The following is a 72089-nucleotide window of genomic DNA, read 5'->3' on the forward strand; positions in this document are numbered from 1 at the left end:
TTTAAATGCTGGTTGCTATAAGGGTATTATATCTATCCAATAAAAGTTCACTATTACCATCAGAACTTACCCTCTTTGCTTTTTGTGAAATTGGCACTGATTTCACAGGTTGCATAGGAAGTTGAAAATTCTCAAAATACCTAGATACCAGCAGAAAATACTATGCTTTCTCTAGCATAAAGATTCAGTCAAAATATTTCGCAGTAACTTCAAAGATATAAAATTGTAAGTGGAATATACAAAGGAATTCGATTTCACTGAACTGAAGCTAAGCAACTCATTTGTCTGGGCCAAATATGTAATTATTATTATATCTATTCTTCCTTTCCTTCTCCCAAATCCATATGTTGCATAATGCAGGTTTTAAAACTTCCATATTTCTCTACTGGTACCACTTTATCACCATCAGAAGACATTTAATTGGATGAGGAAGTTTTGAAGTTTGAAACAGTTTTGAAGGCCATCATGGTTAATACACCTGTAAAACACTGTGCTCTTGGTGGCTGGCCACAATATTCTCAATTGGGAACACTTGCGTGAGATAATTAAACAATATACAGGAAACACAAATGTGTTAAGGACCTACAAAATAAAATTCAACAATATAGTTTGGTTCAATATTTTCTATTCATTGACTATTCAGTTCCAAATGATAGAAGTCATTGTGAAAAATTTTGCTAATCAATCATAAGGAAAACTGACAGAATTTGCAAAATTTACTTCAAAATCAGGCATTTGGCCAGAATTGGAAGATATAACATAACAGGTTGGTTATTCCCTGTGAATGCCAATCTAAAGTTTCATGGTCCTGGCACCAAGCATTTTAAATATTAATTAAAGCATGGTATATACATGTACAAATCTGAATATAATGCACAAAGGAACAGTTCTCTGCATTGGTGGCATCACTAAAAATGTTCAGATTCTTTAAAACTCAATGAGTCAGCATTTAATCTTCACTGGGAAACTGGTTTACACTATTGTCATGCCCAGTGAAGGCATGTCCTATTCATAAATTAAAACCTGGACTTTGTTCCTGTGGAACCTTCTAGACTTGTTTTTTTTTTAAATGGACACTCACAAGGTGGCTAGGTGGGCTGCCAAAGTGTCAGATAACCTCTACAACTTCAACACAGACTATCTTAACCTTTTGCAAAGTTTCTAGTTGAGTCATCCTGGGTTTGGGACTTGCCCTTGAATGGACATGCCTAGACAGAACCCTTTTGTAGAATTTACACCTGCCATTGTTCAAAGTTCACTCCAGAACCAATAGACTTTTAGATTTTCATCTTTGAGGTGGGTAATGGGAGTCAGGAAATTTCCCAGCTTGGCATGCCTGGTCGGGAGAAAATGCCTGCAAAGGTGGGATTTTTATTCTGCCTGGGAAGGGGTGTGGGGCAGGAGTGTGCTGGAGCCAAGCACACCGCCTCTAAGAGTTCGGAGGCAGCTAGAGGGTGGCTGGGTGAAGGTTGTTTAAAAGGCCCACCTTGGTGGTTTGGGACTTTGTTCCAGTTATAATAAAAACAGTAAGGCCCTCATCCCCTTCAACATCACTCCCCATGCCCCACTTATGCCCTCCACCCACCCCCATGGCCCATCATGCCAAGCTATGCCCCTCCATCCACCTCCTTGGCCCCTCATACCCTCTATGCCTGTATGGCACTTCCATGCCCATTCAGCCACTATATACTCTATAAAGCCAATGAACTCCATAGTAACAATAAGATGCGTTATAAAAAACTTTTAAAAAGTCATTCATTCATAAAATTGCTTTTACTGCAGGCCAATAGAAGTGCCAATCAGCTAGACCCTTTAAACATCAATAACATAAACTGCAAGCACTTGAAGCCTCTTTATTTTGGTAAATACATATTGTGAAATTGGCAGAAGGGATCAGAGCTGTCAGGCAAGCAATGCATTCCCTGTGGCAGAGCTATTTCTAATGGATCTCTGGACGCTCAGGCAAGAATGCATAATGAGACTTGGCAAAAGGTGTCAAGTTCTTGAAGTTTCTGCTACTGATACTTTAAAGGGTCTGGATAATTGCCACGTTTATTGGCCTCTAGTGAAAGCAGTTCTTATGAATGAATTTTTAAAAGCTTTTTTAATGCCTCCTATTGTCACTATACAGTTCACTAGTTCTACACAAGAGAGTATAGTGAATGAATGGTCATAGTTTTCCATTGGGGGCGGGTGGGTGGAGGGGCATAGCTTGGCATGGGGGACATGACGGGCCATGGGGTTGACGAAAAGGAATAGATTGGCATGGGGAGCATAGTGGGTAGGTAGAGGGGCATAGCTTGGCATGGGGGGAATGGGTAATACCTTTTCAACATACCTTTCAAAAGGTTCCCTCATCCAGACTATGAGTCATGTCATCCCTGACGTTCCATGAATCACGATTCTTTGAAAAGGTGGCCCAACTCCATGAAAATTGCAGAGGACTAAAACATGTCTATCCCCTCAACTGAACTAGCCAGGTCGGGAGAGCAGGGTGTGTGCTTGCAACCTGAACCAGCCCGTACCCTTAAAACATCACTGCTGAAAGTCAGAAACCCTGGGAATGAGGTTAGGAATCCTGGAATCAGGACTTTTCTGCCATTTTTGCCCTTTCACAGAGTCTCCCCAACTTCATGAAAATTCAGCCCTATGTCTTTAAGTTTGGAGTTTAACAGAGCTGACTGACCAGTTATCCACATGTGAAAGACCATCATCTATCTCCTATTGTGTAGTGAAGTCTTTGGATTTCCAAACCATTCTGGTTAGACAATACCTGTATTGGTCATGTGACTAAAACCGGCTGGAGATAACAGGTTTTGATCTAAAGACCCAGAAAAGACCTGGGCAGTCTCCAGAAGATACCACAAGCCACAGCAGCTGCAGAAAAGGCAGTGTCATCTTTGCCTTTTAAGAACCTGGAAGTTGTAAACTCATTAAAAGTCTCCTAGCCCGATTCCTAAATCCATCTGTAAAAACATTGGACCTTCTGATACATAAACCACAAGTGCGCAACTTCATGACCTATATAACATTCGTCTTTTGAAGGAAATCTTTCAATAAACCTGATATCCGACTCGTTATCTGAATTCAACTAAACTACAATTCAAGAGTGAAAAGACTTCCCTCACCGGACACACAAAAACCATTTTCCTACAATGACCTAGATGTATAAACTATGAACTATTCTGTTTACAACTTGTAAAAGTGCTCTAAGCTCTTTAATTATATTCTTTCTCTAGGGTGTGAGTGTGAATGCTAAGGATTAATGTAGCGTTTAGACTTGGGGTGCATGTGTGACGGGCTTGAGTGTGAGTTTAGAGTGATGAGATAATTGCCTTATCCTGGCAGCACGGATGAAGTCATTCGTCCTCCATCTGCATTGGATGGCCAACCTCCTCTGTGCAGCATTGGCACTGATCACCACTGCCACTAAGCTGGAGTAGTAATGGTGCTGGCCTTCCTTAGGCCAGATTGGGGGTAGGTGGCATCAAAGTGGCAAGGAGGATAAAGCAGAGGAGAAAGATGCAGAAAACACATGTGCCATGGGTGCTTAGGGGGATGGCTGGGTCCAGTGCAGGACTCAAATGTTCCATAATATGGCACCAAGGATCATCTGATCCATGCATATTTCAGCTGAGCCTTTCGAACCCAGGGGGATAGCATGGTCTGCAACTCATTTTGAGCTGCATTTGACAACACTTCTATTTAAGGTGCAGCTTTAAACAGACCCACTCTTAATGCCATTGAATACTGCAGATCTGTCTTGAGAACTCACCATCCCCCTTCAAAGACCTTTGCTCCCTTCATCATCTCTTCCCTCTTTTCCAGTCTTGACATTAAAGAATGTAATCTAAAATGTAGCATCATGTGTCGTGTGATGGAATCCGCGGTTTCAAAGCTATTATTTTTGAGACAGACCTTAATTGAAAACGGAAACTGAGAAAGAGAACTGATCCTTCCAGGTTGTAAGGAAACCAAAACTGAAACTGAGATTGATAACCAAAACTACTGGGAGACTAAAACTGGTTGAAAGTACATAAAATGACACAGAGCCATCAGAGCTCAGATAATGACCTGTGATGCAGAATAGAGAGGCTGAAGAAGACGGAGGCTAGATCCAGAAGCTAAGAGTAGGTAAATATATAGTTGCTGTGGCTATTTCTGTTTTTGCAGGTAACATTGGTGGAATTACCGTCATATGCAGAGTTGAGGAGATTCTGCACATATATTATTTTTGGTAAAGACTCGGGGAAGGCCTGTGGAACTTGGACTGGTTGTGCGCTGCTGGCGGCTGAGGATCATGCTAAATCCTAGAAAATGAGCTGAAATTGTGTGTGGAAGACAGACTTTTGAAGGACTTCTTGATGAAGACAGGAATTTTCCAGCTCCATTAGCGTCAGGCATTACGGTGGATGTGGGGGGTGGAGAAATGAATGTCTAGCGAACTGGTTTTATGCCATTTGCTGCAGGATTTGGCACCACAGGGAAATGGAGGGCGTCCACTGCCAATGGCCACGAAAGTGACTGTGGCGCTCAATTTTTACTCCAGTGGCTCCTTACAGGGCTCTGCAGTTGACCTGTGCGGGATCTCGCAAGCCTCCATGCACTAATGTACCCAGGAGGTCATGGACGCCACTTTTACAAAGGCACAGAACCTTGTGTATTTTGCCCAGGATCAGGAAAGGCAGGAAGCAAAAGTGCTAGGATTTGCGCAGATCTCTGGTTTTCCTCAGGTGCAGGGTGCCATCGACTGCACTCACGTGGTGCTTAGATCTACATGACAACAAGTAGTCAACTACATCAACTGCAAGGGCTTCCACTCGCTGAAGGTTCAGCTGCTGTGTGACCACCACAAACACATCCTATAGGTTTGTGCACAATTCCCAGGGAGTGCCCACAACTCCTATATCCTTAGCAGATCCCTGACATCTTCCAGGGTGCAGAGAGGCTGCAGAGTTGGCTCCTCTGGGACATGGCTGCTGACACCCATGCAACGGCCTCAGATTGCAGCAGAGCGACAGTATGTCAAGGCTTATGCTGAGGTCCGGACATTGGTGGAGTAAGCAATAGGCATTTTGAAAATGAGGTTCCGGTGCCTCCAGATTCGGTGGAGCACTACAATATAGTCCCCAGAGGATGTGCGCATCGTCGCTTGATGTGCTCTCCACAACCTGGCGCTGCAATGGGAGGGCGGGGGGAGAAACTGGCTGAGGAGCAGATGGAGCAGCTGCATTTATCTTCCAATGAGGAAAACGTTGAAAAGGATGATGATGATGAGGGGCTTGAAAGTGAGAATGACGGTGATGAGGGGCTTGAAAGTGAGAATGACGGTGATGAGGCCATTGCACTGGCCAAGTGAGGCAGGCATGCTCAGGAGGCTGTCATAGCTGCAAGATTCGTGCAGAATGATGAGATTCATTGAGGATAGTCCTGACATCCTCACTTTGCACCTGTGAATGTTTGATTCCTGTGTGGCTGATGGCAGTGCACAAACACTTAGTGATTAGGCTCATGTCATGCAAATGCAGCGGAGACCCTAATAGTCACTAGATTCCAGGAGGATGATGACAACGACATGCAGTGAGGACACTCCATAGATCTTCACATTGCCTCTGTGAATGTCTGACTCCTCTCTGGCTGAGGGAAGCCCACTTCTGCTCTGTGATCAGGTCACATCATGGAGATGCAGCTGTGAAACTTTAAATGCACATTTGCCAGCCTTCAGCACCTGACCCCTTCAGAAGCACAGCATCACCAGTCACAGATGCTGAAGAGATTTGGGGGGGTTGGGGGGGGGGGGGCACCTCAAAAAGTGCTGAGAGCACACATAGAGAATGATGGAGCTCTGTGACGCCTTCTCACAACGTTCTAGCAACAATAACAAGCACCATCAAGATGCAGGCATCACTGAGAGGTGCGCACCTGATCTTCCTCTCTATGGCCCAAGGGCCGCTGGCTGACTCTTTGAAGAGAAGGGGAAGCTGGAGTGAGATCCAGCTGCCCTGTAACCCTCTCGCGTTGACACTGTTTGAGGCGAACTATGGCATCAGCGATGGAGATCAGCTGCGCAGCAGTCAAGACTGATGTCTTGGACCAAGGTGTCCATTGCAGCTACTATTCTACCAGTACTGACCTCGGTGCATTGACATGCTAGTGCTATCACCTCAGACTGAAGGCAGATGGACTCCTCCATCATGTCTTGGAATCTGAGGAGCGCAGCAGACATCCCTTCCTGATACTTCCAAGCTTGTCTTTGCAGCTCCAGCAACTGAGGTATGACTGAGTTCAGAGGCTCCTCATCTGACTCGGACTCAGCAGATTTCTGGCCTCCAGCAGCCCTCTGAGTTTTAGTAACCTGGGAAGTCTCTGCCGCCACCTGTTGTGGAACAGACAATGGACAATGTCGAAGGGTCATGAGGACTCGAAACGTCAACTCTTTTCTTCTCCGCCGACGCTGCCAGACCTGCTGAGTTTTTCCAGGTAATTCTGTTTTTGTTTTGGATTTCCAGCATCCGCAGTTTTTTGTTTTTATCTCAATGGAATGCGCTCACCAGATTGTGACCCTGACGTTGCTCTAGAACTAGGTCCCACTGAGGTTTGTGTCTGTGCTGGTGGAGGGTGTGCACGAGCACTGCGATGGGTCAGCAGATTCTTCTTCCGAGGTGTCTTTGGCTTGAGTCGGGGACCTGGGTCATGGAACCCCTAAGCTGCTTCCCACAAGTACCTCCAAAAGCAAGGAGAAATAATCAGTTTTCGGCAGGGGACTGCGTAACAGGTGAACTGACTCTCACCATGGTTATCTGATGGATGTTGCACTGCTGGATCCTCACTTGGTTGAGCACCACCAACCTCACCGTCAGCACAGGAACAATCCAGATCATCACCAACCAGACTTTATTTTCCAGTCTGTCAGGACCTTGAAGTCAGGCATTCCTCCACCATTCTGCGATCTCCCCTTCTGTTGTGTGCCAGACTGTCCTGCATGAATATTGATGGAGAGAATGTAAGCAGGACACTTGCTAGGCCAATGATAAGGATGTTTGGCATGAATGGGCAATGAGTGGTGCCTTGGATAGGATGAGGACACAATCCCCACAGCAGGTGAAGGTGTGTGAGGGAGTGAATGGTGATGTCCCTTAAATGAGCAACGAGTGAGATCCCTGTGGATGTGATGGGTTTGAGAGTATGTGAGTTGAGAGTGACTTACACTGGCAGAATGGAGGAGATCATTCATCCTCTTTTGGCACTGGGTGGCTGTTCTCTTTTGCAGGGCTTGGCGCTGACCACCGCCTCCCATGCTGGGTTGCTGAGCTTGCTTGCTTGCCTTCAACCAGAGCGGGAGTAGGGGATTCACTGCACGCTCCCACTTCGTCCAGTAGGTGCCCAAGGGAGGCGTTGCTAAATTTGGGGGCAGCATGTTTCCTCCATTTTGTAACCATGACTTTGCAACAACTTCTGATCTCTAAGAGTGCTAGCTCTGTGCAGGGGCACCCTTTAAATATGGTGCCTGGATTACTGAAGGCCTGAGATGATGAATCAGAGGCTGCCCTGCCAGCAATCCAGCATGTTTCCTGAGAATGCATTATTGATGAGGTGGGATGTGCCGTGAACAGGACGATAAGGCGCATAAACCCGCCATTGTGCAGGTGGGTAAAACATCCCTTTTCCCTCCCGCTCCTGAACTTTGTGCAAAGCTGGGACAGTTCCGCCCTAAGAGTGATGTTACATATATATATATATATATATATATATGCTGAGTGGGCTGCTGAGACAATTTGTAAGATCTGTCTTAGTTGTATCTGGCGTTTAGTGTGTAAACTTATAGCCAACAATTGACTGAATTTGCCTCTTAATTCATGTTTAGCTTATGTTGATTCTGGGTTTTAGAGTATAGATGGTTACCCAAGTTAGTATTTAGTCATTGCTTTGTTTGACACAGTGAAAAATTCTTTTGTTTTAAATCATGAATTCCTGTGACTTCGATTTTCAGTAAATAGTTGGGATTTCCGATTTCTTCCTTTAAAAATTGTTATTGGTCTCAACCGAGATCATAACAATTCAAAAAGTTTAAAAGTGCACTTTTACAGGTGACCTCAGTGAACCATTCAGTCCTCTGTACAACATGGTGGTTTCTGCTCTTGAGCACTGCTACGTGGTACACCTCTTGTGGCCTTGGATGAGGTGGATTCTGCATAAGTGCTTTTTCTGCTTGCGGTTAAGATGGAAGTGGCAGTCATCGCTGCACCAACATCAATGCAGGCGCCTCATTAGGGTTGACACCCTCATTGGCGACTGCCTCAGCTGTTGGCTGGCACCGGAGAGGAGCATCAATTGGGGTGCAACTGGCATCCAGTCCAAATATCGTTGTGCTATCAGTGCTACTGACTGATCAATACTTCATAGCATGGCATTAATTCTGTACTTTGCTCCTGCATCCACTCAGAGTGCTGCAGCATATGGCTTTCCATAAGGTTGGCCACTTTCTCAATGATGTGAGCTCATGCATTCAAATCTCTGAGCCATGATGGCACATGAGCTGAATGGATTCTTCCATTCTCAGCTCATGACCCGGCACTGCATTAGGAAATTCTAAGATATCTGTTGCTTATCTGCACTTATCTGTTGCTGCTAGCCAAAATAGAGCCTCCTTTCTAATGACTTCCGAGACGGTGCATCAGCATTCAACTTAGCATGCTTGTGTCTGTCTTCAATACTTTGAGCAGGACTGCCCATAACTGCCTCTCTCATCCTTTCCTGCTTACTCGTGAGTTGCTCTTCTTCGCTGATGGAAGGTGCCCTTGTAAGATATGACTGTTCTTACTCTGCTGTTTTAGTTCCTTCTGAGTACCCTGGTGCCGTGCCAGGACCCTGCCATGCCTCCTCCACATCAGGACCTGTGGGAGACACAAGATCATGAGAACTAGTCTTTGAGAGTGGAAGCCTCTGCAGTGCTGAGGCTCCCCAATGCTATCAGATGGGGAAAATTGCACTCCACTTCCTTCATCCATGCATTGTAGTTATCTTTTTACCCTCCCCAGAAGGAATGCCCAACAGCCCTCCCCTGACTTGCTCCTGTGGGGCCTGGTGATTTCCATGATCCCCTCCTGCATGGCAGTGATCACGTGCAAATGGGACACTCCTCCTCTTGTAAGAGCCCTCTCTTTGTCATTGTGAGTCCATTTCTTTTGCAAGGCCAAAAGAAAGATAAAGCACTATTGGCCTCTGTGACCAATGCCAGCAGCTCATTGACATAGGAAGCTGTATGTCTCACCGCTGGCAGGTCCTCATCAACAGCAAGGCTCTCAGCCTTGGTGAAAGTCAGTAAGTACCCTGGACACACATCACCTCAGGCTCCTTAGCTGATGTGTCTGCTGGAGGTTGAATACCCAGAGGCCTGTCATCAGGGTGTCGTTGCACTCACTTTCTCAGAGTGAAGAAGTGCATTGAACCTTTTACAGCACTCACCCCAATTCTTATGGGCCACAATTTTGTTGCTAATGGGTTTGTGGTTTCTCCTTCCATCTCCGAAAAAAGGACGTTTGCCTTTCCTCATGGCCTCAAGAAGAAATCTCAAGGTCAGGATTGGAGAATTGAGGGGCAGCCCTGGCTTGGATGGCAGACCTGTCATTCTTTCTGAAATCCTGGTGTCACATTAATGGTTGCAGTTGTGACTTTAAATGCAGCCACACTTTCAGCATCCCACCTCCATCCTGCACCAACCGTCCAATCTACCCTCCAGCCAACTAGCGGCGTGCCTCCACAAAACTCATAGCTGAGACCAATTCCTCCTGCAACATCACCGCCCCCCCCCACCCCCCTCACCCAGGTTGAGAACCAAAAACAGTCCCATCGTTGGTTTCCCGACCTTGGAGATAAAATCAAGCTCCAGGTGGTTACAGATTTCTTCCGGTTACACTATAAAAGTGTTTAACATAAACAATTTTCAATTATACAAAGAAAATACTTGAAATATTCAGCAGATATGGCAGCATACTTAGAGAGAAAAACAGAGTTAACATTTCAGGTCAATGACCCTTCATCAGGAACAAGAGCAGTGGTTTCAGGAATGCAGAATATCTTGGAGATTTCTGTAATCATGGGTGGATCTGAAACATGAAAGGCAAAATATTTGTTGGAATCCACATGGAATAAGCCAGAGCCGGAGATAGTTGCTGAAGGAGATGTGGCTGTGAAAGTGAATTTTGGTAGACATTTGATCAAATACAAAAAGGGAAACAGAAACCAATGAAGATGAACAACGTAAAAGTGACAAGCAGAAATCTTATTGGAGAGAAGAGCGGACATCTTTAAGGTGGGCACTCCTGGAACGAAAGTGACAGTAAATTACAGTCCTGCGGACGTTGGAAAGTTTTTAATAGATATAAAGTAATAAGTTTAAAAAAAATCTACATTGGAAAAACATTACAAAATAACCCCCCAAAGGAAACCAAGTACTCAGGATTAGGAAAGAACTGCTGGGTAGAGAGGTTTAATATAAGAGAATATAGTATTTTGGTGCATGTCATGTTAAAATTTGGTAACAGGTCTCATGCAAATACCTTCAAGGCCTCATCCCTCCCTTTTCTATATCCTCATCCAGTCCTACAACCTTCCCCAGAACTCTCTGATTCTGGCCTTTTGGGCTCGCAACCTTCCAAGATTCACCCCACCATTGGCAACTGGGATTTGGAATTCAGTCCTTCAATTCCTCCACCTTTCTCTCAAACTTAGTGGTCCTCCTTAAAATCTACCTTTCACCAAACTTCTTGGTCACCCCTTCTTCCTTGGCTTGGAATTTATATTTGTCTATTAACATCTCTGTTGAAGCACCTTTGGATGTTCTTCCATGTTACAGATGTTTTATAAATGTAAGTATCAGTAAAATGGATAGACGCAAAACACACTTTGCATCAAAATAGCTCATGCAATTTGTGAATGACTAACTCCTTTAAAAGCTTCCTATACTATTGCTACTGTTGGAGTTGAGGATCTTGGTGCATCACCCTATAGGGAAGTGCCAACAGAGATGTTTGACCTTATTTGATGAAAACTAGATTCTTCTGATGGACTTAAGCAGCTTTCAAGAAAAATATGGTTGTTCAAAAGGAAATAGTTCAATCTAAGTAGGATTGAAGCATTTGTTGGGATAAATCATTCAAAGGTAAACCATTAAGAACTAAAGGGGTTTGGCAAGTCTACCTACCACATGTAATACCACACACACAGACCAGCAGATATCCTTCTCCATTACTTTCTGGCAATTCACGATAATAGATTTTGAATTAAAAATGCTAGATTCATGTCGTGGGTTATTCCTATAAAGGCTTACACCCAAAACGTTGACTTGTCTTTTTACCTTTACAAATTTCCAACATCTGCAGTTTTCCCTTTTGTTTTAATCGCCCCTAAAACAACAAATTGATCCATCTTACTTAAATCTAATACTTGATCTTGACGAAGGTGTTTGTCAGGGCAGAAGCTGATTCCACACACATTCTCCAAGAGTTTACTGATTTCACCGAATATGAAATTCGAGGCTTTTCGCTGTGCTTTCCCTGAGCGGGAATGACCCCGCCCTCCCTCGTGGCTTCATTTTCGGGGAATGGCATTAGCTTCTCATGCCCATAACCTCTTCAAAATGACTGAAACACGAGCTCCGGGTCTATATCTATATGCAATGATTGCGTGGTTAGGTAATTTTAAAGGGTGGATTTTCTTTTTTTGTCGCACGACATTCGCGGTCAGGGAACCAGCACAGGAACATGGCCGCCGCTCTGCTTCCCTCCATCAAACTCACCTCAGGCACCCTATTCACACCAGGTAGAACCACCGACATCCAATTAGCGTTAGGGGGTAACTTCCCAGGCGACGTTAGCAACCCCCACCCCCCCGGCCACCACCTTCACCCGCCCTCAACTAACTATTCGGTCAGCCAAAGCGCAGCTATGGGCCCAGCTACAACCGCCACCATCGCGCCTCGTCGGCAAGCCCGTGATGTCAAAGGGTGGAAGGGAGCGCGCGAGGCCAGTGACGTAAGAGAATCCAACGGGTCTCTCGCGCGGTCGGTGACGCCAGAAGGTTGTCGGGTGCGCGCTCCGCCCGGTCTCCCTCGCACTTCTTAGGATTTGCGGCAGCAAGAATTGGCGTCGCCTCACCCGCGGACTAATGAGATCGCAGGATTCAGTGCTCGCGTGACGTCACGAGCCGGTGACGTTGCAGCGGCGGCTGTTGCCCCGAGTGGGAGGAGCCAGGGAAAAGGCGGCAACTGGTGGGAAGCATTCTTCTCACGAGGCGGCATTACCGCTGAAACCGCAGACTTCTGGCGTGATGCGACTGTATGAATCCATCTTCTCCTTTACGTTTCACAGTAAATATTTTCAGTTTTAAATGGCCCAGGAAGCACTGGTTGTTTTTCTTAAAATATTTTCACCGAGTGAGATAGTCAGAAATGACAAACCTGAAATACTCGATGGACCAGCTTTAGAAAACAAACTCAGGGTATGGCCCAAATGGTGATCTCTAATCAGTTCTTTCAAAGCAACCATATGCCCTTAATCAGCAAATACTGGTTACTGTGCATTTACTCAGTCAATTAATCACACTGATGGGTTGGGGTAATGTTAGTGCTTGGAGTGAATTTGCTTCCTGTTATTTACATTTGATTTTTTTTATTGATCATATAAACCAGGATGAAATGTAAGAGGTTTATACTAATAATTGAATCCTAAAGTCAAAGGAGCCCCTTTAGCCCATTGTGTCTGTGTTGGCTGTTTGAAAGAGCCATCCAATTAGTCTTACCCCCTGTTCTTTCCCCAATGTCCTACAAATATTTCCTTATCAAGTGTTTATCTAATTTTCTTTTCAAAGTTATTGTTGAATCAGTTCCCACCACTGTTCCAGGTGGTACATCCCCAATCATAAGAACTCGCTGTGTAAACAAAAATTTCCCCTCTGGATTCTTTGTTCCAATGTAAATCTGCCAAGGGAACAATTTATCCTTACCCTATCAAGCTCCTTCATAATGTTGACACAGCGATTACGTCTCACCATAATATTCCCTGCTTTAAAAGCACAAAGATCATAGTTTCTCAAGTCTCCCCATATAACTGAAGTCCCCAGTCCTTAATATAATTCTGGTGGATCTCTATTGCACCCAGTCAAAGGCGTTAACATCCTTTAGAAAATATAGTGCCCAGAATTAAACATGATGTTCTAGCTGAGGCTTAACCAGTGCACTATAAGGTGTTATGGCACAGCAAATGGTAAATGCTAGGCTGCCCAAATCCTAGAGGAAAACTTGAAGCAGCTGCCATAAATATTTGCAATTTGTACTTATTTCAAGGTGTGGGCTTCGAATTCAGTAAAAAGGCCACCAGGTCTTACAGGTTTCTTAAAACAAACTAAATTAAACCTCTAATAAAAGAAAAATGATTTTAAGCACATAGATAGGTTTACAAATTACTACTACAATAACTTCTAGCTCCCTTGATTAATCTAACGGCCAGTTACCCCTCTGTTAAGGCAGCAGTAAAAACATATATTTTAAAAGACGCAGACAAAGTAATACAACACCCTGAACAGTCAAATTTGAAGTGAGTTTTCTTAACTTCAGTTCTTGCAGACAGGAGTTTGGGCATAGAGGCTGGGGGCTTTTCACCCTTGTTAGATCTCCAACACACAACCTCATCTCCTTTATGCAGATTTCCCCTTTGAATGTAAATTTCCATTGTTTTACTACATCTTTGGACTTTACCTTTCTAATAATCAAAATCTATTATAGTACCAATTTTACCAGTAATCTTTGGGAAAAGTAAACTCACTGTTTCTTAACTTCTCCTGGCTAGGTGAAACATTTCACCACCTCTTTTGAATTAAAGGTAGTCTGGTTTATTTAAAAAATGCAAATGTCCCCTTTACACCTCACATTCTAAAACTTCACCCATGTTTACCTACTTAACATTTCAAACCTAATTTCCCAGCTGATCAAAACATCCAGACTAGCTGTCTGCAATTCAATTAAAACCCACACACACAGACCCATGGACACAGACCCCACTATTATTCTACACTAAATTCCAATAACATTATGAAAATTATTATACCTTTCTGACAAAGGTTTAAAAGAACTCTTAAAAGTACTCTTCCAAATCCATGACTTCCACATCCTTCCAACCTCATTTGTGCTGTGAGTACCGCATTGCATCCTGCCAACTTGGAATTAATTACAACAACATAGGAGGAAAATGTTGCTGGCAAGTACATGAGATATGTTTCCAGCAGTACCCTATCTGCCACATTTTAAGTGGCATCTTAAGTGAGGGTTATATCTCAATTTTATTGTTCCCTGCTTAATAGCCAAATGTCAGTTGTAGGCCAGGGATATAATAGGTGCTCAAATTTAACTTGTAAGACAAACTTTTACTGTTGTTAAAATCCTATTGTGTAGTGCGTTTGGAATCTTTCTACATAGTTCATAGTTCCATGACTCTAAACACTTAGAGCAGAGGAAGATACAGGGCTAAGGGGAAAGAACCAACAAGGGTAAATGGAGCTAAGTTGAGATCAGCCATGGTCTAATTGAATGGTGGAACAGGCTGAAAGGAATAAATAGTCTATTCCTGTTCCTATCTTCCTTCCTATGGAATCAGGATTTCTTTTCTCCAAAAGCCTTAAAAAAAAACATTCTTGGCATGTGGTCAGGCTGGCACTTGCTGTCCATCTCTAGTTGTCCTTAATGTGTTAGTGATGGGCCATCTTCTGAAATGCTGCAGTCTATCTTTTGAAGGAAACCGCAGTGCTGATGGATAGATAGTTCCAGAAATTAACCCACTGACAATGAAGCAACAGTGGTATGTGTCCAAGTAGGAATGGTGTATGACTTGGAGGGGAATTTGGAGATGATGGTATTCTCATGCACCTCTTGCCATTGTCTTTCTAAGTGTGGGAGGTTGCAGACTTGGGAGGTGCTGCTGAAGAAATCTTGGCAAGTTTCTGCAGTGCACCCTGTAGATTGGGGTGCCAATCAAGTAGACTGTAATGCTTTGCGAGGTAATACTGCTGTGCTCATGACTATATTCAAAAAGGGAGTCAAGCCCCAATTTTTTTTTCTTTATTCTTTCCTGGAATGTGGGAGTCACTGGCAAGGCCAGCATTTGTTGCCCATCTCTAATTGCCCTCGAACTGAATGGCTGTGCCTGGAATCACATGTAGGCCAGACCAAGTAAGGATGTCAGATTTCCTTTCCAAAGTGGCATTCGTGAACCAGATGGGTTTTGGCAACATGCAATGATAGTTTCATGGTCATCATCACTGATGCTATTAAGCATAAAATGATGCACAATGGCGTCGGGTGAGCATCCTGATGTCATCGCGTACTCATGCGATATTTCACTCAGCGGGCGCGCACGGGAGCCGGAGCCACGCCCACCCTTAATTAACAGGCCAGTTAAGGCCCTTGACAACCCAACTGATGGAGATTTAATGTTGCCATGTGACTTTCTGCTCGTTGCACCGGCAAAATGGGCAGGCGGGCAGGCCACAATTTGCAAAACCTCATCCACGGGTGGGATAAGAAGGGTCAGCAGCAATGTCAATGTGAGTAGTGAAGAGTTTTGGAGATAACTTGCTGCTGGTAGCTTATTGAGACTTGGCAGCTTAATCTTTGATCAAGGTTTCATTCATAGCATTTCCAAGCTTCACTTCTGGACTCATTAGTGTCTTCCAGGCCTCCAGAGGATTTGGATGGTATGGACCCTTCCAGGTGTCAGAAAGCCTTCCCTTACCCTGGTAAAGGGGATTGTGGTCTCCGCTAGAGGCATCTCCCCTGAGGAGAAATAGAGAGGCAGAAGGGAAAGGAGGCCACGTGACCCTATGCAGTTTCCTGGAGAGGGACCTGTGGGAAGAGAGGCACAGGCACAAGGGGGCAGGGCCAGAAGGAAGTTCAAGGCGGAAGGAGCCGCAGAAGACACCACTATCCTGCTGCCAGGGTTTACAGGCAGCAATGCAGCTACCTGAGTATGCCTGAAGTGCAATGCTGAAGGAAGTTCCGCCTCTCAAGGGCGACCGTGACCTCCATTTGCCAGATGATCGGGTCTGAGATTAGCTCCGACGTTGTGGGGGGATACCCCATGCCAGCGGCTCTGAAGGTCACAGTGGCCCTCAACTTCTATGCCTCCGGCTCTTTCCATGGGTCAGTGGGGGATCTGTGTCGAGGCTCTCAATCAGCTGTCCACAGCCGCATCAAGCTGGTGACAGAAATTCTGTTCAGGCGGGTATTGACTTTCCTTCATTTCCATATGGATGAGGCCAACCAGGCTGAATGAGCCAGAGGCTTTGCAGCATTTGTTGGGTTCCCCCACATGTAGGGTGCGATTGACTGCACACATGTGGCCATCAAGGCGCCAGCGGGTCAGCTGGGTGCCTTTGTCAACAGGAAGGGATTCCACTCCATGCCCGTGCAGATAGTGTGTGAGCGCAGGATGCAGATTCTGTAAGTGTGTGCAAGGTACCCTGGCAGCTCCCATAATGCATATGTCCTGAGACTCCCAGGTGCCAAGGCTCTTCAGTGCTCCAGCCTGACTGGGTGGATGGCTTCTGGGTGACAAAGACCATCCCTTGAAAAGGTGGCTCACGATGCCTCTCCGCCACTCAAGAACAGAGGCGGAGCAGTGTACAACAGCAGCCTTGGCTCTACAAGGGCGGTGGTAGAGAGAACCATAGGTCTCCCGATGCTTAGATCATTCACGAGGCGCAATACCCCCCAGAGCTGGTGTCACTGATAGTGGTTGCATGCTGCGCTCTCCAGAATCTGGCACTGGCAAGGGGGGCCCCACTGGAGGAAGAAAACCTTGATGCAGCTGCACAGGCCACAGAGGATGAATCCAGGTGATGAGAACGCTGAGGGTGTGGAGCCAGACCTCGGTAACCTCCAGGGAGGCAGGGACACCAGGGTCGCCTTGATCCAATGCTGCTTCAGCTAGGCTGCCAAATAAGAACTACCACCTCATGCCAGGGCTGCTGCCTCCATTGTGGATTGCAGAAATGACTCTTTCCTTGGCCCCCAAGATACATTCAGTGCTTGTGCAATAAAGGTTCGAGCCACCCACATCCAGCATTACATGCTGGCCTAACCTACACCTACAAAATAAATGAAGCATATTCAAGTCAATAACACAAAAGCAAATGTAATTTTATGTTGGAACTCACATAGTCTTGAACAGAAAAAAAATGGTGTTGGTAGTCACACCATTAAAAAAGAAAAAGAAAATGGGAGAACAAAAGATCACTCGTGACCAGTCCCTCTTGTGCTTAAGGTGCTTTAAATTTACATTTATGGTGCTACATCTAAGTGCTCCTCCCTCGCTGACACCGGCATTGGAGACAGCCTGCTGACTCTGCTGTCCTATTGGCCTTGATGACCTTAGTGGTCGTCCTCTGGCCAGCGGAGCTCATGCTGGCCCCACCTGGGAGGGAACGGCCGGTGCTATGACAGGCATTTTCCCACTCACTGCAGACTCATCAGATGCCATGGTCACTGGCAGAGAGGTGGAGGAGCTGCTGCTGTCATCCAGAGTGTCCTGAGAGGAGCCTGCAGACGACAAGCAGCTCACGTGTCAACGTGAGGTTGCTGTGGACCTCTGCTCGCCATTGATGGACGGACACATAGCTGGGATACTGGGTGCTAGCTGAGGCCAGTGCCTGTGTGAGGACTTGCAGATCCGAGTGCAACCCCAGGAACCCCTGATTCTGTTCCTGGAGCAGCCTCTCCATGAGTGTCGCCACTCTCTCCATGGAGGAGGCATTGCGCTTGGCTATGAGGGTCAACGTAGTGCTCACGCTCCGCTGGGACTCCTCCACAATAGAGGCCAAGGCACACATACTCTCTTGGGTCTCTGCCAGATCCTTCCGCACACCCCACTGGATGTCCAGCATCTGCCGCCTAATGGACGACTCCAGAGGCTCATCATCAGCCTTTGACTGAACATCGTCTTTGTCGCCAGCAATCCTCTGACTGCCAGCACCCTGGGCAATCTCTGCCTCCGCCTGCACCTCAAGCGAGTGTGAAGTGCCCTCAGCAATGTGCACCAAGATACTAGCCACCGAACTAATGCCCACCGAGGTGCTGGTATCTGTGCTGATGCCTTCTTCAGAGAGCAGGTGTGACGCAGGTACTTGGGGAGCATGGTGGTCCTCCAGTGTTGGGGTGGCCCTTCAGAATCCCGAGAGTGTATGCCTGCTGGCAAATCTAAAAGGGAGAAGAAGTACATGTCATTAGTTAAAGTCATCACACTGTCACTGTGCATGCCAGGCACCCTGGTGAGACAATGGTGCCCTCATCTTTTAATGATCAGTGGAGACTCCAGGTTTGATGCTCAACCAATGAATAGACTGCACTAGAATGGTTGCACAAGCCGAAATTCTCACCTCAGTGCACTGCACTCTTACCTTTGTCTGACACCCTAGCCTCACCATGGTCACTTAACCAAGATGCATGGCACCTCTTGAGCTCCAAGGCCTCCTGCTCATACCGGGAGAGGATGAGTAGGTGTGGGGACCTCTGCCAGTCTGTGACCTCTCAATGTTGTTATGGGATGTCTTCTCTTGAAAGGACAGAGGAGCATTGATTAGTCTGCTCTGTACCTGCAGCATCATTGCAGCCTGGCCAACCCCAACTGAGGAGCACCTTGCAGGGTACATCCGAGTTGTAGCCCTTGAGCCAAAAGGCACTTAGTCAAAGCAGCCAGGGCTCAGCCCCTTGGCCAGCACCAGTGTGATTGACAGTTGGCACTCACACTCTAACACCCCTGAATTCCACAGGGGATGGCCAGCCCAAAACAATTGAAAACGCTGACCCATGCCAACATGGTACTCACCCTCCCTGATGGGGCAGGTCATTGAAGCGCTTCCGGCACTGCACCCAGGTGTGCTGCACCATGCTGTGGCTGCTCACCTGGCTGCCACCTCCTCCCATGCCCTCTTTGTGAGGTGCAGTGGCCTCCTCCTCCCATCTTTGGGGACAAGCGTGTTCCTTCTGGCAGCCACCTCCTCCAGGAGGGCAGCGGGGCACTCGTCAGAAAAACGAGCCAGTGTCAAATCATGGTCGGGCCCTGATCACAGGCAGCGGCAGTCAGATTTCTGACCGCCCCCGCTGAGCCCGCCTGACGAAGGCAAAATACTGCCCTATAGCTCAAGACAAAATCAGTAGTCACTTAGACAAGTGCGGGATAATTAAGGAAAGCAAGCATGGATTCATTAAGGGAAAATCATGTTTAATTAACTTACTGGAGTTTTTTGAGGTGGTAACAGAGAAGGTTGATAAGGGCAATGCTGGTGAATATGGATTTTCAAAAGGCATTTGATACAGTGCCACACAACAGACTTGTGTGCAAAATTCTGACTCATGGAATAAAAGGGAAAGTAGGCACTTAGTTAAGAAAGTGGCTGAGTGACAGGAAACAGAGTAGTGATAAAAGGTTATTTTTCAGATTGGAGGAAGGTCTCTAGTGGAATTCCTTAGGGGTCAGTGTTGGGACCCTTGCTCTTCTTGATATATATTAATGACCTAGGCAATGGTGCGCAGGGCATGATTTCAAAATTTGTGGATGATATGAAAATTGGAAGTGTTGTCAACTGTGATGAATATAATCTTGAACTTCAAAAGGGCATAAACATATAGGTGGATTGCGCAGACAAGTGGCAGATGAAATTCAATGAGAGAAGTGTGAGATGATTCATTTTGGCAGGAAGAATGTGGAGATACAGTATAAAATGAAGGGAGAAACTCTGAAGGAGGTTCAGGAACAAAGGCACCTCAGTGTATGTGTACTTATGTCATTGAAGGTGGCAAGGCATGTTGAGAGAGCAGTTAATAAAGCATATGGTATCCAAGGTTTTATTAATAGCAGCATTGAGTACATGAGCAAGGAGGTTGTGATCAACTTGTATACGACACTAGTTAGGCCTTAGTCTGGAGTACTGCATTCAGTTCTGGGGCGCCATACATGAGGAAGGATGTGAAGGTATTGAAGAGAGTACGGAGGGGATTCACAAGAATGATTCCAGTGATAACTGGAGCTATGAACATAGATTGGAGTGGTTGGGTCTGTTTTTGTTGAAGAAAAGAGGGCTGAGAGGAGACTTGAGAGAGGTATCCAATATCCTGAGGGGTATGTACAGGGTAAATCGTGAGAACTGTTCTCTCTCAAAAGTAGTCAAGAACTAGAGGGCACAGATTCAAAATAGTAACTAGAGGGCGCAGATTCAAAATAGTGGGCAAAAGGAGTAGAAGCGATGTGAGGAATTTTTTTTTCACCCAGAGGGTGCTTGGAGTCCAGAATGAACTTACTGAAAAGGTGGTGGAAGCAGATTCAATTGGGGTATTCAAAAGGGAATTGGATTGCTGCCTGAACGGTTACCAGGTTGAGACAGGGGAGTGCGATTAGGTAGTTTGTTCTTTCAGCGAGCCAGTGCAGACTCGATGGGCCGAATGGCCTCCTGCATGATAAAGATTAGGTGATTCACGTAATTGATGTATAAAATTAAGATAGGTCAAGATAATGTGGTTAGAAAGGCCCTATTCTACTTGATTGAAGGGCCCATAATGGGGAGGTGGGGATGGCAGGTGTGGCATAGACTTATGTGAGGTAAGAAGTTTAGAGAGGATTTGAGGAAATGTTTGCACCCAGAGGGTAGTGGGGACCTGGAATTCACTGCCTGAAAAGATGGTAGAGACAGAAACCCTCAGAACATATAAAAAGTACTTGGTTGTGCATTTGAAGTGAAGTAACCTACAAGGCTACAGACTAAGTTCTGGGAAGTGCGATTAGACTGGATGGCTACTTGTTAACCTGCATGGACATGATGAGCTGAATGGCCTCCTTCCATGCTGCAAACCTCTAGGATTCCAAGATCTGTGATGTTGTGGTACAGTTTACTTCCCTCTAACTATACAATAGGCTGAATCGTCCATGCCCGCTTGCATTGGGCATGCTTGGCGGCGTGAGTGGATAATATGGCAAGAAGGCCAAAATTGGTTTCACGATGCTAGTTTGCAATCATCCACTCAGCCCGTCGATGGTGGGCTGCGTTTCCTGCCATCAGACATCAGGAACCTCATTGTAATACATATGCATATTATCAGAAGGTCAGCCTGCTGGAATCATCCCCCCCACTGCACCCCACCTCACACCTCGTTGGATTGTCTGAATTACACCAATGTGTTTTGCAACAGCATATATAAGGCATACACTTGGCAGCCTACACTTTGAGGGGAAGGCGGAGATGAGTACACAGTAATGTTGCGCAGCGCTCACCCAGGTTGCCTATTAGATTTCAAGGTTGAGGCACATTGCAGGCGTGGTGGGGGGAAGGGCAGCACTGTGGTTGAGTAGACTTGGAGGGTGGGGGCAACGGCTGTCCTGTGGTTGAGGCGCGTTGGGGGAGGGGCAAGGGCTGCCCTGTAACTGAGGCGACTTGGAGGTGGGGGCAAGGGCTGCCCTGCAGTTGAGGCGCATTGGAGTGGGGGGTAAGGGCTGCCCTGCAGTTGAAGGAAGTGCACAAACACGTGCGATGTTGAGGGGTAGGGAGGAGGGAAGCTTCCACGCCTTAGGGAATCTTTGTATAAACTGACCATTCCTCAGCAGCTGAGACAGTTCAACCGCAGCCACATTGACACACGTGGAGTTGGGCCATTAGCTTATCTGCCCACTCAAGCAGCACAGAGGAATGTAAGTGCCACCAAGTGCTCCAGAGCTTTTCACCCCTTGAGCACAGACTGCAAACTAATGCGTTTTTTAGTGGACTGCAGAACAGTTGGATGTCTGGGCACGTTGTACAATCTCCTTGCTAAAGCTGGCCATGTAGCAATCACTGGTGGAGGCGTTCATAGTCCCTTGCAATGTCAGCATTCCGGTTTGCACCAGTCTCCCCCATGGTTCAAGCTAACAGTGCAGACATGCAGTGCGGGTTAGGAGAATGCCTGTGCCTGAGCTGAGAGCACAGCATGCAGTCCAATGGGCTAAGCTGCCACCAATCGGTCAGTTGGAGTGGGGCAGCGGTGGTTGGGGTTTCGGGCAGCCATGCAGCGCACTAAACTCTGGCCATCCAAATGGTGGCCAGCACTCTCCGGGATGCGTTAAGGGGCCTTCAGACTTACCCAAGAAAGGTTCTTAGTATACCCAAGCTAACGCATGCATCTCTCTCTTTCATCCTGTTGGAGGAGTGCATTAGGATCCTGGGTGAACTAGCTCTATCCCTCGTGGCGTACAGAGAATGGAGACGACGGAGAAGAGAGCGATGGAGGCGCCTGGCTGTGCAGAGGGAGAAGCAGCACCCTCAGGAAGAAGGGATGACTGGGGTTCTCACATGCTGCCGAAGGGTCACAGCGTGCCATCGCTGGTTGGTGCCTAGGTAGACCCAGGATCTATAGACGCCGCCTTTCATTCCCGCAGATAACCGAGAACCAATGTTGCCGACAACTGAGCATGTTTAGGGAACTGGTCGGTCACATCTGCCAGCTACTGCAGGATTTGGCGCCACAGGCACATGAGGGCATCCACTGCCAGTGGCCATGAAAGTGACTGTGGCGCTCAATTTTTACACCAGTGGCTCCTTTCAGGGCTCCATAGGTGACCTCTGTGGGACATCACAAGCCTCGATGAGGTCATGGATGCATTCTTCGCGAGCGTACACATTTCGCCTGGGACCAAGAGAGCGAGAATGCAAGAGCAATTGGCTTTGCCCAGATCTCTGGTTTCCCACAGGTGCAGGTTGCGATCAACTGCACCCATGTGGCGATCAGATCTCCGTCGCAACAAGGGGTCAACTATGTCAACCTGAATGTACAGCTGGTGTGTGACCACCAGAAATACATCCTGCAGATCTGTGCACTGTTTCCAGGGAATGCCCACAACTCCTTCATTCTCTGTCAGTTGCAGGTCCCTGATGCCTTCCAGGGTTCACAGAGGCTGCAGGGTTGGCTCCTAGGGGACAAGGGCTAGTTGCAGAGGTCGTGGCTGATGACACCCATGTGGAGGCCTCAGACTGCAGCAGAGCGAAGGTACAACGAGGCTTATGCTACAACTCACAACTTGGTGAAGCAAACCATCGGCATGCTGAAAATGAGGTTCCAGTGCCTGGACCAGTCTGGTGGAGTCCTGCAACGTAGTCCACAGAGGACTATTTATATCACATATCGCCATCGCCTGCTGCGCCCTTCACAACTTGGCACTGCAACACGGAGAGAGCAGGCTGAGGAGGAGATGGAGGAGCTGGAGGTCTCCTCCAATGAGGCAGACATCGACGGTGATGAGGATGAGGAAGTCCTGGAAGGCGACGATGACGGCGATGAAGCCCTTGCACTGGCCAGACGAGCTCAGGAGGCCCTAATAGCTGCTATATTTGTGGAGGATGATAACGACATGCAGTGAGGAGACAAAATAGATCCTCACATTGCACCTGGAAACATTTGACTCCAGTCTGGCTTATGGCAGTGCACATACCCTCTGTGATAATGCTCCTGTCATGGAGATGCAGTGGAGGCCCTAAAAGTCACTCGATCGGAGGAGGATGATGACGACGTGCAGTGAAGACACTCCAAAGATCTTCACATAGCCTCTGAGAATGCCTGACCCCAGTCTGGCCGAGGGCAGCTCACTTGCGCTCTGTAATCAGGGTCATATCATAGAGATGCAACCGTGAAATTTTAAAAGCATTTGAACTTTCGTCCACCTTCAGCACCTGAGCCTTTCAGTGACACTGGTCACAGATGCTGAAGAGATGGGGGCCAGCCCCACCTTAAAGGTGCTGAGAGCACACAGAGAATGATGGAACTCTGTGACGCCTGCCCACAACATTCTGGCATCAGTGACAAGCACTGTCAAGGTGCAGGCATCACCAATGTGTCCAGGGAGAGTGAGGCCGGATCATCTTTGGTCTGAAGGCAGCACAAAGCACAGGAAAGAGGCCTTGGACTGAGACACCTGCCTTTATCTTGTGCAGAACGATTTCACACCTAAATAATAAGAACATTGCTCATCATAACCAGGAGCCATGGGAAGGGAGACATTCTTGGGAGTTTATTTACAATAGTGAATGTTATGTACAAGTGATTAAGACCCATGCCCAGGTTGTGCTTCCTGATTGGCCTCAGCTGCAGTTCGTTACTGCTGAACTGTGTGCTGTTGCTGTGGTTGAGCTTGGTGCTGGTTGTGGCTGTTGCTGCTGCTGTGGGATTTCCAGTGGCTATTCCTGCTGCTATTTTCCTGTGGCTGTTCCTGCTGCTGTGTGATTTCCAGTGGCTGTTTTCCTGTGGCTGTTCCTCCTGCTGTGGGACCTCCTGTGACTGTTCCTGCTGCTGTGGAATCTCCTGTGGTTGTTCCTGCTGCAGTTTTCCTGTGGCTGTTCCTATTATTATGTTGCAGCCTTCCCTCAAGCCTTCTTCCATCCTCTGCAGGGCCCGAGAGCTAGATGAGAGAGAGAGAGACAGAGAGAGAGAGCGAGAGAGAGAGAGAGAGAGATCGACATAAGATGTGAAGAGGGACAGGACTGACTCTTATGTACCAGGCAGTACTGGCTGCCTGGTGAAGACATTGCCATCCCCATATGGGAAGAACATCGAAGCCCCCACCCTCACTCCACTCTACCGACTGACACCCACCTACCCTTTACCCTTTCCCTCCTGTAGCTGGGCCTTCCCGGACGAATGTATAGACGGTGCTGTCACCGGCGGCGATGCCCCCTAAGAAAGCTTATGTGGGTGCAGCTGCCTCTCCGGCCCCTTCTGCTCTCATGCCCCCGTCACCATCCCTGCTCCTCACCAAGGCCCTGGGGGTGAAGAGCTACACCCGCCCCAAAATGACGATTGAGGCATGTGTCAAGGCTATGGCTTGACGGGGTTGTTGGCCCCTCAGCTGTAGCTGCTACCTCAAAAATGTACGGCAAAGCCATAATTTTCTTGAGGTCAGAGTGGGCGGTGCACCTGGCCCTAGAAAAGGGATGTTTCTGTTGGTGGACCCCTTGGAGGCCACCGCCCAGAGGGTCATCATTTCCAATGTCCCGCCCTTTGTCCCCAGCGAGCTCCTCTTCCCCCACCCCATCAACTGGGGGTGGTTAGGTCGGGTGTTGCACTGATCCTGCTCAGCCTCAAAGATGCGGCCCTGCGACACGTGTACTCCTTCTGGCGCCAGGTTTCCGTCTGCCTGGCCCGGGAGGAGTGAGTGGAGAGGGGCTATAATGTGGAATATGAGGGGGCTGCCTGCAGGATCTTCTGGACTGCAGATGGCGTGCAGTGCCATGTCTACAAGGAGGTGGGGCACATTTGTAAGAACTGACCTGTCTCGAAGGCCGCCAGCACCATCCAGGTGGCCGTGGCTAGCACTGCCGCTCCTCCCCCCCGCCACCACTTCATCTTCCTCCCTGCAAGGCGGGGTGCAGTCAGCAGCCACTGCCAAATCGGCTGCTGGTGAGGCGGGGGGAGAGACCCCGCTCCGCAAGAAGGAGGAAGACCCGCCACCTGGAGACATCCCCCTAGATCCCCCAAACCTGCCCTGATCCCCAGATGCCTGAACACACCGGCTGGAGGGTAAAAACATCACCTGGCCCCGGCATCGTGTCCGCGTGTGCGCCTCAATACCATGTGCTGGACTCGGTGTCATCCCCACGTGGGTACCTGGGTCCGGCGGTGGTGGGGCACGCGACTTTGAGCCGATGGTCCTATTAAAGATGGTGGACCAGCCTAAACCCCAGAGGACGGAGCATCCGGAGGGGCTGGACGAGGCAGCAGGGGCCTCACAGATGGAAGTCTCCTCAGCCCCCAGCCTTCCCTGGAAGAGCTGGCACCTTTTGGAGGGGGAGGACCTCACGACTCGCGAGGTCGGATGTGTCCCCTCCCTCAGTGAAGTGGTCGTGGCGACTTCACCCCATAAATCATCATTCTGCCCTCTGGGGGAAGCCGAAATCCCCAACCCTTGCTGCAGTCACCTAAGCAGGGCCCCTTGGGGGTCGGTGAGGGTATCGCCCTTGTGGTGGTGCCTCACCTGGACCCACCTTGTACCTCCGAGGTGCCATCTGGCATGCCAGGGGACTTTGGCAGTCCCTTCATGGCCCCGATTGCTGGGTCATTGGGCAGCGGTGGCGAGGAAGGCTTCCCGGCTCCCTCTCAACATCTAGCGCTGGGCGCCTTTGTGCTAGTCCGGAGCTTTTTCTGGACTCGCCGGGTGACCTGGTGCCTGGGGGGAGTGGGGCTCTGAGCCACCACCGCCCTTTGGTCCACATCCCCAAGAGGAGACCAGAGAGGACCTCTCTGCCCTTGATCCTGGGGATGGGATCGAGGTAGAGGTGGAGCCGACTGGCAGCTCTGAGCGAGTCCCTGTACTCAATACGGGGAGGGGTTGGAAGCTGGAGGCGATGACTCGGAGGAGGAAGGGGTTTCAGTGGTGAGCACCGGGGACAACTTAGAGTCATTGTCGTGTGAGGTGATGGATCCCCTGCTGCCCCCCACAGATTCTTCCCTCATCCCTTTACGGGAGCTCCAGGATTTTTTAGCAAGTAATCGTGGTCACCGAGACAGGGTCCAGTCAGCCCTGGACTGATGGTAATCTTTTCCTCTTGTGTTCTGATCTGCCCGCAAGGCCCTGAAAGCCCCTGGGCTGGACCGGAATGCTAAGAGGAGAGTGCACACGTTTCTCACTGGGCACCTGAAGGAGAGGAAGGATTAAAATATGGTCCTCTCCTTGTACTTTGGATAAGGTGATGGTAGCACATACTTCTGACAATGAAGACGACCATAGCAAGCCTCAACATCAATGGCAGCAGGGACTCACAGCACAGGTTCCAGAACTTCTCGGTCCTCAGGGACAGGAAGCATGCAGTGTGCTTCCTGCAGGAAACCCATACTGTTCCAGGAGACAAAGCTACGTGGCTCCTGGAGTGGTGAGGTGGGGGGTTTATATGAGTCATCTAGCCTCCAACTCTGGCGGAGTGGCTATCTTGTTGGCCCCACATTTTCAGCCAGAGATCTAGGGGGTCAAGGAGCCGGTACCAGGCTGGTTGCTGCACCTTACTGTGCACCTAGTGGGCGCGGCAATTCACTTTGTGAATGTGTATGCTCTGCTGGGCGCGCAGCAGCAAGCGACCTTTTTTGAGGAAGTGTCCACTCGTCTCGCTCCATCGAAACGGGCAAGTGCATCGTCCTTGTGGGGAATTTCAACAATACCAGGGACCGCTACGGTGCCCTGCACCACTCGCTAGGTGTGAGTAAGTTGAGGGACCTGGTCAGGTCCTTCGACTTAGTGGACATCTGGCAACATCTCCATCCTGACTCCAGCGTATTCACTTTTGTGTCACCTAGAGTCGGAGCATCCAGGCTCGACCGCCTATATGTTTCCAAGGCATTCGTGTATTGTGTTCTGTCAGCTTCTGTGCGGTAGGTGCCATGCATGGACCACCGTGTGGTGTGGGTGGAACTCGTTCCATTCTGCGCTCGGACGGAGTCTGCGTACTGGTACTTTAACAACCTACTGCTGGAGGATGAGTGGTTCCTGGACTTGTTCCGTCATTCTAGGCCAGCTAAAGAAGGATGCGGGGAGGCTTCCCCTCCTTGAAGCTGTGGTGGGACATGGGCAAGGCTCACGTCTGCATCTTCTGTCAGGAGTATGCAAGGGAGTTGACAAAGAGGCAGAAATCCAGGGCTGAGGAGTTGGAGAAGGAGGTGCTCAACCTGGAGGCATGTTTCCATCAGCCCGAAGCGTCCCGACCCGTGGCTGGCAAGCGAAGAGAGGAAGGGCACCTGTGGGACCTGCAACTCGTCGGGTCCTGCGGTGCGTATGTGAGGTCATGGGTTCAGTTCATCAAGGACTCAGACTGCGGTTCCCCTTCTATTCGCTGGAAAAAGGGCGTGGGGTCTGTCAGCAACTCCTTATGCTGCTGGTTGACAACGAATCCCTTGTCACAGATCAGGGCCATTGCCAAATCCTACTATACTGCCCTGTTCTCTCCAGATCCATCCAGGAGGATGCTCAGAGTTTTGTGGAGGACCTGCAGCAGGTCGGCCCGGAAGGCGCCGGAAAGCTTGACTCCTCTATAAGCATGGGGGAGCTGACTGGCACCCTCGACAGCCTCTCCAGGGGCAAGTCCCCCTGGGTTGGACGGGCTGACTGTGGAGTTCTTCAGGGCATTCTGGGACGTCCTGGGGAATGACTACGCAGAGGTTCTGGGGGAAGAATATCGCTACTGGAGAGATGCCCCTCTCATGGCACAGGGCCGTGATTGCCCTGCTACCTAAGAAGGGGGATCTCCATCGCCTCAAAAACTGGCACCCGGTCTCCCTCCTCAGCACAGATTACAAAATATTTGCCAGGGCAATGTCTTCTCGTATTGGCACCAGGCTGGACCACATGATCCACCCTGACCAGTTCTACACGGTCCCGGGCTGCACCAACTTTTATAACATCCACCTGGCCTGAGACATTATCCACTTTTCCCAGAGGACCGGTCTGTCGAGCACCTTCCTATCTTTTGACCAGGAGAAGGCATTGGACAGGGTGGATCATGAATATTTATTCGGGACTCTGTGAGCATTCGGGTTTGGGACGCATTTCGTAGCCTGGATCCGACTTCTGTATGCTGCTGCAGAGTGTCTCGGTAAGGTTAACAGGTCCCTGACAGCGCCCCTTCTCTTTGGGAGAGGAGTGTGTCGGGGCTGCCCCCTGTCTGGCCAATTCTATTCTATCTGCGTGGAGCCTTTCCTGCGCCTCTTGTGGAAGAGGTTCTTGAGATTGGTTCTGTGCGGGTTGGGCACCGGGGTGATACTCTCGGCTTACGCCGATGACGTGCTCCTCATGTTCACCATCCCAGCTGACCTGCGGAGGATGTGCAAGTGCCAGGAGGTCCACTCTGCTGCGTCCTCTGCCAGGATCAACTGGGACAAGTGTTCTGGACTCCTGGTCGGTCAGTGGCAGATAGGTCCCCTACCCAAGGAGCTTAGGCCTTTCATTTGGAGCAGGCCCAGCCTCCTCTACCTGGGGGTCCACCTCAGCCCTGCTGAGGAACCCTGGCTGGCAAACTGGCAGGAGCTGGAGGCCAAAGTTATCACTCGCCTGCGGCGCTGGACAGGACTGCACTGAGTGCTATCTTACCGAGATCGAGTTCTGGTCATAAACCAGCTGATTGGTGCCATGTTGTGATACCGTCTGGTCACTTTGACCCCTCCCCTGGACTTTGTCACAAAAATCCAGGGAATGCTCGTCGGCTTCTTCTGGGACAAAAGGCTATACTGGGTCACTGCTGAGGTTCTGAGTCTCACACTCGGGGAGGACAGTCAGGCACTAGTGTGCCTTCGCGCCCAGGTTGTGACTTTCTGGCTTCAGGCCCTGCAGCGATACCTTTACGTTGAGCCCCCTCTAAAATGGTGTGCCCTGGTGACGTATTTCTTCCATCAGGTGCATGGCCTGAATTATGATGTGCAGCCTCCTGCTTGTAGACCGGAGGGGCCTTTGTGGCTCCTTGCAGGCGTTGCCCATCTTTTACCAGGACCTGATCAAAGTCTGGAACATGGTCGCCTCACGACGCAGCTCTCCACCGTCAGGAGTATTGCTATCATCAGAGAGCCGCTGCTCAGGAATCCACCCCTCTGCCCATTTCGGTGGCTTGTGGAGAGGAGAGCTGTGGCTGCCAGGGTGACCAGCATCAGGAAGGTGCTGGGGGGTGGAGTTGTTGGCTGGATGCTATCACAGGAGTTGGTGCATTGTGCGCCCGTGGATGTCCGGCTCGCGGCTAATGCCACCTAAGACCTTGTGCTTGGCCCTGACGTCATACTGGGATTCGAGGTGGAACAGGTGCGTGGTGGTCTTCCGTCTGAGCACATCCCTGTTTGGATGGAATTCCACATTGGCTCCAAGCCCCAAATCCTCCCTCGGGAGCTGGTGCCCTGCAACCTGAGTTACCTTGTGGAAATGCCCTCCTTATCCTTTAGCACAGCGCGGAGGGGTTTCCTGTATGTGCTGCTGCTGCACACCCTTCACTTCCTTGCCCTTGCCTGCCGCCTGGACACGCCCTGGTGTTCCTTGTTGCCGTCTGGCGGCGGAGGTCCTCAGTGGGGGGCCCTCTACAGTGATGTCCTCCTATTTTCCATCGGGGATCTGGGGTGGAGGGCATTGTACGTAGTAGTCCCAAATAATCATAGGTTGTGTCGGTTCATGGACTCCAAAGATGCCTGCGTCTTTTGCAGCCTTGTGGGGTCCGTGGACCATGTATATGTTTTGTTTGCACTTCAATCCCATGCTCCAGATCCACGGACACCCGGTGCAGAGGGGAGCCGGGAGGGAGAAGGACCTCCTCGTGAACCTGCTTCTGGGCCTGGCCAAGTTGGCCATTGACAAGTCCAGACAGCGGGCAATCGAGGGGGCTGTCCAACCTGACTGCCACTCTTCTGCGGCTATGTTCATGACTGAGTGTCCTGGAGAGGGAGCACATGGTGTCCCCTGGCACCGTCGAAACCTGCCGTGCTTGGTGGGCACCACGGGGATTGGGTGCTTTATTGACCGTTAATCAAATTTTGGTTTAATATTTGCAGGTTTCCTTTAAATTTTGTCTTTGTTTTTGCAGTTTCCCTTTTAGGGGCTGCCTTTTACTTTGTCCCTGATTTTGTTAATTTAGTTTACATTATTGACTCAAAAGAGTTACATCTTTTTAACCCTCCTAACCCTTCTGCTGTGTGTTGGTGCTCCCCGGACATCCACAGCAGAGGTGGAGGCAGCCAGCTGACTGATACACCCTGTCTGTGATGACTTTAGTGGGCATCCTCTGGAGGACTGAGACCTCGAGGTCTGCTTTCAGGGTCCTGCTGTGTGGCAGTGGCACCCTCCTTGGCCTGTGGAGCTGGAGCTCCTGAGGTCACAGGAAGAGGGGATTCAGCTGGGCTGGACACTCCCGGAGCCACCTAGATGGATGGCCCTGGGAGACGGGGGGTGGTTACAGCTGCTAATCCTCCTCCCTATGGGTGTCCAAGGGCCCCTGGCTGACTCTTTGAGAAGAAAGGGTATCTGGATTGAGATCAGGCTGTCCTGCCCCCCTCTCGTGTACACACTGTTGGAGGCCAACTATGGTGTCGGCGATGGAGTTCAGTCTGTGCAGCAGTGAAAGAGCAACATCCTGGACCAAGGTCTCCATGGCAGCTGCCATATTATCAGTGTTAACCTCGGTGCATTGACATGCTGACGCTATCACCTTAGCCTGAAGGCAAACGGACTTCTTGCAACCTGAGGAGCACAGCAGACACCCTTATCCCTTCCTGATGTTCCCAAGCTTGCCTCTACAGCTCCAGCAGCTGTGACAAGACCAATTCCAGAGTCTTGCAATCTGACTTTGACTCAGCAAATTTCTGGCCTCCAGTAGTCCTCTGCGTGCCAGAAACCTAGGAAGACCCTGCTGCCTCTGGCTGTTGATCAGAAAGTGCAATGTGCTCACCAAGTTGTGATCCCGAGGCTACTGTAAAGCTAGGTCCCACCAAGGTGTGTGCCTCTGCGCTGGTGGAGGGTGTGGGTGAGCGCTGTGATGGGACTTCAGGGACAGTTTCAGCGGATTCCTCTTCTGAGGTTCCCTCAGGGCTTGATTGGAGGCTCTAGGTTGTGGACTCTCTAGCAGTTTCCCAGATGTGCCTGTGAAAGCAAGGGGAGATAATCAGTGCATGACAGTGGCCTGTGAAATAGGACACATCACTCAGCATGGTTGTCTGATGGATGTTGCACTGCTGGATCGTTACTTGGTAGAGCACCGCCAACCCCACTGTCAGCACAGGAATGTTCCAGATCCTCAATGGCCAGCTGGATGGCTCTGTTTTCAAAGTCCATGAGAACCATGATATCGGGCATTCAGCCACCGGTCTGCAACCTCTCCCTCTTGTGTGCCAGCTTGTCCTGCATGAATAGAGATGGAGACAGTGTAAACTGGATGCCTACCAGATGATAAGTATGTCTGGTAAGTGTGGGTGGTGAGTTGTCCCATGGATGTGTGAGAGAGTGAATGGTAATGTCCCTTGAATTGGCAGTGAGTGAGAGCCCTGTGGATGTGTGATGGGTTTGTGAGTGTGTGAGTTGAGAAGAGTGACTTGTCCTGCCAGAATAGTGGAGATCATTCATCCTTTTTTGGCACTGGGTGGCTATCCTCTTTTGCAGGGCTTTGGCACTGACCACTACTGTCACCGCCCCCCAAGCCGAATTGGTGATGTGCTGCCCATCCTACGGCTGGGGGGAGCGGTAGAGGACATCATGTCGGGCCTCCAATGTGTCCAAACAGTGTTTGAAGGATGCTTCATTGAACTTGGGGGCAGCATTCTTCTTGCCTTTCGGAGCAATGTCTCCCATGCAGCAGTCATGGGCTGGAAGTACTGAGAGATGTGTGTGCAGCAGCACGTTAAGTATGGAGCCTGGCGTGATGAAGTGGAGCTGATGGCGTGGTTGGCGAATGAGAACCTGCCCGCCATGGAAACGGTGTGTTTCCCGGGAATGCATAATTAATGCAGCGGGATTGAGATAATATGGCATGAAAAGCCACATTTCAGCCGGCGGGTAAAAAAAAGGGGGTGGGAATGGAGGAGAGAGTTCATGATCTGAAATTATTGAACTCAATATTAAGTCTGGAAGGCTGTGAAGTTCCTATTCAGAAGATGAGGTGCTGTTCCTCCAGTTTGCGTTGATCTTCACTGGAACATTGCAGCAGGCCAAGGATGGACATGTGGGCATGAGAGCAGGGTGGTGTGTTGAAATGGCAAGCGACAGGGAGGTCTGGGTCATGCTTGCGGACAGACCGAAGGTGTTCCACAAAGCGGTCACCCAGTCTGCGTTTGGCCTCTCCAATGTAGAGGAGACCGCATTGGGAGTAGCGAATGCAGTAGACTAAATTGAGGGAAGTGCAAGTGAAGTGCAGTTTCACTTGAAAGGAGTGTTGGGCCCTTGGACGGTGAGGAGAGGGGAAGTAAATGGGCAGATGTTGCACCTTCTGCGGCTGCATTGGAAGGTGCCGTGGGAGGGGGTTGAGGTGCAGGGGGTGATGGAGGAGTGGACCAAGGTGTCCCGGAGGGCACGATCTCTGCAGAAAGGGTGAAGGGAAGATGTGTTTGGTACTGGCATCATGCTGGAGTTGGCGGAAATGGCAGAGGATGATCCTTTGAATGCGGAGGCTGGTGGGGTGATAAGTGAGGACAAGGGGGACCCTATCATGGTTCTGGGAGGGAGAGGAAAGTGTGAGGGCGGATGCGCGGGAGATGGGCTGGACACGGTTGAGGGCCCTGTCAACCACCGTGGGTGGAAAATCTTGGTTAAGGAAGAAGGAAGACATGTCAGAGGAACTGTTTTTGAAAGTGGCATCATCAGAACAGATGCGATGGAGGCGAAGGAACTGAGAGGATGGGATGGAGTCCTTACAGGAAGCGGGATGTGAGGAGCTGTAGTCGAGGTAGCTGTGGGATATTTTTCTTTTCCCACCTATTTCCATTATTTTAAAAAGTATTTCCATCCATTGTTTTATCTCTACCTTTTAACCTATTTCGATCCCTTCCCCCCACCCCACCCCCACTAGGGCTATCTGTTACTTGCTCATCCTGCTTTCTACCCTTAATGACATCATCAACACATTCCTCAGCTAATTTAACCACCGTCAACACCCCTTTGTCCTTTGGCAACCTCTTATTTGCCTCCACCTATCACTGGCCCTCTATCCAGCTCTACCTGTCCCACCCCCTCTTCAGCCAGTTTATGTTCCACTTCATTTCTATATTTCTTAGTTCTGATGAAGAGTCGTATGGACTCGAAACATTAACTGTATTTCTTTCCGCAGATGCTGTCAGACCTGCTGAGTTTTTCCAGGTATTTTTGTTTTTGTTTCGGATTTCCAGCATCCGCAGTGTTTTGCTTTTATGACAAATTCCATGCTGTTTTTGGAGTTATTTTAACTCATGTATCTTTATTTGGCTGCAAAATGTGGTAACTTTGTTTTTCCCTGTTTTCTGCTCCAACATTTATCCTCCTTGTACTTTTTAGTTCTATCCATCATCTACTTGCTGGTTAACTCGTTTGCATATCTTGTGGTACTGCAATTCTGAGTTTCCTGCTTTTAAACTTGCAATGAAGTTAAGTTAAAATGAGAATTATATTTTACAGCTATTGATAGAATTAGTGGAGACAATTAAACATAAGGGGGAGAATTTTCTCCCTGTCGGGGGTCTGGGCGGAAGCAGGCACGAGCTAGTGCGCAGCCGATTGCTGCTTGCGATTGGCTGTGCACCAGCATTTTAACATGGGCGGGCCAATTAAGGCCTTCCCAGTGTGACGCGCACCTGGAATCGCTGAGCGTTCCCTGTGCGGACGGGGGGGAGGAGGCTGATTCGGGGCCTGTGTGCAAACTAGTGCATAAATCTTCCTGAGCTGCCTCAGAGGGATTAGTTTGATTATCAAAAATTTTAATGCAGAAAAAAATTTTTTTAAGACATGTCCCCTCATTTGACAGTGGCACATGAGCTGGGACGTGTCAATGAGCTTTAATAAATTATTAGAATTATAAATCCTTCATGAAACCTCATCCCATGGATTCCCGTCGACTCTGCTGCACGCCCGCCAAACTGAAGATCTGAATGATGCGCGGTGACGTCGTCATGCACGCCCGATGTCACCGCACTTCATTTTACGTGTTGGCGATCGGAGCCCGCCTCCTCACGCCATCCCAAAGATTCTGGCCAAGGAGTTTGAAACCCTGAAGAATGTGGGCTGTTTCAGCAGCAGTTTTAGCAGTAGATGATATTCTTTTTGCAGGCATTATTTTCTATCTACATTCAGATGCATAGACAATGATTTTTTTTTGAATACTTCAGACCATTGAGAGATTTTAACCCACCACCCACAGTGATGGCTTCTCAAGTACAGGCATAACTTTCCCTAATGACATTAGGGAATGTTATGTTTGTACGCAGTTATCATGGAGGAGAAGGAGCAGCATAGGATGGAGCAAAGGAGTGCCAGGTAACATATGTGGAGGAAAACAGGAAATTTAAGGCCCTTTGTGATGTGTTAATATAAGAAGAGTGCACTTCATCAAAAAGGCAGCATAAGGAACTAAAGTCATGATCGTCTACTGCACTTCCCTCTCCATGGATATGAAGGTGCAACTGCAGTGCACCTCTATGGCTTAGGATTATTTCCAGAAACCATAGTGGGTTCATATAGCATCAGTCAGGGTCAGAATGGGCATACATTTGTCAGGTAACTGATGCCCTTTACAGGAAAGCTGGGAAATTCATTGCCTATGTCATCAAGCAAGACAATAGCAAGATAGCGCCATCCAGTTCTATGGGGTTACTTTCCTTATCAAGGTCCAGAAAGGAATAGCTGGCACCCACGTTGCTTTGTGAGCTTCAACAGAAGGATCTTCCATTCTTTGAATAAACCAGGTCCGCAGGAAAGGAGATTACAGGCTAATAATATGTGAGTGTTGTCCTCTTACGATTAAAGAAATGGAGAAGGAGGTGAAAACTTCTGGTCATGTGATTCTTCACATGATGACAATGTAGGTGTCCAATCACGAAGCTGATACCAGCACTCTGTCCCAATATGCAGCAAGAACAGTGTGCCTTCCTGTGAACTCCTGCTCCTTGTTGTGAGCATGACGTGTTTGAGGTTTGGGATGCTCCCTTCATTGCTGTCTTTCTCTTGGGCATTTTACAGCATTCCTCCTGTAACACGAGTGACTAAATTTAGTGAAGATTAGCAATTGAAGGATATGTGCTACATGGCTTGGACAGCTGAAGTAAGAGATGTAGTATCATCCTGTTAAAGCAAAAGAACAGATTTTTGGTTTGTGTTTGCAAGTTAATTGCTGCTGGAAGAGATGGAAAGGTCCTGAAATAGTGTACCCTTTAATCAGAGAGAATTGTGAATTGTTAGTTGTCAAGCTGGTGAAGGTGTGCTGGTGCCCAAGGAAGAAAGGAGAGTGGCTTTGTTACCTCACCTGCCTCGGTCAGGTCATTGAACAGTGATCAGGAAGGGAAACTCAAGCGTATTTCTTTTTGCCTACCATTGTCCCGCCAAATCTCCCCCCTTTACTCTTCTGATGCTGCGTGTAGTTGTAGTGTGCTTGTTGTTTCTCCCCCTGAGATCAGCTCATCTGGGTTCAAAATGCACGGGGATGGAGGGTAGATTTTTCCTGGAAACCTCACAAATAACCCTCAAAAAATCGATGATAGGGTGAAAAATTCAAGGTCCTTGCCCCACCCACGTATTTTGATTGGAGGGGTGGGTCTTAATTTTGGTCTGACCAGGTACCAGCTGCTGTGGGCTCCCTGTCCTGTGTTCATTCCCCTGCTCTAGTTCTGGGTCTTGGGAAACCCACCTATAACCATGTCCAGCTTCACCTGGGGCAGATTTACACCTTTGTGAGTGGCTGGCACTGGTGGGCAGCAGCCCAGACTGTGTGTGTGTGTCTCCCTCCCACCCCATGGGGGTGGAGAGAGACGGTAGAGCATTTTGTGGTTCTGTTTTATTAAGTTCTGTTTAGTAGCTTGGTACTTTAAACTGATATTTCTAACAAGGTGTCATAAACCAGATATGGGTTGCAATTATGTTATTTATCCTCCGTTGTGAAGAAATAAGTTGTCAGTGAAGTTCAATTGGCTTACACTTGAAATTCTTGATTGGATTACTACATTGAGGCCGGAATTTTCCGCTCCCATTGGTGGTCTGCATGTTTAGTAGCATGAGCAGACCATATGGTGAGAAGGCCAAAAATTGGTTTTACGTCATTGTGAAACCAATTGGTGATTGTCTGCTCTGCCTGTCAATGGCGGGCTGCATTTCCCACCGTCCAACATCGGACACTTGGAAAAGCTTATCAAAAATGAGCATTCCACCGCAGCTGAGACTGTTCAGCAGCAGCTCCATTCACATGCTTGCAGTCAGAGCTCTGAGGCATTTCTGCCCACTCAAGCAACGCCAAAGCATGAATGTGTCACCAAATGCTCCAGAACCTTTTGTCCCTCGGGTGCAGACTACAAAATAATGTATGTTTTAGGGGGCTGCAGAAGAATTGGAAGACTGGGCAAGTTGTAGAATCCCCTTGTGAAGGTGGCCATGGCACAGTCACTAGTGGAGACACTCAGCACCCCTTGTACTGTCATTATTCAGGTTTGGATCAGTGTCCCTCATGGTTCAAGCTAACAGTGCATCCCTGCTGGGTGGATTAGGAGAATGCCTGCTCCTGAGCTGAGAGCACAGCGTACGGTCCAGTAGCCGAAGATGCCGCCAATCGGTCAAGTGGACTCGGCGGAGGTGGGTGGGGTTTCTGACAGCCATGTGGTGCACTGCACACTGGCCCTCCAAGTGGTGGCCAGCACTCTCCAGCATGCATGATGGGGCCTTAAGACGCAGCTGGAGCTGGAGACTTAACCAAGAGAGGTCCTTAGGACACATGCTAACCCATGTGTCTCTCTCTTTGATTTTGTAGGAGGAGAATATCAGGATCATGAAACCTGGTGATCTAGTGGTATGCCTCATGGTTTACAGGGAGCAAAAAAGAAGGAGAAGACCGCAACGGAGGCGCCTAGCTCACCGATGGGAGGAGCACCATCCTCAAGATGAAGGTGCGGCAGGGACTCCTGCACATGCAGCTGAAGATCCACAATGCGCCGTCACTCGTAGGTGCCTCGCTTGACCCAGGGTCAGCCAACGGTGCTGGTCATTCCTGCAGAGGACTGTGAACCAGTGTCGCTGAAGACTGCGCATGTCTAGAGAATTGATCGATCACATATGCCACCTGCTGCAGGATTTGGCGCCATGGGAATATGGAGGGCATTCACTGGCAGTGGCTGTGAAAATTAACATGGCTCTCAATTTTTACCCCAATGGCTCTTTCCAGGGCTCCACAAATGACCTGCGTGGGACCTCATAAGCCTCCACCCACAAGTGCATCTATGAGGTCATGGATGCCATCTTAGGGAAGGCACAGAGCTTTGTGCATTTCGACTGGGATCAGGCAAGACAGGAAGCAAGAGCACTGGGATTTGCGCAGATCTTTGGTTTTCCACAGGTGCAGGGTGCCATCGTCTGCACTCACGTAGTGCTTAGATCTTCACGGCAACAAGCAGTCCACTATGTCAACCGCAAGGGCTTCCACTCGGTAGATGTTGAGCTGGTCTGCAATCACCACAAATGCATCCTACAGGTCTGCGCACAATTCTCAGGGAGTGTCGATGACTCCTACATTCTCAGAAGGTCTCATCTCTGACATCTTCCAGGGTCCAGAGAGGCTGCAGAGTTGGCTTCTCGGGCACAAGGGCTACCCACCGAGGACCTAGCTGATGATGTCTGTGCGACGGCCTCAATTTGATGCAGAGAGGTGGTATAATGAGGCTCATATTGCAACCTGGACTTTGATGGAGCAAACGATAGGCATATTGAAAATGAAGTTCTGGTGCCTTGACAGGTCCCAAGAGGGTGTCGCGCATCATTGTAGCTTGCTGCGAGCCACACAATCTGACACTGCAGCCTGGCTGAGGAGGAGATGGAAGAGCTGCATATCTCCTCTGAAGAGGAGGACGTCGAAGGGCATGAGAGTGATGAGGTTCACGAGGACAAGGCTACCGGCGATGAGGCCATCACACTGGCCAGACGAGGCAGACGTGCTCGTGAGGCCCAAATAGCTGCAAGATTCATAGAGGGTGATGATGAGAGGACAGTCCTGACATCCTCACCTTGCATCTGTGAATGTTTGACTCCTGTGTGGCTGATGACAGCGCACATATCCTCACTGCTCAGGTTCATGTCATGGAGACTCAGCGGAGGTCCTAATAGTCGCAAGATTCCAGGAGGATGATAATGACATGCAGTGAGGATACTCCATACATCTTCACTTTTCCTCTGTGAGCGTCTGACTCCTGTGTGGCAGATGGCAGCTCGTTTGCCCTGTGTAATCAGGGTCATATCATGGAGACACAGCCGTGAAAGTTTAAGTGCACCTGATCCTTTGGCAGCCTTCAGCACCAGTCCCTTTCAGAATCATACCATCATCGGACACAGATGCTGAAGTGATGGGGGGCCAGCTCCACCTTAAAGATGTTGAGAGTACACAGAGAGAATGACAGAACTCTGTGACACCTGACCACGACACTGACAGCAATGAGAAGCACCATCGAGGTGCAGGCATCACTAATGTGTCTAGTGAGTGTGAAGCCGGACCATCATTTTACTCTGAAGGTTGCGCACTGCACAGGGAAGAAGCCCCGCACTGAGATACTTGCCTTTTTCTTGTGCAGTAACCAATCTTTGACATCTGACTGACACGGACACTGATCATCATAACAAAGATCCATAGACAAGGAGACATTCTTGGGCATCTATTTATAATATTGAACATAATGTACAAGTGATTTACACCTGTGCCCATGCGATGCAATTACACCTTCTTAACGTTCCTAACCTTGCTGCTATATTATGATGCTCCCCTAACATCTGCAGCGGAGGTGGAGGCAGCCTGCTGACTCCTACACTCTGTTGTCTGTGATGACTTTGGCTGGTGTCCTCTGGAGGGCCAAGACCTTGAGGGCCCCAGCCTGCTTAGGGTTTCTTGCCGTGGGTCAAGGGCACTGTCCTCAGCCTGTGGAACTGGAGCTACTGGGGTCACAGAAAGCCAGGATTTTGATCAGCTAGGTATTCCCAGAGTCACCTGGGTGGATGACCCTGGAGTGTCGAGCTGCTGGTTCTCTGCCCTATGGGTGCCCGAGGGCCCCTGGCTGTCTCCTTTTAGGAGAAGCTGAAGTAAGATGGAGCTGCTCACACCTGTCTCGCGTTGACATTGTAGGCCAACTATGGCACCAGCGATGGAATTCAGTCCATGCAGCAATGCAGGACCGATGTCCTGTACCAAGGTCTCCATGGTGGCTGCTATCCTGCCAGGGTTGACCTTTGTGCATTGGCATGCCAGCGCCATCACCTCAGACTGAAGGCGGGCGCACTCCTCCATTGTCCCTTGCAAACTGTGGATCACACCAGACATCCCTTCCTAATGTTCCTGTGATCGTCTTTGCGGCTCCAACAATTGATTGAGAATCGAGTCCAGAGGCTCATCATTTGATTCGGACTCAACAGATTTCTTGCCTCCAGCATTCCTCCAACTGCTGGTGACCTCGGATGTCCCTGCCTGCTGTGGAATGGATTGTGTGCCGTGCTCACCAGATTGTGATCCCGAGGTTGCTGTGCATCTAGGTCCCACTGAAGTGTGTGTTGTTGCACTGATGGAGGGTGTGGTTGCTGTGATGGGTTTTCAAAGGTGCTGCCCTCAGGGTCCTCATCCGAAGTGCTCTTGGCGTTGGGTCGGGGTCAATGGTGTCTGAGGGCAGATGTGTCTATGAGAGAAAATGGAGATTATTAGTGCTTGGCAGCCGCATTACACACACAACAATGGACTCAGAGTAGCATTGACAGAGGGATGATCTGGAGCAGGATCCTTACGTGGTTGCTTGCCACCCACCTCACTGTCACCGCAGGAATGGTTCATGTCCTCTCTGGCCAGCTCCAAAGTGCGACTCTTGAACGGAGTGAGCACCTTGATGTCTGACATTCCACTCCCTGGTCTGGGACTTCTCCTGTTGATTGTGCGTGATTCTGTCCTGCATGAACACAGATGAAGAGAGTGTGAGCAAGGCGCATGCCAGGCCAGATGAGAAAGATGCCAGGCGTGCGTGCGTGCTGAGTGGAGCCATGGGCGGGATGATGAGGTGATCTCCAGAGGAGATGACACCAGGTGCAGATTTGAGGATGTGTGTGAGAGAATGAATGGTGAAGTCTCTTGAGCTGGCAGCAAGTGAGATGCCAATGAATGTGTGATGTGCTTGAGTGGGTGAGTTGAGAGTGATGGAGTTGTTTGACTTACCTTGGCAGCATGGATGAGATCATTCATCCTTTCTCTGCACTGGATGGCCGACTCCTTGTGTGCAGCATTGGCACTGACCATCGCTACCACCGCCTCCCAAGCTGGAGTGGTGAGACTGCTGAGCCTCCTTTGGCGGTGCAGGGGTAGAGGACATCGCGGTGGGCCTCCATGGAATCCAAACGGCCTCTCAGGGATGCATCACTGAATCAGAGGATTCTCTTCTCTTGGCTTTTGGTGCCGTGTCTTCACTGGAGCAGTTCTGGGCTGCAAGCATTGAGAACTGTGCGCGCGGCTGCAGCTTAAATATGGCACCGGGAGTGAGGAAGCAGCGAGGTAGTGATGTGGCGGGCAAATCGGAGGCTGCCTGTCAGCGATCCGGCGTGTTTCCTATCAATGCATTATTAATGAGGTGGGATGTGCCGGGAAGGGGATGATACAGCACCAAAATCCGCCATTGCAGTTGGCAGGTAAAACGTTTTTCACGCCCGCTACTGCACTTAGTGCAAATCTAGGATTATTTCGGCCTGAATCTCATTCCTTATGTTAAACTTTTTCTGCAGATTTGCACCCATGCTCTTTCTCCATAGCTCTGCAGTTTCTGTTTCATTGCGTCACATCGTTGGTATTTGAGCAGAATCTGATCTTAGTTTATTATTGTAAATTGGGATTTGTATTTGGAATCCAAGTTCAAGAGAAAATACCAAAGAACTAAGGAGGAATAGTATCCTCAATGCCTCATGGGACAACGAAAAGTAAAACCAAAAGGTTGCCCCTGAAACTCAAAGAATCCATCGAGAAAATCTCAAGAAGAGCCCTAAAAGGTATTTTGAACCATGCAGCTCAGTGAACTCAGTTGAGGAATTAACCTGTTCTGCATTGCTCATGCTGCTATTGTATAAATACGCTATATCATCAAGTGAGCTATGAATGAGCAATTAGCACTATGATTTTGAATTTTTCCTGAAAAGGAAAATTAATCTTTGACATTCTCTGAATATAAACTGTATTTGTATCATTGTTAGTTACTTCACCTATTTATAATGGTTTGGCAATGAGTGAAGGTGTGGCTACTTGCTAGTTGTATGGTTCTGTATTATACATGTTTACTGGCGGCAGATTGCTGTATCCCATTGTCCCCTGAAGTCACTGTAGACATTGTGGAGCCGTGCTGGGATGATTAATGCAAGAATAAAGTCAGATCAAGTGGAGCATGGAAAATCAAGGTCAGTGATCATGAGGGGTGACTGAAGGATTTGTTGGAGAGGAGATTTCTGCCTTGTTCATGACCTACTGGGAGATGCTTGCCAAATAAACTGCCTGATTCCTACAACTGTGTCTTCCACTCATATAGACCTGGAAAGGTCATATTGAAAATATACAAGTATTTAACTTAAGCTTTGGTAAGTCCTGCCAAGGGAAACAATCAATTAAGGATGTGCAATGTAGGTAGATATTATGGAGATGGCTAGATTTGCTTTTGAGGAAACAGAGAAAAACTTTTCAGAACCCTTCCTTGTGTTGATTGGGTTGGATAAAGCATCCGCAGAATGAACAGGCATGATAAGCCAAATTGCATTTTATGATAAAGCTAATTCCCCAAATAAGAACAACAATGCCATGCACTCATAAGGATGGGTGTTCCAAGTCTTAGCCTGTGGCAAAGTCTGCTCTGTGCATATATTGGAAAATTGGGGATGGTGGGGCAGCCTGTGATTTTCCATTCAGTGAAATTGCTGGTCAGAAAAGTGCAGGCCCGAGGAGAGACAGCAGTTGCTGCAGCCTGTGAGTAGTAGGACTAGGAGAAGTGATTGCACAATTCGGGATAGTTTGAGGGACTGGTTGCAATTAACCTATTTATATAAGTTCAGTGGAAGGGGAGAAGAATGGAAAGAAGGATTGAGTAATCTCATGGCCTGGCATAACCCCCACTCTACCATTACCATCAAGCCAGGGAATCAACCCTGGTTCAATGAAGAGTGCAGGAGAGCATGCCAGGAGCAGCACCAGGCATACCTAAAAATGAGGTGTCAACCTGGTGAAGCTATAAAACAAGACTACTTGCATGCCAAACAGCATAAGCAGCAAGTGATAGACAGAGTTAAGCCACACCACAACCAACGGATCAGATCTAAGCTCTGCAGTCCTGCCACATCCAGTTGTGAATGGTGGTGGACAGTTAAACTACTCACTGAAGGAGGAGGCTCCACAAATATCCCCATCCTTAATGATGGAGGAGCCCAGCACAACAGTGCAAAAGATAAGGCTGAAGTATTCGCAACAACCTTCAGCCAGAAGTGCCGAATGGTTGATCTGTCTCGGCCTCCTCTGGAGGTCCCCAGCATCACAGATGCCAGTCTTCAGCCAATTCGAATCACTCCACGTGATATCAAGAAACAGTTGAAGGCACTGGATACTGCAAAGGCTATGGGCTGTGACAATATTCTGGCAATAATACTGAAGACTTGTGCCCCAGAACTTCCTGCGCCCCAAGCCAAGCTGTTCCAGTACAGCTACAACACTGGCATCTAACCAGCTATGTGGAAAATTGCCCAGGTATGTCCTGTACACAAATAGCAGGACAAATCTAGCTCAGCCAATTACCGCCCCATCAGTCTACTCTCAATCATCAGTAAAGTAATGGAAGGGGTCATCAACAGTGCTATCAAGCGGCACTTACTTATCAGTAACCTTCTCACTGATGCCCAGTTTGGGTTCTGCCAGAGCCACTCAGCTCCTGACCTCATTACAGCCTTGGCTCAAACATAGACAAAAGAGCTGAACTCCCGAGGTGAAGTGAGAGTGACTGCCCTTGACATCAAGGCAGCATTTGACCTAGTGTGGCATCAAGGAGCCCTAGCAAAACTGAAGTCAGTGGGAATCGGGCGGGGGGGTGGGTGGGGGGAGGAATTCTCCACTGGTTGGAGTCATACCTAGCACAAAGGAAGAAGATTGTGGTTGTTGGGGGTCAGTCATCTCAGCTCCAGGACATCACTGCAGAATTCTTAAGGGCAGTGGCCTAGCTCCAACCATCTTCAGCTGCTTCATCAATGGCCTTCCTTCCATCATAAGGTCAGGAGTGGGAATGTTCGCTGATGATTGCACAATGTTCAGCACCATTGGTGACTCAGATACCGAAGCAGTTCATGTCTAAATGCAGCATGACCTGGACGATATCCAGGCTTGGGCTGACAAGTGGCAAATAACATTTGCGCCACACAAGTGTCAGGCAATGACCACCTCCAACAAGAGAGAATCCAACTATTGCCCCTTGATGTTCAATGGCATTGCCATCACTGAATTCCCCACTATCGACATTCTGGGGGTTACCATTGATCAGAAACTGAACTGGACTGGCCATATAAATACTGTGGCTACAAGAGCAGGTCAGAGGCTAGGAATCCTGCAATGAGTAACTCACCTCCTGTTACCCCAAAGCCTGTCCACCATCTACAAGGCACCAGTCAGGAATGTGATGGAATACTCCCCACTTGCCTGGATGAGTGCAGCTCTTACAACGCTGAAGAAGCTGGACACTGTCCAGGACAAAGCAGCCCGTTTGATTGGCACCACTTCCACAAACATTCACTCCCTCCACCACTGATGCACAGTAGCAGCCGTGTGTATCATCTACAAGATGCACTGCAGGAATTCACCAAGGGTCCTTAGACAGCACCTTCCAAACCCACAATTACTACCACCTAGAAGGACAAGGGCAGCAGATACATGGAAACACCACCACCTGGAAGTTCCCCTCCAAGTTACTCACCATCCTGACTTGGAAATATATTCACTGTCGCTGGGTCAAAATCCTGGAACTCCCTTCCTAACAGCACAGTGGGTGTATCTACACCACACAGACTGTAGAGGTTCAAAAAGGCAGCTCACCACCACCTTCTCAAGGGCAGCTAGGGTTGGGCAATAATTGCTGGCCCAGCCAGCGAAGCCCACATCCCGTGAATGAATTTTTAAAAAGTGTATGTTGGAATATTTCGTTCTAGAGATTTGGGTGTGTGGAGAGAGGACGATGAAGCAGTTGAGTTGCTGATTGGGGAGTTTCTTAAATTGTTGAAAAGGCCTTTGAGCTCGGGTTGGCACCAGAAAATGAAATAGGTGGTAAGTAGTTGTGAGTTGGTTAGGGATGTAGAAGAATATGTAGTGTTTGGGGAAGGCTGTGTCTGAGCTTGGAAAGAAGGTGGAAATGAAGAGATGACAAGATGCAGATTGGCCTGGTGAGATTGGAGGGCCTGATTCCAAAGCAACAACTGATGCGTTTATATAATGGACACAAACATAACATCATATTACATTAACAGATCTTAGAAAATCTACCAACAATAGAAAAGATCCTCTAGGTAAGAGTCTGAGGAAGATACTTCAAAAATAATTAATTAACTGCAAAGCACTTTAAGAAGCCCTGATGCTGTGAAAAATGGTGCAAAAATGCTAGTTCTTTCTTTTTCTTTACAGGGCCTGCCTGGCGAATCTGATGGTTGCGAGTTTTAGGTCAACAATAGTCTGATCTGGGCAGCTGCTTCTAGTATGGCTGTATGGTGTTTTGTTGTCTCAGAGTACCTAGCTTTTGGTGGAATGGGTCTGTGCAGTGGTCAACAGTATGGAGCGACATAACAATCAAAACCCAAACCCAAACCTGCTTTTGGCTGTGGGGCTGTAGTTCTGAAAACCTGCATCCCAATGCTGGCCAACAACAGTAGAGCAACTGGTGGTGAGCTCCTTGGCCAAGATCAGTTTGCAGGTTCATGGACGATAATGTCAAGGCTGTTTAAGGGGCTTCTTCATAGCTTGCTTACTGTCTGTGGTAAAAGAATTAGGTGAAGACTTTTAAGCATTCTGTTTGAAAATTGTGACAAGTTATTATGCATGTGATACTGTTATTTTTGGAGGATCTTGTTGCACAGTTCAATTTTATTATAAAATGCACCCCATAAGCATCTGAAGATTGTATAATTTTAGTGTAAATTTTGGCTTGTGTGCAATATAAACACCAGCGTGGACTGATTGGCCTGTTTCTGTGACCTTTATTCTATTTAATGCTGGTAGCTGTTTAATCCTTAGTACTACAGTATCCATCTTGTGACCAAAGATTGATGGAATGATGACAGGGTATATTGCAACAGTTTTTCTAGTTATTAATGGATTTGATGACACCAGTGCTCGATAACTTGGCCCACAGGATGGATGGGATTAAGAATTAGCAATGTGACTACAATGGGGAAGAACTGTAAAGAATAGAAGTATCAGTTTATTGTACTCTTGTCATGTCAAATTAAACTCAAATCAGCAGTATAGCTGGACATTGACCTTATCTTCCTCTTCAGAAAGTCAGTGCCAATTATTGACAAAACTTGGGCGGTTAAAGTTGCCAAAACCAAAAACATACACATTTTTAAAATGAAAACTGATTCATATCCTGTCAGACATAAAATATAATTTCAAAGTAGGGAGAAACACATTGGCATCGATTACTATGTTCTGTTACTAAACTGCTTTTGGAGCAAAACAAGTTTGTGTACCGGTTGATTTTTATTTTAAATGTCAGTTGGCTGGGAATGAAAGTGGAAAGGATTGGGATACCTCACTACAATTACTTGTACAGGTACAATTTCTGACAGATGGAAGTAGTAGAGGGTGGTGGTGACGACATGCAGTAAATCATGGAATCATCAGTTAAATGTCCTTTATTCAGTGTATATGTTTTGCTTTATCAGCTGGGCTGCAGTTTAAAGTGCTGTGTGCACCTCCCAAATTTGGGTGGCTTTCTTCCAGGGGCGGAAGTTAGCATTCCTTCAAGTAATTCAGGCACTGGAGTTGACAGAAGCCCCTAATAAGTTTTATTTTTGATTCTTATTATTCTCATTTCCCCATATGTGCCCTAGTCTCCAACCTTACTTGGTGACCTTGAAATCTTCTGTTCTTGCACCAATGACAGATTTAAGTCTGCACTGGGCAGCCATCTCCCCTGAATCATAAGGTACATGGGCAATGTGAATTGGAAAATAGCATCCATTGATTTCAATGGATGGGGTTAAGACTTTCAGATCTATGCTTGTGGCAGCTGTGCCCTAATTTGCACCCTTCACTAAGCTGTTCCAGTACAGCTACAACACTGGCATCTACCTGGCAATGTGAAAAATTGCCCAGGTCTATCCTGTCCATAAAAAGCATGACAAATCCAACCCAGCCAATTACCACTCCATTAGTCTACTCTTGATCATCAGCAAAGTGATAGAAGAGGCCGTTGACAGTGCTGTAAAGCAGCACTTACTCAGCAATTAACTCTGACCTTCAGTTTGAGTTCTGCCAGGACCACTCAACTCCTGACCTAATTACAGCCTTAATGCAAATATGGACAAAAGAGCTGAGCTGAAATGGTGAAGTGAGAGTGAATGCCCTTAACATCAAGGCAGCATTTGACCAAGTGTGACCGAGTCATACCTAGCATTATGGAAATTGGTTTTGGTTGTTGGGGGTAAATCATCTCAGTCCCAAGACATCGCTGCAGGAGTACTTCAGGGTAGTGTCCTAGTCCCAACCACCTTCAGCTGTTTCATTAATGACCTTTGCTCCATCATAAGTTCAGAAGTGGGGATGTTCGCTGATGATTGCGCAATGTTCACCATTTGCAAGTTCTCATGCTGAAGCAGTTTGTGTCCATATGCAGCAAGACTTGGACAACATTCAGGCTTGGGCTGATAAATGGCAAGTAACAGTCACACCACACAGGTGTAAGGCATTGACCAACTCCAACAAAAGAGAATCCAACCATCTCCCCATGACATTCAATGGCATTATCATCACTGAATCCCCCACCATCAACATCCTAGGGGTTACCATTGACCAGAAACTGAACTGGACCAGCCATATAAATACTGTAGTTACAAGAGCAGGTAAGAGGTTGAGAATTCTGTGGCAAGTAGCTCACTTCCTGACTCCCCAAAGCTTGTCCACCATCGGCAAGGTACAAGTTAGGAGTGTGATGGAATACTCTTTGCTTGCCTTGATGAGTACAGCTCCAACAACACTCAAGAAACTCAACAACATCCAGGACAAAGCTGTCTGCTTAATTGCCACCTCTTCCAACACCTTAAACATTCACCCCGTCCAGCATTGACACACAGTGCAGCTATGTGTATCATCTACAAGATGCACTGCAGCAACTCACCAAGGCTTTTTCGACAGCAACTTCCAAGCCTGCAATCTGTACCACCTATATGGGCAAGGGTAATAGATGCATATGAACATCATCACCTGCAAGTTCCCCTCCAATCCTGACTTGGAACTACATTGCTGTTCCTTCACTATTGCTGGATCAAAATCCTGGAACTCCCCCCTTAATAGCACTGTGGGTATACCTACACAACATGGACTGCAGCAGTTCAAGAATACTGCTCATCACCACTTTAACAAGGGTAATTAGGGATAGACAATAAAAATGCTGGCCTAGCCAGTGAACGTTCACATCCTGTGCAAGAAGAAAAAAAGTAAGGCATTTTGCCGTGAGTAAGGATACTGAAAAAATTAAAATCAGCGCAAAATACTGCAGATGCTGGAAATCTGAAATAAAAGCAGGAAGTGCTAGAAAAGCTGAGTGGTTTGGCAACATCTGTGGAGAGAGAAACAGAGTTAACGTTTCAAGCCCAATATGACTAAGTCCAGGAGTTCCGGAGTAGAGTCATATTGGGCTTAAAACATTAACTCTGTTTTCCTCGCCACAGGTGCATCCACACCTGAGTTTTTACAGCATTTTCTGTTTTTATTACTGAAAAGCTACTCTGACATATATTGTTAATACTTTTGCTGAAGTTCAGAAGTAGGTTTGTGGGCAATTTCATGCAACATTGCACACATTTCAGTACTGATTTCAGTCAGAACAAATTTTGGAAACTTCACCACAGGACTACGTCAGCACAGCTGTTCCTTTGAAAGATGAGCTTGTGGAAAGTTGAAGTCCTAGCAGACATTTGTTCTTTGTAACCCCAACCCCAACCCCAATTTTCAGGAACCATTGTCTTTCTTGTTTGCCCATTACAGGTATTCACATTTTTGTACCAAAGACCATACATCAGGGGAATGAAGCTTGGATGCTCATCACTTTGATGTAATCTAAACACACAAACCACTGGATCTTCGACCTTGACCTCTGCTGGATATGTTTGAATACCATTGAAGCAAGTAGTTCTGTGGAAGTGTCATGAGGACTCAAAACGTCAACTCTTTTCTTCTCCGCCGATGCTACCAGACCTGCTGAGTTTTTCCAGGTAATTCTGTTTTTGTTTTGGATTTCCAGCATCCGCAGTTTTTTGTTTTTTTTCTCTCTTTGTTTTTTTCTTTCAGTGCTGGGAGTTAGCTTTGTAACAAATAGGCATCAAAGACTTCCACCACTAGGGGCTGCTGTTGTCTTAACATTGCTGATTTCAAAGCCACACAGCAGAATCGTCCCACGTGGGATAAAATTAATGCCCAATTACTGCTGTTTGAACTGTGTTGCCACTGATGGCAATCCAATACGTACAGTAATTAATACTCCACAAGGAATATTAAGAGGGAAGCCAACAGCTGCTTAAACATTTTTACTATGCTTTAGCACCAATTTTCATTTATCTATATATATTTAGTTTATGTATATAACATTTATAACAGCTGTATAAAACAAATCAGTAATTATATCTGCACTACAATTATTTTAATCTGAGGTAATGGGAGACCTTTCCCCCATGTGTTAAATAAATCTGTTCATTGTAGAGCTAGGATTTAATTTCACAACGTTATGCCGTATTATAATACACCAGAATATTTAGCATCAAAAGATCTTCATTTTTTTGAATGATTTATATTTAGCAGCTAATAACTTCATGAACACTCATACAAAAATATGTTTGCGCCATATTTTTATGGCAAATTGTACTTGACAGTTTACACTGCAAAATGCAAATGAAATCTTTCAACAACAAAAACAAAAATACCTGGAAAAACTCAGCAGGTCTGACAGCATCTGCGGAGAGGGATACAGTTGACATTTCGAGTTCGTATGACCCTTCGTCAGAACTAAAGAAATAGAGAAATGGGTTGAAATATAAGCTGGTAGAGGGGGGTGGGACAGGTAGAGCTCAATAGGGGGCCAGTGATAGGTGAAGGCAAAGAAGAGATTGCCAAAGATGTCATAGACAAAAGGACAAAGGGGTGTTGACGGTAGTGATATTATCTAAGGAATGTGCTAATGGGGACATTAAGGGTAGCAAGCAGGACAAGCTAGTGGCAGATGGCCTTAGTGGGAGTGTAGTGGGGGGGAAGGGATCGAAATGGGCTAAAAGGTGGAGATAAAACAATAGGTCGAAATAAATTTAAAAATAGGTGGGAAAAGAAAAATATATTAGTAAAAAAATGATAAATTATTGGAAAAAGGGGGATCAGAAAGGGGGTGGGGATTGAGAAGAGATCTGAAATTGTTGAACTCAATATTAAGTCCGGAAGGCTGTAAAGTGCCTAGTCGGAAGATGAGGTGCTGTTCCTCCAGTTTGCGTTGAGCTTCACTGAAACATTGCAGCAGGCCAAGGATGGACATGTGGGCATGAGAGCAGGGTAGTGTGTTTTATCTCCACTTTTTAGCCCATTTTGATCCCTTCCCCCCACCCTACCCCCATTAGGGCCATCTGCCACCAGCTTGTCCTGCTTGCTACCCTTAATGCCCCCATTAGCACATTCCTTAGATAATATTACAACCGTCAACACCCCTTTGTTCTTTTGTCAATGACATCTTTGGCAATCTCTTCTTTGCCTTCACCTATCGAGCTCTACCTGTCCCACCCCCCTCTACCAGCGTATATTTCACCCCATTTCTCTATTTCCTTAGTTCTGATGAAGGGCCATATGGACTCGAAATGTTAACTGTATTCCTCTCTGTAGATGCTGTCAGACCTACTGAGTTTTTCCAGTTATTTTTGTTTTTGTTCTAGATTTCCAGCATCCACAGTATTTTGCTTTTATCTGCCTGTATCCATTCAAGTTGCATTATCCAACAAAAATGATAACAAGTAAATTATGTAGAACTAAAGAATTATTGGACAATTTGTTTCATAATTAATGTGAGACCAAGAAAGATGTAATGGCCAAAAATAGTGCAGATATTTGCTAAACTGATATCAGGGCTGAGAGGCTTTCATTATGAGGGATGAGAGAATCTGGAGTAGGGGTGCAACTCTGTAAAAGTTCTCTCCCTCACCTGAAATAGCTGACAAAAAAGCCTACAGAACAGCGTATCCAAAAAGGCCAGAGTTTGCTGGAGTTGAGCATTGTGTGCTATGCTCCATTTGTCAGTTCTCCACCCTCCAGCTCAATGTTTTTGTGCTGCAAATTGCTGGAAGTTTGAGCTGATAATAGCATAGTGAGGTCAACAAGGCATCTGGGATCTTGTTGAACAATGGGACAGTGTATCTCCCTATCCATTGAGATTTAAAAGTAAAATAAAAGCAAAAAACTGCGGATGCACAGTTACCCTTGACTATAGCTCCTCACACCCTGCTTCTTGTAAGGACTCCATCCCATTCCCTCAGTTCCGTTGCATCTGTTCTGCCAATGCCACTTTCAAAAACAGTTCGTCTGACATGTTTTCCTTCTTTCTTAACCGAGGTTTTCCACCCACAGTGGTTGACAGGGCCCTCAACCTTGTCCAGCCCATCTCCTGCGCATCCACCCTCACACCTTCCTCTCCCTCCCAGAACCATGATAGGGTCCCCCTTGTCCTCACTTATCACACCACCAGCCTCCGCATTCAAAGGATCATCCTCTGCCATTTCCACCAACTCCAGCATGATGCCACCACCAAACACATTCTTCCCTTCACCACCCCCCCCGCCGCGGACATTCTGCAGGGATTGTTCCCTCCGGGAGACCCTGGTCCACTCTTCCATCACCCCCCTACTCCTCAACCCCCTCCCACGGCACCTTCCAATGCAACCGCAGAAGGTGCAACACCTGCCCCTTTACTTCCCCTCTCCTCACCGTCCAAAGGCCCAAACACTCCTTTCAAGTGAAGCAGCTTTTCGCTTGCACTTCCCTCAATTTAGTCAACTGCATTCGCTGCTCCCAATGCGGTTTCCTCTACATTGGAGAGACCAAACGCAGACTGGGTGACCGCTTTGTGGAACACCTTGTGTTTGTCCGAAAGCATGACCCAGACCTCTCTGTCGCTTGCCATTTCAACACACCACCCTGCTCTCATACCCACATGTGCGTCCTTGGCCTGCTGCAATGTTCCAGTGAAGCTCAACGCAAACTGGAGGAACAGCTCCTCATCTTCCGACTAGGCACTTTACAGCCTTCCAGACTGAATATTGAGTTCAACAATTTTAGATCATGAGCTCTCTCCTTCATCCCCACCCCCTTTCCGACCCTCCTTTTTTCCAATAATTTATATAGATTTTTCTTTTCCTACCTATTTCCATTATTTTTAAATGTATTTCCACCCATTGTTTTATCTCTATCTTTTAACCTATTTCAATCCCTTCTCCCCGCCCCAACCCCACTAGGGCCATCTGTACCTTGCTCGTCCTGCTTTCTACCCTTAATGTCATCTATTAACACATTCCTTAGATAATATCACCACCTTCAACACCTCTTTGTCCTTTTGTCTATGACATCTTTTGGCTATCTCCACCTATCACTGGCCCTCTATCTAGCTCTACTTATGTCTGCCTCCCCCCACCACCCCTTAAACCAGCTTATATTTCACCTCTCATCTATTTTTCCTTAGTTCTGTTGAAGAGTCATACGGACTCGAAATGTTAACTGTATTCCTCTCCATAGATGCTGTCAGACCTGCTGAGCTTTTCCAGGTATTTTTATTACTGAGATTTAAAAGTAGATGGACAAAGAAACGAAGGAGAAGGAAATAGAGTCAATTCGAATTCAATTAGGTACAGAAAGAAGAGTGAAGAAGGGGAAAAAATGATTGGATTAGGAGATGGAAAGAGTGAGAAAAAGAGACAGGACAAATAAAAAAATTAAATTTTAAAAACCGCAATTCAGTACCTGCAGGATGAGATTTCATAGTTTCATTTGTTTCCTTTCTGAACAAAGACGTTGAGTGGTATTTCAGGAACAACAATTCCATCATCAAAAGGGACCTTGCATCATTATGTACTAGGTCTAACCGATATTCCCTGAATGGCTGTGCAGTAACTTGCGAGTTCCTACGCAGGTCAAGCACAAGTTGGCCTCTTTAATTTGCCGCCTATGTGCAGCCATGCAACAAAGTTTAAAGGACCCATGCACTTGAACTAATCAACCGTGCAGCATAAAAAAATCTAACTTTTGCATCAAACTTAGTTTTTTAACAGTGCAAATGTAGCAATTTCTTGAAATTCACAGGGAGGCTGTAAGCGAGATTTTTGCAAGACAAGTGGCAGAGTGGCATACATCGTTGAGTAGTGTGTGGTGAGCAATTATTTGCTCTCTGCAAACATGCTGGATTATTTATACACTAATAATGGCATGTGCATTAAACTTTCTGTTATTTTCCCAGCAAGTTCTGGGCCATCAATTCACCTACTTTTCATCAGATCAGAGAAAGTTAAGATTAGACCTGGTAGGGTTCTTCAAAATTGCAGAGTTTTGATGAAAGACATTTCCGTTGGTTAGTAAAGTCAGTAACTAAAATTCCTTCAGTGATGTCAATTTATTTTTGCCTGTTAGATACTGGTTATATGGAGGTCTTATGGCGCAATGAGTAGCATCCCTGCCTCTGAGCCAGAAGCTCTGGGTTTGAGTCCCACCCCAGAATTTGATGGCTAAGGAAGGTGTGTTCATAACATAGCCAAACATGTTGATTATCAGCCCGCAAACCCTTCCAATATGCCAATGGCAGGTGGTAAGAATGTGAAAGATTCCTGGTCAGCCATGTGATAGACATAAAGTTGGAGCCTTTACCATCACTTTCTATAGCTCCAGACTACATCTTGCTTGTAAAAGTGCATGTTGTCATAGCACCTTGGACCTCCTGAGTGATCTGTAACACACCAACACCAAATATTGATTAACATCCCAGGGAACATATGGAATCCAATCACTGTCATCTTCCCGTTCATCATACTTCTTCTCAATTCATGGATACTTGCTACCAAGGAATCTGTGGTTTACGATGTGAATGAATCATGTGTACACATATAAAAGTATTATTTTATGACCATTGATTTTGAACCCTGAAAATTTGGTCAAGTCTTGTTTTGAAGATGGCTGCCTAAGATGAAGAATTATATTCTTTAAAAAGAAAATTATGAAGTGCGGATAAAAGTGGAAAAAATAAATTTTAACACAGACAAAATTATTAATAGCAACATCATATTCATATAATCTGCCAAATGTTAGGTATACAGTAATAATATTTTAAATTAATAACATTGCCAAACTAACTTGTATTTGTTTTAATTTTTTTTTAAAGTCCTGAGGTCCAGGTGAATGTGGCTTTTATCAATCAGGTTGGAAAGTTACATCCTCATCTCATGCAGTCTGCCATTGCGATTGGATTTTATCTATTTACTGTGACACCCCTCTTCAGTCTGCTTCTTGTCATTCTCTTGTTGGAATCTTCCATTCTGGAATCTAAGTTCGGTGGCTGGAGTGGAAGTTGGAGTGATTTTTGTTGGGGAGCGTGCGGGATGGCTGACCTATGCGTCTGTGAGTTCTTGCGGCAGAGGCTGGCAGGAAGTTGCCATCCCTGCCATTACCTCATGGGGTTGAAGGTTGGTAAGCCATATTTAAAAGACAGCCAGACAGCCGTTTATTCACTGCAGGCCAGGAGCTTCAGTCTGGCTGTCGTTCAAGACTCTGTTAACTAGGATCTCCCAGAGAAGACAACATGCGGCCCCATGGTTCAGCGAAGTTTCCTTGCAGATTCTCCTCCAGGCCATCCAGGAAAGGCGGGAGGTTGTTTCTCTGGGATGGCAGCAGGAGGCCCTCCATTTTGACCACAGTGGCCCGGACGGAGGTTGCAGCAGAGCTTAGCACCCATGGGGCCCACAGGAGAAACATCCAGCAGTTCAGGAAGGGGATAAGTGACCTGCTGCACTTCGCCAGGGTAGGTGGCACTATCTATCAACTGCAGACTAACACTCGTAACGGCATCAGGCAGCCTAATTGTGTGGGTGCAGAGGGATGTCAGACAGGAATTTGGGTTGCAGGACTCAACAGCAGATGAGACTTCTGCACTGAATGTGTGCTAGGCACTTCATGCTCTCAATCTTCTATCAGTTGCAGGACATCCTGCTTGTTAATCACTTACTGGGGAGGCCTCAGAAGCTGCCATAGGCATGCATTCTCCTGAACTGCTCATGCAACCATTGAGATGATAGGGCAAGAACGCCCACAATAAGCAGGTTTGGTCCAAGACCGGAGATGGCATTCAGGACATTTGAGTCCTCGTGCCTTTTGAGGAACAGACCATCAAGATAGCTGGAGAGGAGCAGAACCATGCCTGTGCTGAAAGCAAGTTAGGACTTCCCCAGGAAGTCAGTGAGGATGCCTCTAGTCTGCAGTTGTCAGCTGTGCCCACAAAGTAACACATTGTTTTAATTAAGGAGCCTGCTTAGGCATTAACTAAATCTTTCTTTTCTCCATTCCAGGTACCAGCAAGAAAAGGGGGCTGCAAAGCAGACCACCCCCAGCTCAATCTCAAACCCCACCACTGAGAAGGATATCTCAGAAACCATAGAGGATGCACTGTCACAGTGTTCACCTGCACCCTCCACCAGTGCAGATATAGCCACCTCAGTCGGTTCACATGCCAGAGTAGTTCGGGGTCACTACTGGTGAACATGTCACTGACATGGGCCCACAGCTGATGGAGTGAGTGACAGCCGAAGTCTCTGACACTCGGAGGGCTGCTGGAGGCCAGGCCTCTGCTGAGCGCTATGCAGATGATGAGCTTATATGGACTCGACCCTTAAAGACATGTTGGAGATGCAGAGACAGGCAGGGAACATCAGGCATAGATGCTAGTAACCATGCGCAGACTGGACTGAAGGCTGGAGGAGTCTGTCAACGATCTGTCTGATGTTGTGGCTTGCAAGCGCTTGGCTGCCTCCATGGAAAGGATGGCGGCTGCCTTGGAGGCCCAGGTCCAGCAGAACACACAGTGGATATGTGTTTGGACCTATACTCCGTTGCTGTAGTCATTGGTGCAGTGCAGCAGTGGCTAGGCAAGAAGGGGACAGGACACTTCAACCTCCCTCCAGATGCCCCCTCTCCTCAAAGAGTCGGGGAGGTGCCATCGGTCACTCAGAGGGAAGATGAGCACCAGCCAGGCACCCTGGCGTCCTCATCTCAGAATACTCTAACGGTGCCCAGTTGATTTACCTCCCCTTGCCAGTGACCCTATCACCTCCAGCAGGTCAGTCCGAGGAAGGTGCACCTGCCTGGGCTGGGGCCATCTAAGCTTCAGGCCACCAGAGGACACCCGCCAAAGTCATCACAGTCAACAGTGCGTAGCAGACAGCAGGCTGCTTCCACCTCAGTTGTGAATGTTGGGGCTGCACCTAGACATAGTGGTAGACAAAGGAAGATAAAGAAGTTTTGAAGGCACACAGGTGGCATGGGTGTACAATCATTGTATATAGTCCTGGCACTTGAAAATATATGTTCATATGCACTTTTTGGAGGTATCCTGGATTCCATCTTGCTGAGGGCATTTAAAGGTGTAGAATTTGGGCCCCCATCAAAGACCGATAATAAACTTCTATAGATTCACTTCTTCCACATTATCAACATAGTGATGACTCAATAATCCCACATTTGGGATGATTTGATGATAAATGTGGGTTGATTAGGAAAAGCAAGCATGGATTTCCAAAAGGGAAATCGTGTTTAACTGGTTTGCTAGAGTTTTTGAAGAGATAACAGAGAGGGTTGTTGAGGGTAATGCTGTTGATGTGATATACATGGACTTTCAAAAGGCATTCGATACAGTGCCGCACAAAAGGCTTGTGAGAAAAGCTATAGCTCATGAAATAAAAGGGACATTAGCAATATGGATACAAAATTGGCTGAGTAATAGGAAACAGAGGGTAACGGTCAATGCATATTTTTTGGGCTGGAGGAAGGTTTGTAGTGGAGTTCCCCAGGGTCGGTATTGGGGCCCTTACTTTTCCTGATACATATTAATGAATTAGATCTTGGTGTGCAGGGGACAATTTCAAAGTTTGCGGATGATTCAAAACTTGGAAACATTGTAAACTGTGAGGAGGACAGTATAGAACTTCAGAAGGACATAGACAAGTTGGTGGAATAGGCAGATAGGTGGCAGATGAAGTTCAATGTGGAGAAGTGTGAGGTGATTCATTTTGTTAGGAAGAACATGTAGAATCAATATAAAATAAGGGGTACAATTCTTAAGGATGTGCAGGAGAGAGAGACCTGGGTGTATATGTACATAGATCATTGAAGGTGGCAGGACAGCTGGAGAGAACAGTTAATAAAGCATACAGTATCCTGGGCTTTATTAATTGGTGCATAGAGTACAAGAGTAGGGAGGTTATGCTGAGCTTATTTATATAAGACACGGGTTAGACTTCAGCTGGAGTATTGTGTACAGTTCTGGGCACCACACTATAGGAAGGATGTGAATGCGTTGGAGAGAGTGCAGAAGAGGTTTACAAAAATGATTTCAGGGATGAGAAACTTGAGTTATGAAGATAGGTTGGAGAGGTTGGGACTGTTCTCCTTGGGAAGGAGAAGGCTAAGAAGAGATTTGATAGAGATGTTCAAAATCATGAGGGGGCTGGATACAGTAGATAGGGAGACACTATTCACATTGGTCAAGGGATCGAGAACAAGAGGGCACATATTTAGAGTGATTTGCAAAAGGAGCAAATTTGATGTGAGAAAATACTTTTACACACAGTGAGTGGTTCGAATCTGGAATGCATTGCCTGGAAGTGTGGCGGAGGCAGGTTCAATCGAGGCATTCAAGAGGGCAATAAATGATTATTTGAATAGAAATAACGTGCAAGGGTATGGGGAAAAAGCAGGAGAATGGCACTAAGTTTATGATGCTCATTTGGAGAGCCGGTGTAGACATGATAGGCTGAATGGCCTCCTTTGCTGTAAAAATTCTGTGGGTCGGGTTTTCCGTTTAGCAGGTGCGCGCTTTTGGCAGGCCCCGGAGCGGCTGGGGAACAGACCGCTGACTGCGATCAGCCCCCAGCCACGAATTCACGCTGGCTGGCCAATTAACGGCCAGCCAGCATGAAACGCGTGCTGAAAGGCTCAGCGCTGCCAGGGCAGGAGGAGGGCGAGTGCTGAAGTCAACGCAGGCGCATGGGAGTGCTCACAGAAAACTTCTTGAAGGTGGAGAGTTGCCTCAGGGAGCTGAAGACCTGGGGCAACCTAAAATAAAGGTCACAGAAACCAGAAAAAAAGTGTCCAAACTGCATAATCAGTCACCTGAAAATCTTGGTAATGAAAATGCTGCGCACAGAAAATTATTTTTATTTTAATTTATCATGGAAACCTCATTCCGCCCGTGGATGAGGTTCCCTATAAAATGCAAAGGCTGCCTGGCTGATTTGCCCTCCTGCTAACCGTAACGTTGGATGGGCAATGAAAAATCTCTATTATGTGTGCCGTTAATGGGCTTAATTGCCCTCTAATTGTCGGCAGGTGCATTTCCGAGTTTAGCGTGCACCCGCCGACCGAAATATCACGCAAGTGCGCATTAACACGTGCTATTTTACGCTTGAGTGGGCCGGGCGCACATGCACTTGCTCAGTGAAAAATTCTGCCCTGTGATTCTGTGATGTGCACGATTAAGCGCTGGCCACCATTTATGTGTGTGCTACTGGACACGCACCATGCAAGCCATTACTTGCAGCTTACCTTGTTCTGACCTCTGAAAATGTGTTCAGCGAGATCATTGCGGCTCCTGCTACTGTTGCCCTGATATGACTTGCGGGTGGATTTTACAAGTACTCAAGGGGAGTTAAAGCTGCTGTGTGAGTGCCAAGGAACACTGTAGATGCAGTTTCAGTGGTGAAGCTCTGCACTGTCTTCTTAATAGTAGAAAACTAAAGGCTTCCCTACATGTCTGGAGAAAGCTGTAGTGGGCATGTCCAATCATTAATGACCTTCCTTGGTGATTTGTCATTTTGAGCTAACATGCATTTGAAGGCTGCAAGTAAGGAGGCAACAGACAATTTAACCTTGACTGCAAAAGGGATTTAAGTGTAGGTTTCAAGAGGTGTTTGTGCAATTGACTGAAGTCTTTGTCAAACCACACATGGAGATTTGTTTGGCCTGCTTGTCTCTTTATCAAAGGTTGTTGTAGACCTCGCATAATGGGTTAGCGATAAAAGTGCATCGGACATCATTAAAGGACTGGGGTTTTTGTCCATGAGATGAGAGAGAATAGAGTGGGCATGTGTTCTGGACTGTGCCGGGAATGAGGCTACCCATGTGAAGCATCAACAGCTCTAATAGGGCTCTGCAAGGTTCATGTAGGAAAGATATTTACCTTGGCTGGAGTGTCTACAATGACAGATCAGTCTTTCACAAATGCTAAGGCCATCTAGAACTGAGACTTGTAGGAGTCTCTGCGATTGGAAGTTCCAGAGTGGTTGCTACTCAACAACTCATAGTGCAGGTGAAGCACTCTCTGAGTAGGCTCCAAAGTAACCTGGAAACTTTTAAGCAGTTCACTGTGGGCGAGCAGTGATCGGGAGGCAGGAACATGATTTTCCCTGCTCAATCTGCATGGAGGATCAATCTGAGGGCCCAAATGGTGTTATCATATTGCTCCCCGCTGTGGACCCATCTATCTGATTCTGCCTGAAAGAACTTTCTGCCAGTCCTTCCCTCATTTGGGAGCAGGTTTGAGGGTGACATGAGCGCATCCCTGCCGATTTGGTTAGATATTAGAGTAGAAGTCAATTAGATTTGATATTGCTTCCAAGTTGCCATGCAGAAGGACTTTATGAGGGCATGGGTGAAATCTCAATTTGACGTACAGGTACCTGAAGTAATGGGAGAACAAAGTGCTGTGCAGTTTCTAATGGGCACATTTAACATCAGGACTTTGTATATCAGCAGGCACATGTAATGGATCTTTTTTTTATTATTTATTCATGGGACGTGAGCTTCGCTGGCTGGGCCAGCATTTATTGCCTATCCCTAATTGGCCTTCAGAAGGTGGTGGTGAGCTGTCTTCTTGAACCGCTGCAGCCCATGTGGTGTAGGTACACTCACAGTGCTGTTAGGAATGGAATTCCAGGATTTTGACCCAGCATCAGTGAAGGAACAGCGATATATTTCCAAGCCAGGATGATGAGTACTTGGAGGGGAACTTCCAGGTGGTGGTGTTCCTATCTATCTGCTGCCCTTGTCCTTCTAGATGGTAGTGGTCTTGGGTTCGGAAGGTGCTGTTGAAGGAGATTTGGTGAATTCCTGCAGTGCATCTTGTAGATGGTACACACTGCTGCTACTGTTCGTCGGTGGTGAAGGGAATGAATGTTTGTGGATGTTGTGCCAATCAATTGGGCTGCTTTGTCCCGGATGGTGTGAGGCTTCTTGAGTGTTGTGGGAGCTGCACTAATCCAGGCAAGTGGGGAGTATTCCATTACACTTCTGACTTTTGCCTTGTAGATGGTGGATAGGCTTTGGGGAGTCAGGAGGTGGGTTACTTGTCGCATGATTCCTAGCCTCTTGTAGCCACAGTATTTATATGGCTAGTCCAGTTCAGTTTCTGGTCCATGAGTAGCCCCTGGGATGTTGACAGTGGGGGTTCAGTGATGGTAATGCCATTGAACATCAAGGGGTGATAGTTGAATTCTCCCTTGTTGAAGATGGTCATTGCCTGACACTGTGTGGTGCGAATGTTACTTGCCACTTGTCAGCCCAAGCCTGTATATTGTCCAGGTCTTGTTACATTTGGACATGAACTGCTTCAGTATCTGAGGAGTCACAAATGATGCTGAACATCCCCGCTTCTGACCTCATGATGGAAGGAAGGTTATTGATGAAGCAGCTGAAGATGGTTGGGCCTACGACACTCTCATGAGGAACTCCTGCAGTGATGTCCCAGAGCTGAGATGACTGACCTCCAAGAACCACAACCTCCCTTTGTGCTAGGTATGACTCTAACCAGTGGAGAGTTTTCGCCCTGATTTCCATTGACTCCAGTTTTGTTAGGGCTCCTTGATGCCACACTCTGTCAAATGTGGTCATGATGTCAAGGGTAGTCACTCTCACCTCACCTCAGGAGTTCAGCCACTAGCAGGGCAGACATTAGTAGTGCAGTTTAATTGAGCTATCATAAATCAAGGTACATTGGAATAAAGTAAAACGTCTGTAACCAAAAAGTAGCTGGGGCCTTCCTGCCAGCAGAGGATAGAAAATCATATAGTAAAGGAAATGTCTTGGCATCTCACTTTGCCTGGAATCTGTTAGCTTTCAGATTGTCACGGTCCTGTCTGGCATGTCATACCCCTGCAATGCTCTTTGCATGTGGCCTGACGATATCCTGGTTCTTGTCAGCTCCACCCTGTCACTATCCTTGTTAGAGGAGATATCATGGTACTCCATGTCTCCCTCAGCCAAGACATCCCCTCTTTGTAGCTTGAGGTTGTGCAGGGCACAGCAGGCAATGATGATCCAGGACACTCTCTATGGTGAGTATTGAGAGCTCCATCTCTCAATGGAGTCATCCAAACATATGAATCTAATCTTTAGCAGGCCTATCATCTGCTTAATCATGGACCTTGCAGAGGCATGTGTGGCATTAAATCTCTCCTCATTAGCACTCTGTGGACGGCAAGCAGACATCATCAGCCAGGTCTTCTGGGGGTATCCCTTATCCGCAAGGAGACTGCTCTGCAATCACCGAGGTCCTTCAAAAACCTGTATCACTTGGGAATGGGTCAGAATACATGCGCCGTGAAAGCTCCCAGGGAACTGAGCACAAACATGCAGGATTTGCCTTCTGTGATCACATATCAGCGGTACGTTCAAAGAGTAGAAACCTTTCCTGTTGATGAATATGACTGGCTGTTGCCAGAGAACTCTTAAGGCCACATGTGTGCAGTCAATTGCCCCTGCACTTGCTGGAAACCTCTGATTGCTGCAAAACCCAATACTTTCTGGATCCGGTTGGAATTGTACAAATTGGTGTGCCCTCCTGAACAGTGCATCTCCTGGATGCACTGGTGTGTCACTGACTGGGAGATTCCACACAGGGCCCCAGACAGCCTTGGAAGGAGTCACTGGCAAAGAAGTTGAAGGCTGCAGTGACCTTTAATGCCACTGACATGGGATTGCCTCCAAGACCTTACGGCTGCCGGTCACTGTGGAGAAGTTGGCAGATCTGAGTAACCACGTTTCAGGACATTCTAAGACGGCTTCAGCATTGCTTTTCGCTAATCTGTAGATTAAAAGGGAGGCAGAGAGAAAACGGAATTATAGAGAGTCAGCCTGATGTCGGTAGTGGGGAAAATTCTAGAGTCCATTATAAAAGATTTAATAGCTGAGCACGTGGAAAACAGTTGCAGAATCGGACAGAGTCAGCATGGATTTATGAAACAGAAATCATGCTTGACAAATCTATTGGAATTTTTCGAGGATGTAACTAGTAGAGTTGATGAGGGGGAGCCAGTGGATGTAGTTTATTTGGACTTTCAGAAGGCTTTCGACAAAGTCCCCCATAAGAGATTGGCATGTAAAATTAAAGTGCATGGGATTGGGGGTAGTGTATTGAGATGGATAGAAAACTGTTTGGCAGACAGGAAACAAAGAGTAGGAATAAACAGGTCTTTTTCCGAGTGGCAGGCAATGACTAGTGGGGCACCGCAGGGATCGGTGCTGGGACCCCAGTTATTCACAATATATATTAATGATTTAGATGAGGGAACTAAATGTAATATCTCCACATTTGCAGATGACACAAAGCTGGGTGGGAGGGTGAGCTGTGAGGAGGATGCAGAGATGCCTCAGTGTGATTTGGACAAGCTGAGTGAGTGGGCAAATGCATGGCAGATGCAGTATAATGTGGATAAATGTGAAGTTATCCACTTTGGTAGCAAAAACAGGAAGGCAAATTATTATCTGAATGGCTACAAATTGAGAGAGGGGAATGTGCAACGAGACCTGGGTGTCCTCGTACACCAGCCATTGAAGGTAAGCAGGTGGTAAAGAAGACAAATGGTATATTGGCCTTCATAGTGAGAGGATTCGAGTACAGGAACAGGGATGTCTTGCTGCAATTGTACAGGGCCTTGGTGAGATCACACCTGGAATATTGTGTGTAGTTTTGGTCTCCTTATCTGAGGAAGGATGTACTTGCTATAGAGGGAGTGCAATGAAGGTTTACCCAACTGATGGCGTGACTGACATATGAGGAGAGATTGAGTCGATTAGGATTATATTCTCTGGAGTTCAGAAAAATGAGGGGGGATCTCATAGAAACTTATAAAATTCTAACAGGACTAGACAGGGTGGATGCAGGAACGATGTTCCCGATGGTGGGGGAGTCCAGAACCAGGGGTCACAGTCTGAGGATATGGGGTAGACCATTTAGGACTGAGATGAAGAGAAACTTCTTCAGCCAGAGAGTGGTGAGCCCATGGAATTTGTTACCACAGAAAGTAGTTGAGACCAAAACATTGTATGTTTTCAAGAAGGAGTTAGATATAGCTCTTGGGGTGAAAGGGATCAAAGGGTATGGGGAGAAGGCAGGAGCAGGCTATTGAGTTGGATGATCAACCATGATCATAATGAATGGCGGAGCAGGCTCGAAGGGCCGAATGGCCTACTCCTGCTACTAGTTTCTATGTTTCAATAAGTACACCGCCTATGACATACTCATGTTTGGGCCGATGCTTGTCTTGTATTAGACCCTGATCAACAGTATCCTAGACTTCTTGAGGCCCTGATGCTTCTTGTTGCTCAAGCTGTTGCTCCTCCTGGCTCTGTTCCAACCTACGATAGGTCCTCCACTCTTCTGGATGAGAGCCAGTAGACAGGCAGAGTTGCCTGGAGCCTACGTCATCTAGGCCTCAGTGGATCTGTGAACGAATAGAAATAATAAATCTATTGAACATATTCTTTATAGGCTTGCTTCCATCTCAGAGCCACCAAGCTAGTGCTAAGCACTGTGCCTGACTTTCATCTAGTCACGGCATCTCCAAACCACCCCTTTTAGGTGAAGGACATCCTGGAGGACTAGAGATGGGTGTTCCTCCTGTTTGTACATGACTGTGCAAGAAGACATTGCTCTTTGACCATGGTGATGAGAGCCATGAGTAGAACACTCCCTCTGACATTATTCAACTTGCCTCCACTACCCTTGAGACTCTATAGAGAGACCATTGCCTTGGCAGTATAGAAAGACTTACACATGAGCCCTTGTCAGTCATGACGATTCACGGTGAAGATGGAAGTTTGGAGGTGGGAGTTTGCTACTATCCACCAGCCGTGCCTCTTTGAGGAATCCACCTCCATCCCCCCACTCCATCTTTGCCTCTGACAGCAGCAGATGGCACAGAATGAACTGCAGCTCCTGACATAGCTGGGATCTTGATACTATGAGATCCATGGGTCAGGAGCAAATTTGCTGTTCAGTGGGCTTCACCATGGAGAGGACAATACAACCAAGCATGGTTGTCATCCAATTGCCTCATGATTATTAGGGAGTCCTTTTGATCAGCCAATTGTGCTCACCTTGAACTCCATCCACCTGAAAAGACCATCCTCTCACTTCGAGATATTGCAGCGTTACATTGACTACGTTGCATAGGGGAGAATTGCAAAATGGTGTGTGTAGCATTTGAGATTCACATCACAGCCTTCTACCCTCCTGCTGCCACTCACCAATGCCCCATCACCCTTGAGGCACCCAATGTAACCATTCGTCTCCCCTCAGTCATCCTTGAACTTCCCCCCATTATTCTTGCATCTAATGCCATCAAACTTTACATGCCTCCCTCCCCTCTGAGTCTACACCCATTACCACCCTACACTCACACTGACCCTGACTCCTCTCCCATCATCTAACCCACTTGTTTTGTCTGTTTCTGTGACCCTTTCATGAAAACTTCACCTCCTCAACTATGGCCCTGGACCTGGAACTGCCACCCTACCACATCCCACTCCCCCCTTTCACTGTGACTGATCCCCCTGCTTCCTAGTACTCTCAGTTCAATGCTCAGGACCCCACAATAGTCAGCACCGACCCTGTCCTCTAGGGCCATCTCTTTACCACCATCCCTGCCCAGGTATCCCCACTGCACCCAGCCACAGGACCCCCAGACCCACCCTTCCCTCCATCCCATTCACTGCATCCTCGCATTCCCTTGTTGCCTCCCCACTTGGCCTGGACCGTCTTTCTTCCTTCCCCAGCCAGCCTCCCTCCCTTCACCTGACACCTTCCCTTCCTACCCCTGACAGTCTGTGTCCCTTATCTATACAGCCTCTCTCCCTTCCCCTCTGAGCCTACCCCTGTGTCCAGCCTCCAATCCACCCTACCCCCTCCCCCATCCTTTGCCTGCCTCCCTTGTCTAGCCTCCGCTCCACCCTTCACCCTACCCAACTTCCACCCTAGGCCTGCCTCCTGTACCTAGCCTTTGTACATCTTGTCCTCCTGGCACCCGATCTGAGTCAAGAGGCTGAGATTTATGAGCAGTCCACAAGAAGACCAAAGCAATGGCTACTCACCTTGAATCATGGAAGAAATCAAGCTCGCCAGGTGCACACCACTTATCTTGAGTCATGAATGCGAACGTTCCAATTTCTGGCTGCTGGGGAACTTAATTTGGAGGGGGAACTTAATTCCGGCAAGGTGGCATTGTATTTAACAAGCTGATGCATGCAAAAGGGCTTCCTGACATTGTTTGTTAGGAAACTCAACCTGCCTTTAACCCACCTTTAAAATCTCAAGAACAGAATTCCCAGAGTTCATCCTGCCTCCAGGAATCAGATTGTTAGCCTCCTGCCAAATTAAGTTGCCCCACCTACCAAGCTTCCAGTTGCTGGTGAAACAGAAGATTCTGCCCTCTATATCTCTCTTTTCTTTTGAGCTGTGTTTCCTCTCTGGCTAGTTTTCACGATAAAGATAGGTAAATGTTTTCTGAATCTTGTGGTGTCCCTTGCACTAGTTGTTGCAAGCAGTTTTGAACTTTGAAGTTTCCAGGTACACGGTGAAGGATTCCTTCACATTTGCGAGGACAGTATGAGACTTGCATATTGATAGCAATAATGTGCCCATGTGCTTATTTGACATTACTAGCCTTTTCACCAGTCTTCCACTTAAGGAAGCCATAGATATTTGTGCTGCAGCACTATATCATAGTGATCTAGACCCGCCACCATTGCGTGAATCAGTATTCATTGAGCTCATGAACTCGGCAACTCACCCAGTTGATTTCAGCTTTAACAACACCATGTGTGCCCAAGTAGTTGGTGTAGCCATGGGATCCCCTCCAGGTCTAGCTCTTGCAAACATCTTTGTCGAGTTCCATGAGAAACCTGTCTTCGATGGAATGACATCTAACCTACCACTTGCATATTTCTGATATGTGGATGATACGTTTGCTTTATTTAAATCCATAGAAGCAGTTAATAATTTCCTTACATGTCTTAATGGGCTCCATCCTGCATTCAAATTTATCTTTGAAACGGAGCAGTCAAATGAACTCCCCTTCCTTGATGTACTAGTTGAGAAATCTTCCAGGTGATTCTCTAACACAGTCTACCACAAGCCTTCCTTCACTTTATTTGGGATTCTTATAGTTCCATGTGCTGCAAGATTGGCCTTATCGGCAACCTCATAAATAAGGCCAAAGCCATTTGCTCACCCTGCAAGCTTGATGCTGAAATAGGGCATATCAAGGGCATCCTGCAGGATATTGGCTACCCTTATCATTTTGCACTTTATATAGTGCAAACTCATGAATGGGCCTAAGACTGTCACGTTCGGCCCTGAAAAGTGCCCAGCCTCCCTCAAGTTATCCTGGAAGGGCAAGGCATCTAAAAGATTTGAGCAACAGGTGAAGCTAGCTGTTTCACGCTGCTTCTATGAAGTAGCAACACAAGTGGTACTCGCCACTACCAGGATGCTGCCATCAAGCCAAAAGATGTCTTACCTATCACACAAATGAGTAATGTGATATATGAACTTCAGTGCCAGTGTGATGCTAGGTATGTAGGCCATACATCTCAAAGACTGGCGGATTGTATCAAACAGCATGTCCCTTTCACTGTTTGCAACGGGCAAGGTTCAGATCATACCCAACCAGCTGTGCTTGCAAACCTCAAAACACAGTGTCTAACATTAGACGTGACTCCATGATTGGACAACATTTGCTAAATAATCCTCAGTGTGCTAAAATTATACTAGTTACCAATTAAGATTGCCAGTCAGGCTTGCATTTCCGTGTACTATAAGCTACATATATTAATACACAGGGCCTTGTTCTTTGCAGACAGAGAGAACATGTACACAAGTTGCACCTGTTTCAGCCAAACAAAGTAAGTAATAGCCATTCACTGGTTCATTCCTCAGGGCAATGCCTTGATCAATCAGAGTCAAGCTACCTGGTTTACAATTTCAGACAATGCTTGGCAGTTAACTGTCAGTCACCATCAATGGTGAATTCTCCATGGCAATGCCCCTACCATTCAGAGTTCACTTGCCAACCAATCAGCACTCCCCTTTCATATGATATAAAGTTGTTGCTTCCCTTGATATTTGTATTCTTGCAATTGCCCTGATGAGTGCAAGACAAAAAGCTTAATCAAAATGTCTTTTTTCAGAAATACACAAATACTTTATCTACTGAAATCTGAGCTGGTACTCCCTGAAATCTACCACAGCATGAAGCCACTAGGTTTAATTTATATTTTATATTTACTCTGAGCAGGACTTTTTTGGATGGCAGGTCTTCCAGCCCTCACTTGGGCTGCAGTCCTGCCTCAGAGCTGCTGGGTAAACTAATTGGCTGGGACCCCTGTAGTGCCAGCAGCACTATTGGCAACAGTGGCCAGCACTGGGATTACAAGCAGTCCCCAGATACAGTGGGAAGAATTTTCTCCCTGTTGGGGGGGAGGGGGGTGGTGGTGGTGTTGGGTGGCAGCCCAATTAAGGTCCACCCAGCATGATAACACCATGCGTCATTTTACGCCTCGGCGGGCAGGCCCTGCCTCGCTCACCGAGCCGAAGATTGTGCCCTATGTCTAAGTTCAGGACCAGATAAGTGTGGGTGGTCTCATGGTGGCAGGGGAGGGGAGGAGAGAGGAAGCCCTGAAGGGAGGGGTGGGGAGGGAGAGGGATTGGTGATCTTGATGGAGAACCTGGAGGGGGGTGGTGGGGAATGGAGCACCTGCTGGTGGGCAGAACTTTGATGAGTAGGCTTCACCCAGTGTAGAAATGAGTCCCATGAGGGAGGCAAACCCCTCCTTTTGTCCTAGGTCTCCCCTGCCCCCCCTTGTAAAATTGCATACAGGTCGGGGCACACAGGAGCCCCCCCACACCTGTGGAGGACTATAATTCTGGCCCCTATGTACTAACACAAATAAAAAAGAAAGCCCTTACATTTATACAACACATTTCAGAACCTCAGGATATCTCAAAACTGCCATCAAACCAATGAAGTACTTTGAAGAATAGTGACTGTTGCATTGTAGGTAATATGGGTGCCAATTTGCGCACAGCAAGGCCTTAAAAACAGCATTGTGGTAATGACTGGTAATCTGTTTTGATGATGTTGGCTATGTGTGATAACATAGTATTCAATCCTGATGTCTTCATTCACGTCTGCCTGTAGTTACATGGGAGCCTGGCTATGAGCTGGGAGACAGCAGGCTGGGGCCAGGTTGGGGAGAGCATCATGGAGCTGACCTGCTTAAAACTGAATAGCCTGAATATTCCCTCAGCTAAAGAGCAGTAGGGCCTGGAGCCACAGGGAAAGGCAGGGACTAGGGTGATACTTAGGGAGGGAGTGATCAGAGCTAAAGAACTGAGGAAGAGACTATGTAGTTAGAATATTTGTGACCGTTGTTTTTTAAGGCCAGGGTGCAAGGAAGCCAGCAGAACAGAACCCCAGTAGGTGGGCTTCAATGTGAGGGAGCAGAATCAGAGCTGAGCTAAAAAGTGTGTAAATCATCTTGTCCCGCACTTATATACTCTTCATCAAATGGCACCTACTGCCAACTTTTCTTGTGATATTGTAACCAATAGCAAATAAATACTCGCAACTTGCAGGGGAGGCAGTGGCATAGTGGTAATGTTGCTAGATCCAGAGGCCCAGGCTGATGCTCTGGGGACATGGGTTTGAATCCCACCATGGCAGCTGGTGGAATTTAAATTCAGTTAATAAACCTGGAATTAAAAAGATTATCTTGGTAATAGTGACCATGAAACCATTATGGAAAAACTCATTTGGTTCACTAATGGCCAATATTTGATTCCAGATTCACAGCAATGTGGTTGACTCTTAACTGCCCTCTGAAATGGCCTAGCAAGCCAACAATTATATCATAAACCGCTACAAATTGGAATGAAATCGGACAGATCACCTGATGTGCCAAAACTGACAGACCATTCAGACTCACGGAATGTCCCAGCCACCGCCATCACCACCCTTGGGTGTGTCCCACCTACAGGAGAGACCCACCAGAGGTGGTGGCACAGTGGTATACAGTCAGGAGGGAGCTGCCCTGGGAGTTCTCAGTATTGACTCTGGACCCCATGAAGGCTTGTGGCATCAGGTCAAACATGGGCAAGGAAACCTCCTGCTGATTCCACCTTTTACCCTGTTCCCCACCCCTCAGCTGATGAATCAGTACTCCTCCATGTTGAACACCACTTGAAGGAAGCACTGAGGATGGCAAGGGCACAAAATGCACTCTGGTTGGGGGACTTCAAAGAGTGGCACAGTAGCACCATTATTGACTGAACTAGCTAAGTCCTAAAGGACAGATCTGCCAGACTGTGTCTGTGGCAGGTGGTGAGGGAGCCAACAAGGGGGAAAAACCTATGTCCTCACCAATCTACCTGGCGCATATGCATCTGTCCATGACAGTATTGGTGGGAGTGACCGCACCACATAACAGTCCTTGTGGTGACAAAGTCCTCTCCTCACATTGAGAATACCCTCCATTGTGTTGTGTGGCACTGTCACCGTGCTAAATGGGATAGATTTTGAACAGATGTAGAAACTCAAAACTGGGCATCCAAGAGGCGCTGTGGGTCATCAGTAGCAGCAGAATTTTATACAACTGTAATTTGTAATCTCATGGCCTGGCATATCCCTTACAAGCCATTATCATCTGGCTAGGGGATGAACCCTGGTTCAATGAAGAATACAGGAGGGCATGCACCAGGCAAACCTAAAAATTAAATATCAACCTGGTGAACCAACAATACTGGACTACTTGCATGCCAAACAGTGAAAACAGCATGTGATAGACGGAGCTAAGCGATCCCAGAACCAACGGACCAGATCTAAGCTCTGCAGTCCTACCACATGCAGTCATGAATGGTGGTAGACAATTAAATAACTCACAGGAGGAGGAGGCTCCATAAACATCCCCATCCTCAATGATGGGGAAGCCCAGCATATCAGTGCAAAAGTCAAAGCATTTGCAACAATCTTCAGCCAGAAGTGTCAATTGGATGATTTATCTTGGCCTCCTCCTGAGGTCCACAGTGTCACAGATGCCAGCCTTCAGCCAATTTAATGCACTCCATGTGATATCAAGAAGGGACTGAGGGCAAAGGCCCTCATGGGCCCAACAGCATTCCAGCAATAGTACTGAAAATTTGTGCTCCAGAACTAGCTACACCCTTAGCTAAGCTCTTCCAGAGCGCCTGTCATCAACCTGGCAATATGGAAAACTGGCCAGGTATGTCCTGTCCACGAAAAGCAGGTCAAATCCAATCTGGCCAATTACTGCCCCATCAGTCTACTCTCGATCATCAGAAAAGTGATGGAAAGTGTTGTCAACAGTGCCATCAAGCAGCATCTTCGCAGCAATAACCTGCTCCCTAATGCTCAGCCACTCAGCTCCTGGCCTCATTACAACCTTAGTCCAAACTTGGACAAAAGAACTGAACTCAAGAGGTGAAGTGAGAGGGACTGCCCTTGACATCAAGGCAACATTTAACTGAGTGCCCTTGACATCAAGGAGCCCTAGGAAAATTGGAATCAGTGGGAATCAGGGGGTAAACTCTCCATTGAGCCATACCTAGCACAACGGAAGGTGTTTGTGGTTGTTGGAGGTCAACCATCACAGTCCCAGGACATCACTGCAGAAGTTCCTCAGGGTGTGTCCTAGGCCCAACCATCTACAGCTGTTTAATCAATGACCTTCCCTCCATCATAAGATCAGAAGTGGGGTTGTTCGCTGATTATTGCACAATATTCAGCACCATTCATGGCTCCTCAGATGCTGAAGAATTCCATGGCCATATGCAGCAAGACCTGGAAAGCGTTCAGGCTTCAGCTGATAAGTGACAAGTAACATTTGGACCACACAAGTGCCAGGAAATGACCACCTCCAACAAGAGACAATCTAAGATAAAAGCAAATTACTGCAGATGCTGGAATTCTGAAACAAAGACAGAGAATGCTGGAAAAACTCAGCAGGCCTAACAGCATCTGTGGAGAGAGAAACAGAGTTAACGTTTTGAGTCTGTATGACTCTAACCATTGCCCCTTGACATTCAATGGCAATACCATTGCTGAATTCTCCACTATCAACACTCTGAGGATTACCATTGACCAGACATGGCACTGGACTAGCCTATAAATACCGTGGCTACAAATAAGGTCAGAGACTGGGAATTCTGCACCCCTGACTCCCCAAAGCCTGTCCACCATCTACAAGGCACAAGTCAGGAGTGTGATGAAATACTCTCCACTTAGCTGGATGAGCGCAGCTCCAGCAACACTGAAGAAGCTTGACACCATCCAAGACAAAGCAGCCCACTTGATTGGCACCCCATGCACCAACTTCAATATTCACTCCCTCCACCACCACTGATGCACAGTGGCAGCAGTGTGTACCATCTATAAAATGCACTGCAACAACTCACCAAGGCTCCATCGATTGCACTTTCAAAATCTATGATTTCTACCACCTAGAAGGACAAGGGCAGCAGATGCATGGGAACACCATCACCTGCAAGTTCCCAC

The sequence above is a fragment of the Carcharodon carcharias genome, chromosome 8 (genome assembly GCF_017639515.1).
Source record: "Carcharodon carcharias isolate sCarCar2 chromosome 8, sCarCar2.pri, whole genome shotgun sequence".
In the NCBI taxonomy this organism is placed as follows: Eukaryota; Metazoa; Chordata; class Chondrichthyes; order Lamniformes; family Lamnidae; genus Carcharodon; species Carcharodon carcharias.